At 41.5% G+C, this 72,089-nt stretch overlaps 1 protein-coding gene and 1 long non-coding RNA gene across 2 annotated transcripts; one reads left to right on the top strand and one right to left on the bottom strand.

Moving 5' to 3' along the window:
* Window positions 1-17,501: 17,501 nt before the first annotated feature.
* On the bottom strand, window positions 17,502-39,417 carry BHMT (betaine--homocysteine S-methyltransferase). Its single transcript, XM_040225902.1, has 8 exons — window positions 39,056-39,417; window positions 34,195-34,327; window positions 27,364-27,482; window positions 26,089-26,280; window positions 25,570-25,717; window positions 21,584-21,766; window positions 19,874-20,102; window positions 17,502-18,200 (listed from the first exon to the last, which is right to left on the bottom strand). Exons 1-8 carry the CDS (start codon window positions 39,086-39,088, stop codon window positions 18,014-18,016), a joined length of 1,224 nt encoding a protein of 407 aa, XP_040081836.1. The 5' UTR covers window positions 39,089-39,417; the 3' UTR covers window positions 17,502-18,013.
* Window positions 38,450-40,212, top strand: LOC120852577. Its single transcript, XR_005718589.1, has 2 exons — window positions 38,450-38,590; window positions 39,079-40,212. It is a non-coding gene; the product is annotated as an uncharacterized LOC120852577 (long non-coding RNA).
* The last annotated feature ends 31,877 nt before the right edge of the window (window positions 40,213-72,089 follow it).

A 72,089-nucleotide genomic window follows, 5' to 3' on the forward strand; every position in this document is an offset into this window, starting at 1 on the left:
GTCATTTTCTGACTGGAGGCTGAGGTTGCAGGGAAAGAGCCCCGAGGAGAGGCTGAAGCCCTTGCTGATGGTGGTGGGGCGACCTGGGGCCGGAGGTTGAAGGAACAAGGATGGGAAGCCGGGTGGGGTGGGGGGTTGGAGGGCATGAACCTCAGAAGGAAGGGAGTGGGGGACAGTAACGGCTGGAAGTTGCAGCGGGGCGTTTAGAGGAGCTGTGAGTACTCGCTTCCCCGGCACGGAGTCTGGGAGAAGGGAGGTGTGAGGAAAACGCAGTTTTGCACCAGCAAGTCTTTCTTTCCTCTGTGTCTCCTTGACTCCTCACACAAAACCCTTCACTTCTGGTCATCAGCGCTTTTCTCCACATCAAGCAATTCTCTGTGACACCAGCTGGGATAAGGGTGGGGGATCCTACAGTTTCACTCGTTCCTGATCCTGCCTTCTGGAGACAGGGTCAGATCCTACAGGGTAAGGCTTTTGTCCCACATGACTGCCCCCACCCCCCTTCAGATGCCAGTCATAAGTCCAGGTTGTCACCTGTGCTTCTGATGGATCGGCTATAAGTTGGAGGTTTTCATGACTCCCTTGCCTCGAGCTTGATTAAATTGGTAGTGTGGTTCACAAAACTCAGGGAAACATGGTTACTGGTTTATTGAAGGATAAGATAAAGGAGACAGATGAAGAGATACACAAGGTGAGGTCAGGAAGTGTCCTGAGTGTAGGAGCTTGTGTCCCCGTGGAGCTGGGGCATGTCACCTTCCCGATGTGGATGTATTTACCAATCTAGAAACTCTCCAGACCCCCTTCTATGGGGATTTTTATAGAGGCTTCCTCATGAAGGCCTGGTTAGTTATTAACTCCATTTCCAGCCCCTTCCTTTCTCCGGAGCGTGGGGGCTGGGGATGAAAACTCTAAGCTTCTAATCACAACTTGGTCTTTCTGATGACCATCTCTCATCTGGGAGCCACCCAGAATCCCTGCAATCGATGAACAGTCCCTGCTATAGGGTCCTTTCAATATAAAAGAGGCTCCAGGTGCTCCTCTCACCTAAGAAATGACAGGTTTTCAGAGGTGTTCCAGGAACTGGGGGCAGAGAAAAAAATACATATTTTCTGTTATCTCCCCGTAGGGAACTGAGCAGCATGCCCTAGACAGAGCTGTGACACAAGTGAGGTCTTAGAAAAGAGCCTGATTCTTCAATATTTCTGAGACTTGGTCTCCAGACTGTTGGAGATTTCTTGTAAAGTTTTCCAGAATCAAGCAAATAGGTTGTTTAGGATCCAGGACTTGGCCCGTGCTGTCCAGGGTTCACAAATTGACTTATTTCTGGCTCATTTTGTTCAGCCCACACCAGAGTGTGGGGAGGAAAAATGAAACCTGAATGTCTTTGTGTGGAGTCTGCTCTCTTCAGTTTACCCCAGGTCCCACCTTTGGGCTTAAAATGGAGCTGCTTCCTACCCTCTCTGCCCCAAGTCTTTTGTTTCTTTCAGTTCAGTTGCCTAGTCGTGTCAGACTCTTTGTGACCCCGTGGAATGCAGCACGCCAGACTTCCTCACCCATCACCAACTCCCGGAGGTTACTCAAACTCATGTCCATAGAGTCGGTGATGCCATCCAACCATCTCATCCTCTGTCATCCCCCTTCTCCTGCCTTCAATCTTTCCCAGCATCAGGGTATTTTCTAAGGAGTCAGTTCTTCTAATCAGGTGGTTTAAGTATTGGAGTTTCAGTTTCAGCATCAGTCCTTCCAATGAATATTCAGGAAATATATTGATTTCCTTTAGGATGGACTGGTTGGATCTCCTTGCTGTCCAAGGGACTCTCAGGAGTCTTCTCCAACACCACAGTTCAAAAGCACCAATTCATCTTTAGTTTATTATGAAAAATTCCAGAATATAAAAGTAAAGAGAATGTTATAATGAATCCCCCAGTATTGTCTGAATCCCCACATACTGTCCCCAAGACTTGAAGATTTTTGATGTTGGGACCCTGGTTGGGGAGAAAGACAATCACCTTCTTTGCAAAAGCTTTCCCTCTGGAGCTGCTTCACTCTCACCCCACCCTGACTTACTAGTCATTCTTTATCTCTCTGTTGAAGCAATGTCTTTTTATCCACTTTTCTACCCAAGTGTTCATGCTTCTCTGGTGGCTCAGATGGTAAAGAATCCACCTTCAATGCAGGAGACCTGGGTTTGATCCTTGGATTGGGAAGATCCCCTGGAGCATGGCATGGCAACACACTCCAGTATTCTGGCCTGGAGAATCCCATGAACAGAGGAGCCTAGAGGGCTGTGGTTCACAGGGTCGCACAGAGTCAGACACGACTGAGCAAGTAAACACAGCACAGCACACAGTTGTTCATACATACTTGTTGAATACCTCACACGTGCCAGGCCCCTTTGTAGGCACTGGAGTCAGTGAAGTGAAAATCACTCAGTTGTGTCCGACTCTGTGAAGCCACGGACTGTATAGTCCATGGAATTTTCCAGGCCAGAATACTGGAGTGGATAGCCATTCTCTTCTTCAGGGATCGAACCGGGGTCTCCCGCATTGCAGGCAGATTCTTTACCAGCTGAGCCACCAGGAAAGTCCTAGAAACTCTGGAGTGGGTAGCCTGTTCCTTCTCCAGCGGATCTTCTGGACCCAGGAATTGAACTGGGGTATCCTGAATTGCAGAGCAGAAGGCAAAACAAACAAGGTGCTTGCTCCCAGAGGACTTTCAGCCCAGGATGGAGGAGACAGACAATATAGAACCAGTCAATCAGTCAACAGGTCTGTGAAGTGCTATGAAGGACAAAAGTAAGGTAATTTGACAGAGCATCTATCAAAGCGTAAGGGAAGGCAGGACTGGGGTAGTTGGAGCACTTCAGGTGTTCAGGAGGGCATCCTGAAAGGGTGGCATTTGATCCGAGACATGAAGGTACAACCATGTGAAAATCTAGAGGGTATCATGCTCCAGGCAGAAGAGACAGCCAGTGCAAAGGTACTGAGGTAGAAGTGAGCTTAGGGGCTGTTGGAGATGTTTCTCAGGGCTTCCTTGGGGCAATTTAGTCCTCCTCAATGCTGGCTTAAGTGACTTTTCTCTGTGCCTCCATAGCATCCACTGTGACGTTTGTTATAGCCCTTAGCTCCTTTGGTGAATTATTGTCTGTCTCCATCACTGGCCTGAGGGTGACCAAAGCAGAGTGGTACTATTTTCATTTTTGTATGTCCAACTGCGCAGCTGTGTCTGGCTCACAGATAGTGCTCAACAAATATTTGAAGCAGCATATGTGCTTGGAGGCAAAATGAATATGGGAATCTAGGCCCCTCGGTTCTAGACTCAAATTTGGAAGTAACAAGCACATCTTAAACATTTTCAGCCCCTAAAATTTTCTCTATATGTCTGAGAGACAACACTGAAATATTTTTGCAGTTATTCAAGTTTCCTTCTTTCTAGCAGAGGTCTCCCAAATGTACATTTGTTTTTTCATTCATCAGGTAATTATTGAGCTCTTACTACATCCAAGGGATTGTTCTAGGCATATGGGTATGGAAGTAAACAAAGCCAAGTCTTTGGGGGAGCTTGTCTTCTAGTCTGTGAGGAGAAGATGAAAAAACAAATATTTTTTGAGAAAAAACAATATATGACACGTGGTGACCCATCGATTGAGTAAGGGGGATAGAAAGAGTAGAGGCTGTACTGATGTTTTACATGGGGTGGTGAGGGCAAACGAGTCACTGTTGGGTCCTTTGGGAATCAGAAGCCAACAGGACACAGAACTGCAAGGTTCAGAGGTCAGGTGGGGTGGAAATGCTCATGGAAGTTAAAGGGGAGAGGGAGCAGGAATGACAGGTGGAACCTTCAGATTGCAATGCAGGTCTGACACTGGTGAGAGGGTAGGAGGAGGAGAGAGGACGGGGCTGAGGTTGAAACTGAGTTGTGATGAAGAGCCAAAAGTGCCTTGGTCCACTCCAGGGTGAGTACTGGAGAGAACACTGTCCTCTGTGGTCCTTTGTTCAAGGTTGTCCTTTGTCAGGTCAATGCATCAGGCGTTTATACCCTTGTACTGCTCAGATACCAGGCGCAGGTTGTCCCAGGAAAGGTCTGACCTTGAACAAAGAGGCCATCTGCAGCTTTGACCCTGAAGGAGCTGGGCACTGTGGTCATGTAACCTAGAGCAGGGCACCCTGTCCCTCCATGAAAGAACATCCGAGAGGCAAAACTCAGTGTCTGTGGCAGGAAGCAACTAAATCGGGGAGTGACATGATCTGCTTAGTTTTTACAAGAATCGTTCATGATAATCTGTGGAGATTAGGCCTGCGGGAGCCTGTGGAGGAGGCACAGCAGCTGCTAAAGAAGCTTGCTGCTGCCGCTGCTAAGTCGCTTCAGTAGTGTCCGACTCTTCATGACCTCATGGACTGCAGGCCACCAAGGCTCCTCCGTCCATGGGATTTTCCAGGCAAGAGTACTGGAGTGGGGTGCCATTGCCTTCTCCGTCTAAAGAAGCTTATTGTGTTATAATCAAGGTGAGCGATGAAGGTGACTTGGCCCAGAGAGGTAATGGGAGGTAATGATGGGAAGGAAGTGAAAAGTGATATGTATTTTGAAGATAGATCTGACAGGCTTTGTTGATGGACTGAAAGTGGACATGCAAGAAAGAGAGGTGTCAAGGATTTTGACTTGAGCAAAATCTTAGAATATTGAGCTGCCATGTTCTAATATGGCAGATTCTGGGGGACGGTCACATTTATGGGGAAAAAGGAAGATGAGATGAGGGCCTGGTTTTCAGGTACAGGCTGCACCTAGGACATGAGGGCTCTGGGGAATGTTTTTATGGGATACTTGCCTATATAAGCCATCTTATTTTAAAAATGTATGTGATTTAAAATATGTTTAAAAATTTATGGGCCAATGTGATTTAGAACAGTGCATCGAAAAGCAGTCCTTCTGTGAAGATAACCATCTCCTCCTCCTAAGGAATAGGAGCCCTCTCTCCTTGTTCTTCTTTGGCAAAGGAACTAGTTTCATATCTTCCATTGAGATAAAAAGAAAGCAGCACTATTCTTGCTCTGAATGCCATGGTTCTTTGGAAACGGTTTGTGTTGAATAGTAAGATCTTGTGTCTGCGGCTCCCTAATATCACTTATTTAATGCTGGTTACATCCATTTTCCTGGCACTACACCATCCATGATGCGGCCAGTAAATACCAGCTTCTTCGCCTGTTGGGAGGTGAGTGCTGTGCTTCGTGGACAGTGACCCCGAGTGCACGCCTCATGTGGGAACATTGAATGATACTTTATTTTGTGGTGAATTTACTATCGGGAATGTAACTTAGAGGAAAGCCTCTTCCAGCTATATGGTTAAGCCCTACACAGCGCCTTCCAAGAATATGACCTCTCGCAGCGTTGTCTGTGCCCTCCCCCTTCCACACCTCCGCAGGACACAGTACTGCAAGAGAGGTGCCATTCATCTGGGGGCCCCCATCCCTCCTCTGGCACCGCTTCATACCAACCTGGGAGGCCAGGCCAGGGCCGTATCCATCAGAGGCCAAGGGGTGTGGATGGGTGCAGCCTGCTGACCTTGTGGAGCAGAGTCTGGGAGCTCCTCGGAGGCTGAGGCATGGCCATCTCTGGAGGAGCCTGTGACCCCTGGGCGGCAGGGGTGGCGAGCAGGGAGTGGCCGTGTATGAGGATGGATGCTCAGGGCAGAGAGTACCTGTCTTTACTCTGGCTGCTGCTGCTGCTGCTGGGACCAGATGCCATGATCTTAGTGTCTTTAGTTTGCTGTGTTTGCCGCTCAAAGCCAGGGCTGACGGTGGACCTCTGGTGGCGGCCCAGAGTCCAGAACTCGTCATGTGTCTGACATGAGTCACATACAGTCTGCTCTGTACTGGGCAGCCCAGCCTCACCTGTTCAGAGACACTGCACCCTCCAGCGGGAACGCTCCTGTCACTGGGTGCCCCTCCTGGAACTGAGGCCAACGAGAGTCCCATGCCTCCATGGAGCACTTGGTCGGTGCCAGACGGGGATGAAGTAGGGGCACACGGGGAAAGAGGTGTAGATTGTCACTGAGCACCTCAAAGGAGAGAAGCCAGGACTGGGTCCAATGCAACGTATCCAGGCTGGAGGCACCCCTCCCAGATGGCACCTCTGGCCCTGAGCATTCCTAACCACTACAAAGGGGCTTAGAAAAATTTGAGGAAGGTGTCTCTGGTGACCAGAACCCATGCAGACCAGGTCAAACAGATTTGGGGAACTCTCCCTGGACAACCACAGGAAGGGGCTCAGGGCAGTGATCTGCTTGGGTCTAAACATCAGGTTGATGTCAAGGGCATGTTCTTGGGCATGGTCCAGGCTGGAGATACAAATATGGGACAGTCAAGCTTCTGGGAATGACTTTATGAAAGGAAAAAGTTCTGAGGCTTGTAGCTTCCAGACTTCATCATCTTATTATAACACATGAGAAGACAGTTCTCTCTTTCCTAGGGAGATGAAGAACTCTAAACAAGAACTAGCCACTTGATGGTTTCTAGAATTTCCATAGCTTATGCTTATGCCATCCTACAAAGACCTCTGAGTCCTGAAAACAGAAACAGTTCATAATGTGAAAAACCACAGGCCCAAATCTCCCTAGGAAGCAGGTACCTATGGGGAAAAATGACATTTTCTTTCCCAGTGCCAGGCTGATTCTAGTCTAATAACATTTTCCCTGCCCTCTGAGCAGTGCTGTTTGTTTTCATCTGCTCTCTGTTTAGTCAGGGGAATAATTAACTAACAACTAGGTCTGCTGGAAACATGCCACTAGTGGCACTCAGTAAATATTTGTTGACAATGATGAGGCTGTCACTATTAAATCTCTAATACCTTGCTTTAAAAACTCTACCATTTTATGTTTCCAATTTGGTGGTATAGATGGGACTTCCCAGATGGCGCTAGTGGTAAAGAATCTGCCTACCAGTGCAGGAGATGCAAGAGACCCAGGTTCGATCGCTGGGTCGGGGAGATCCCCTGGAGGAGGAAATGGCAGCCCACCCCAGTATTCTTGCCTGGAGAATTCCATGGACAAGAGGAGCCTGACGGGCTCTAGTCCACGAGGTTGTAGAGAGTTGGACACAGCTAAGCGTGCGCGCGCACACACACACACACACACACCTTTCAGATGAGAAAACTGAAGTTCAGAGAAGCAGGGCAATTTATTCAATACTGCAAAATGAGGTAGGGCAAAGCTAGGGCTTGCACCCAAAATTCTTGATTCGAAATTTATTTACTGCTTTTTGTACTACATTGCAGAAGTGTTTGGGGGGAGAAATGGCTGTGTTCCACTCAGCCAATTCGTATGTTGAGACATTAACCTTTCCAAAGAACAGTAAAATCTCATTAAGTCAAAATAATTGGAAAGATGGCCAAGCTGAATTGGGGGAAAAGTTTGAACTATTTTCAAAGATACTCAGCCTTTTCCTTTCAAGGCCATGTAGTAAACTGGAACGAAAAACTGCAGAATGGGGCCAAATAGAGGTCTCACTGAACCTCCTTGAAGGAACAAATAGGAATCATTTTTAAAATGGTACATTAGCAGCTTGCATATAAGTGATGACTGCTAAAAATATTTTAGGCATTTGGGGAAATAAATTTTTGTTAAAAGTACGCTGTTTCCCTTGAAAATGCACTTCATGTAAAAATTTACATGGGGAACATTCACAAATCTGTCACTCAAAGCATGTGATAAAATGTGCATTTAATTTAGTGGCATATAAATTAACCTCTTCTGTTTGGCTGTGCTCGAATGGTTTGGCATTATTTCTGCAGCTCATAGCAGCACAAATAATGACATCTGTCTCTCTCACTTTCCATCCCCTAAATTTTTCATCTCCAAGGCCAACAGAGCCTCCAGCTGCTTGAAAACTGGAAGCATTTTCTATCTATTCCTTTCCCTCACCACACTCCCACCAATTTTGGCCAAATGACCCCGTTCTTCCTGTCACCATCTGTGAGAAGTCTGTATTTGGCTGCCTTTCAGTCGTTTTCTGTTCAAATGCAAAACATTCATTTGTTCCCGAAGATGTTTAGAAACACTGGGCCTGGTTATCGCTAACTCTATAGTTAACACATTCTCAGACAGACTACTTTTGAAGCACTTCCTGGGACTCTATTTTTCTCTCTTCAAATTGACGCCTTCCCCCTTAATCATGTAAGAATCAGAATTCTCCACCTGGCAGGTTATTCATGGAAGGTTCCAGACTGGCTGAGTGAATGTTATTGACTAACAGGAAGGCTATTTGGGAAAACAGTCTGGGTAATGCTCTCAGCCAGCCAGTATGCTCAAAGCCGGGAACAGTGATCCCTTGGGGGGAAAAAAAGAGGAGCTGGTTGGAGAGAGATAAAGCTTTCCGCAGTGGGTGGGTTGTCCAGGATGTGAGTCAAAGATCCATGTATCTTAGGGAAAAACCGATCAAAACAAATAAAGAGCGCTACAGCTGCCTCTGCCATTCAATGTTATAGGTTGTTCAATGAAACAGCTCAAGTTCAAAGCAAAAATATGGCTCCTCTGGCATTCCCAGCTGGTGCCTTGCTGCCCTCCTCTGGAGAAATTGGGAACTGACACTTTGGATCACTTCCTGTCCAGTTCTGTCTCCATTGTTGCTGTTCAGTTAGTTCCTAAGTCAAGTCTGACTCTTTGTGACCCCATGGATTGCAGCACGCCAGGCTTCCCTGTCCTTCACTATCTCCCAGAGCCTGCTCAAACTCATGTCCATTGAGTCGGTGATGCCATCCAATCATCTTATCCTCTGTTGCCCCCTTCTCCTCCTGCCTTCAATCTTTCCCAGCATCAGGGTCTTTTCCAACGAGTCAGTTCTTTGCATCAGGTGACCAGAGTATTGGAACTTCAGCATCAGTCCTTCCAATGAATAGTCAGGGTTGATTTCCTTTAGGATGGACTGGTTTGATCTCCTGCAGTCCAAGGGACTCTCAGAGTCTTCTCCATTTTAGGTCTGCATTGGCTTGGCTCCCTTACTCAAAGGCACTTTGCTACAGTGTGAATAAGTATCAGGCCATAAACTACAAACAGTTCACTCAGTGAGTTTACACTGACTCTGAGTAATGCAGGGACCTTTATTTCTTGGCAGGAGGCCGAACTCCTTAGTTTTGTGAACTGTCTGTCCTGGTTCCACTCTCCTTACACCAAGAATCCAAGCTAAAGCCATCTTTTCTGGCAGCCTTAGACTAACAAGTCCTTCCTGATTTGGCATCCTACCTTTAGAATCTTATCCTTAAAAGGGAGAGTTTAGACTCGATCTCTAAGGTCTCTCTGGATTTGATTCCATAAAAATATCTTGACCAGTGAGAAATGTTGAATGAACAAAATTTCTGGAATTAAAATGAATGTACTTGGTGGAGGGATGAATTCAAAAATCTTTTTTTCAAAATATGAGCTATGCCACTAAGAGGCAGTGTTGACACACAGTTTCATTCCAGTATAGCTTCAGTATATTTCCTTTGAGGGAAATATTTTTAAAATCAAAGGGTATTAAGAATAATTAGGGGTTACAATGTTTGGTGTGGCAGTAAAAGTCCTGGGTAGAATGAGGCATGCATCTTACACAGTAGTATTCGGTTGCCAAAAAGTTCCTTTGTGTTTTGCTGTACAATGTTATGGAAAACCCTGAATGAACTTTTTGGCCAACCCAATATAATAGTAGATTGAATAAAAGTATCCATCATCTATGAGTGAAGGTATTAAATACTGAACTGATTTGAGAGTGACAGAAACTTGGTTAAAAAAAGGGGGAGGACATTCACTCTTTTCTTTTTTCACCTCAGCCACATGCACCTTTGCTTCTATTTCTGTGCATTGGAGGAAAAGAGGTGGATTTCTAATTCTCTTAGTAAGAAAATTCTGGAAATTTCTTTACCTTTTAAATACGGTGACCTTGTCCTTTAAAACTTAAGCTTACGTGTGTCTTTTTATTTTATTTTATTTTTATTTTTTTAAATTAATTTATTTATTTTTAATTTTTACTTTACAATTCTGTATTGGTTTTGGCATAGATTGACATGAATCCACCACAGGTGTACATGCGTTCCCAAACATGAACCCCCCTCCCACCCCCCTCCCCACAACATCTCTCTGGGTCATCCCCGCGCGTCAGCCCCAAGCGTGTCATATCCTGCCTCAGACATAGACTGGCATTTCGATTCTTACATGATATTATACATGTTTCAATGCCATTCTCCCAAATCATCACACCCTCTCCCTCTCCCTCTGAGTCCAAAAGTCTGCTATACACATCTGTGTCTTTTTTGCTGTCCTGCATACAGGGTCATCATTGCCATCTTCCTAAATTCCATATATATGTGTTAGTATACTGTATTGGTGTTTTTCTTTCTGGCTCACTTCACTCTGTATAATCGGCTCCAGTTTCATCCATCTCATCAGAAATGATTCAAATGTATTCTTTTTAATGGCTGAGTAATACTCCATTGTGTATATGTACCACAGCTTTCTTATCCATTCATCTACTGATGGACATCTAGGTTGTTTCCATGTCCTGGCTATTATAAACAGTGCTGCAATGAACATTGGGGTACATGTGTCTCTTTCAATTCTGGTTTCCTCTGTGTGTATGCCCAACAGTGGGATTGCTGGGTCATAAGGCATTTCTATTTGCAATTTTTTAAGGAATCTCCACACTGTTCTCCATAGTGGCTGTACTAGTTTGCATTCCCACCAACAGTGTAGGAGGGTTCCCTTCTCTCCACATCCTCTCCAGCATTTATTGCTTGCAGATTTTTGGATCGCAGCCATTCTGACTGGTGTGAAGTGGTACCTCATTGTGGTTTTGATTTGCATTTCTCTAATAATGAGTGATGTTGAGCATCTTTTCATGTGTTTGTTAGCCATCCGTATGTCTTCTTTGGAGAAATGTCTATTTAGTTCTTTGGCCCATTTTTTAATTGGGTCGTTTATTTTTCTGGAATTGAGCTGCAGGAGTTGCTTGTATATTTTTGAGATTAGTTGTTTGTCAGTTGCTTCATTTGCTATTATTTTCTCCCATTCGGAAGGCTGTCTTTTCACTTTGCTTATGTTTTCTTTTGTTGTGCAGAAGCTTTTAATTTTAATTAGATCCCATTTGTTTATTTTTGCTTTTATTTCCAGAATTCTGGGAGGTGGATCATAGAAGATCCTGCTGTGGTTTATGTCGGAGAGTGTTTTGCCTATGTTCTCCTCTAAGAGTTTTATAGTTTCTGGTCTTACATTTAGATCTTTAATCCATTTTGAGTTTATCTTTGTGTGCGGTGTTAGAAAGTGATCTAGTTTCATTCTTTTACAAGTGGTTGACCAGTTTTCCCAGCACCACTTATTAAAGAGATTGTCTTTACTCCATTGTATATTCTTGCCTCCTTTGTCAAAGATAAGGTGTCCATATGTATGTGGATTTATCTCTGGGCTTTCTATTTTGTTCCATTGATCTATATGCCTGTCTTTGTGCCAATACCATACTGTCTTGATGACTGTGGCTTTGTAGTAGAGCCTGAAGTCAGGCAAATTGATTCCTCCAGTTCCATTCTTCTTTCTCAAGATTGCTTTGGCTATTTGTGGTTTTTTGTATTTCCATACAAATCTTGAAATTATTTGTTCTAGTTCTGTGAAAAATATCGCCGGTATCTTGATAGGGATTGCATTGAATTTGTAAATTGCTTTGGGTAATATACTCATTTTCACTATATTGATTCTTCCGATCCATGAGCATGGTATATTTCTCCATCTATTAGTGTCCTCTTTGATTTCTTTCATCAGTGTTTTATAGTTTTCTGTATATAGGTCTTTAGTTTCTTTAGGTAGATATATTCCTAAGTATTTTATTCTTTTTGTTGCAATGGTGAATGGAATTGTTTCCTTAATTTCTTCTTCTACTTTCTCATTATTAGTGTATAGGAATGCAAGGGATTTCTGTGTGTTGATTTTATATCCTGCAACTTTACTATATTCATTAATTAGCTCTAGTAATTTTCTGGTAGAGTCTTTAGTGTTTTCTATGTAGAGGATCATGTCATCTGCAAACAGTGAGAGTTTTACTTCTTCTTTTCCAATTTGGATTCCTTTTATTTCTTTTTCTGCTCTGATTGCTGTGGCTAAAACTTCCAGAACTATGTTGAATAGTAGTGGTGAAAGTGGGCACCCTTGTCTTGTTCCTGACTTAAGGGGAAATGCTTTCAATTTTTCACCATTGAGGATAATGTTTGCTGTGGGTTTGTCATATATAGCTTTTATTATATTGAGGTATGTTCCTTCTATTCCTGCTTTCTGGAGAGTTTTTATCATAAATGGATGTTGAATTTTGTCAAAGGCCTTCTCTGCATCTATTGAGATAATCATATGGTTTTTATTTTTCAATTTGTTAATGTGGTGAATTACATTGATTGATTTGCGGATGTTGAAGAATCCTTGCATCCCTGGGATAAAGCCCACTTGGTCATGGTGTACGATCTTTTTAATGTGTTGTTGGATTCTGATTGCTAGAATTTTGTTGAGGATTTTTGCATCTATGTTCATCAGTGATATTGGCCTGTAGTTTTCCTTTTTTGTAGTATCTTTGTCAGGTTTTGGTATTAGGGTGATGGTGGCCTCATAGAATGAGTTTGGAAGTTTCCCTTCCTCTGCAATTTTCTGGAAGAGTTTGAGTAGGATAGGTGTTAACTCTTCTCGAAATTTTTGGTAGAATTCAGCTGTGAAGCCGTCTGGACCTGGGCTTTTGTTTGCTGGAAGATTTCTGATTACAGTTTCAATTTCCGTGCTTGTGATGGGTCTGTTAAGATTATCTATTTCTTCCTGGTTCAGTTTTGGAAAATTGTACTTTTCTAAGAATTTGTCCATTTCTTCCAGGTTGTCCATTTTATTGGCATATAATTGCTGATAGTAGTCTCTTATGATCCTTTGTATTTCTGTGTTGTCTGTTGTGATCTCTCCATTTGCATTTCTAATTTTATTGATTTGATTTTTCTCTCTTTGCTTCTTGATGAGTCTGGCTAATGGTCTGTCAATTTTATTTATCCTTTCAAAGAACCAGCTTTTGGTTTTGTTGATTTTTGCTATGGTCTCTTTTGTTTCTTTTGCATTTATTTCTGCCCTAATTTTTAAGATTTCTTTCCTTCTGCTAACTCGGGTTCTCTAATTCTTCCTTTTCTAGTTGCTTTAGGTGTAGAGTTAGGTTATTTATTTGACTTTTTTCTTGTTTCTTGAGGTATGCCTGTATTGCTATGAACTTTCCTCTTAGCACTGCTTTTATAGTGTCCCACAGGTTTTGGGTTGTTGTGTTTTCATTTTCATTCGTTTCTATGCATATTTTGATTTCTTTTTTGATTTCTTCTGTGATTTGTTGTTTATTCAGAAGCGTGTTGTTCAGCCTCCATATGTTGGAATTTTTAATAGGTTTCCTCCTGTAATTGAGATCTAATCTTAGTGCATTATGGTCAGAAAAGATGCTTGGAATGATTTCGATTTTTTTGAATTTATCAAGGTTATATTTATGGCCCAGGATGTGATCTATCCTCGAGAAGGTTCCATGAGCACTTGAGAAAAAGGTGAAATTCATTGTTTTGGGGTGAAATGTCCTATAGATATCAATTAGGTCTAACTGGTCTAATGTATCATTTAAAGTTTGCGTTTCTTTGTTAATTTTCTGTTTAGTTGATCTGTCCATAGATGTGAGTGGGGTATTAAAGTCTCCCACTATTATTGTGTTGTTGTTAATTTCCCCTTTCATACTTGTTAGCATTTGTCCTACATATTGCGGTGCTCCTATATTGGGTGCATATATATTTATAATTGTTATATCTTCTTCTTGGATTGATCCTTTGATCATTATGTAGTGGCCTTCTTTGTCTCTTTTCACAGCCTTTGTTTTAAAGTCTATTTTGTCGGATATGAGTATTGCCACTCCTGCTTTCTTTTGGTCTCTATTTGCATGGAATATCTTTTTCCAACCCTTCACTTTCAGTCTGTATGTGTCCCTTGTTTTGAGGTGGGTCTCTTGTAAGCAGCATATAGAGGGTTCTTGGTTTTGTATCCAATCGGCCAGTCTTTGCCTTTTGGTTGGGGCATTCAATCCATTTACGTTTAAGGTAATTATTGATAAGTATGATCCGGTTGCCATTTGTTTTATTATTTTGGGTTCGGGTTTATACTCCCTTTTTGTGTTTCCTGTCTAGAGAATATCCTTTAGAATTTGTTGGAGAGCTGGTTTGGTGGTGCTGAATTCTCTCAGCTTTTGCTTGTCTGTAAAGCTTTTGATTTCTCCTTCGTATTTGAATGAGATCCTTGCTGGGTATAGTAATCTGGGCTGTAGGTTATTTTCTTTCATCACTTTAAGTATGTCTTGCCATATTTTTAAAATAGAAACTGGGATATAGAAATTTCATATAAGACTTAGCAAATTATCAGTTCAGTTCAGTCACTCAGTCGTGTCCGACTCTTTGCGACCCCATGAATCGCAGCACGCCAGACCTCCCTGTCCATCACCAACTCCCGGAGTCTGCTCAAACTCATGTCCATCGAGTCGGTGATGCCATCCAGCCATCTCATCCTCTGTCATCCCCTTCTCCTCCTGCCCCTAATCCCTCCCAGCATCAGAGACTTTTCCAATGAGTCAACTCTTCACATGAAGTGGCCAAAGTATTGGAGTTTCAGCCTCAGCATCAGTCCTTCCAATGAACACCCAGGACTGATCTGCTTTAGGATGGACTTGTTGGACCTCCTTGCAGTCCAAGGGACTCTCAAGAGTCTTATCCAACACCACAGTTCAAAAGCATCAATTCCTCGGTGCTCAGCTTTCTTCACAGTCCAACTCTTACATCCATACATGACCACTGGAAAAACCATAGCCTTGACTAGATGGACCTTTATTGGCAAAGTAATGTATCTGCTTTTTAATATGCTATCTAGGTTGATCATAACTTTCCTTCCAAGGAGTAAGTGTCTTTTAATTTCATGGTTGCAATCACCATGATTCAAATCCTGAAAGATGATGCTGTGAAAGTGCTGCACTCAATATGCCAGCAAATTTGGAAAACTCAGCAGTGGCCACAGGACTGGAAAAGGTCAGTTTTCATTCCAGTCCCAAAGAAAGGCAATGCCAAATCACTCCTTTGCAGTGATTTTGGAGCCCCCCAAAATAAAGTCTGACACTGTTTCCAGTTTCCCCGTCTATTTGCCATGAAGTGATGGGACTGGATGCCATGATCTTCGTTTTCTGAATGTTGAGCTTTAAGCCAACTTTTTCACTCTCCTCTTTCACTTTCATCAAGAGGCTCTTTAGTTCTTCACTTTCTGCCATAAGGGTGGTGTCATCTGCATATCTGAGGTTATTGGTATTTCTCCCGGCAATCTTGATTCCAGCTTGTGCTTCATCCAGCCCAGCGTTTCTCATGATGTACTCTGCATATAAGTTAAATAAGCAGGGTGACAATATACAGCCTTGAAGTACTACTTTTCCTATTTGGAACCAGTCTGTTGTTCCATGTCCAGTTCTAACTGGTGCTTCCTGACCTGCATACAGATTTCTCAAGAGGCAGGTCAGGTGGTCTGGTATTCCCGTCTCTTGAAGAATTTTCCACAGTTTATTGTGATCCACACAATCAAGGCTTTGGCATAGTCAATAAAGCAGAAATAGATGTTTTTCTGGAACTCTCTTGCTTTTTCGATGATCCAGCGGATGTTGGCAATTTGATCTCTGGTTCCTCTGCCTTTTCTAAAACCAGCTTGAACATCTGGAAGTTCATGGTTCACGTATTGCTGAAGCCTGGCTTAAAGAATTTTGAGCATTACTTTACTAGCATGTGAGATGAGTGCAATTGTGCGGTAGTTTGAGCATTCTTTGGCATTGCCTGTCTTTGGAATTGGAATGAAAACTGACCTTTTCCAGTCCTGTGGCCACTGCTGAGTTTTCCAAATTTGCTGGCATATTGAGTGCAGCACTTTCACAGCATCATCTTTCAGGATTTGAAATAGCTCAGCTGGACTTCCATCACCTCCACTAGCTTTGTTCATAATGATGCTTCGTAAGGCCCACTTGACTTCACATTCCAGGATGTCTGGCTCTAGGTGAGTGGTCACACCATCGTGATTATCTGGGTCATGAAGCTCTTTTTTGTACAGTTCTTCTGTGTATTCTTGCCACTCTTCTTAATATCTTCTGCTTCTGTTAGGTCCCTACCACTTCTGTCCTTTATTGAGCCCATCTTTGCAAGAAATGTTCCCTTGGTATCTCTAATTTTCTTGAAGAGATATCTAGTCTTTCCTGTTCTGTTGTTTCCCTCTATTTCTTTGCATTGATTGCTGAGGAAGGCTTTCTTATCTCTCCTTGCTATTCTTTGGAACTCTGCATTTAGAGGTTTATATCTTTCCTTTCCTCCTTTGCTTTTCGCTTCCCTTCTTTTCACAGCTATTTGTAAAGCCTCCTCAGACAGCCATTCTGCTTTTTTGCATTTCTTTTCCATGGGGATGGTCTTGATTCCTGTCTCCTGTACAATGTCACAAACCTCCGTCCATAGTTCATCAGGCACTCTATCAGATCTAGGCTCTTAAATCTATTTCTCACTTCCACTGTATATAGCAAATCATAGAACAGAATCAGATACATCCAAGGCAGTCTTATTGGTTTTTATTAATAGCTGAAGAAATTAAGGGTTTCAAAGCAGCCACATCAATCCAAGAATGTTTAGAAAGAAGCATGAACTCTTTTCTAATACAACGAGTAGTCATTTATTCCAGTGATCTTACATCTTCAGGCTTGAGTCTTCAGAGTAGGTATTACCAGGAGAAAATATAGTTCTCAATCTAGGAGACCCTGACAGGGTCTGGAAAATCTCTTTTTCTTTATTAGACCTTTTCGTGCTCAGTCGCTTACTCATGTCCAACTCTTTGTGACCCCATGAACTGTAGCCCACCAGGCATTTCTGTCCATGGGATTTTCCAGGCAAGAATACTGGAGTGAGTGGCCATTTCAAGACCACTGCTCCCTAACCTTACTGACTGGAGACATTTAGGTGAATCCAGCTTAGAGCAGGGGAGAAGGCAATGGCACCCCACTCCAGTACTCTTGCCTGGAGAATCCCGTGGACGGAGGAGCCTGGTGGGCCGCCATCTATAGGGTCGCTAAGAGTCGGACACGACTGAAGTGACTTAGCAGCAGCAGCAGCAGCCTAGAGCAGAATGGAGAGAGCCTGGTGCCAATCCCTCTTGGCCTCCCCATTGGTCTGAATGCTTCTTAGTGGTGGAAATGAGTCAGAAAAGAGGGAACAACTCTGGAACTCTTGACAGCAGGACTCTGAGCTTTGAATGTTTACTGATGTGGTCCCATAGGAATGATTTTCTAAGGAGAAATGTAAAGGAATAACAAAGTCCCTATAACTGAAATGTCCCTTAGCAGTGTTTTTTCAATATGTGGTTTTCAATTAATGGTCATAAAATCAATTTAAAAAGCCTTAACCAGCATATTTTATTAATTAAATAGGACAGAAAGGAATGGAATTTAAAAATACCAGAATGGATTACATTTTATTTCAATGGTTGTATATGTGCCTTACCGGGTCATTATATAAATTGTGTTTCTTATTAAGGGCCATTTCCAAAAAGCTTGAAAGTTACTTTCCTATAGCACTTTGTACTTGTCTGGATGCTACACCATTTATGACAGCTCATATCTCATCTTTTTTACCAGCCTGTGAAGTTTTTAAAGTAGGACTATTGTCCAAATTATTTTTTCTTGGCCACAGTGATTTCCTTAATACTGTGTACCTGGTGGGTTGCTCAGTAACCCAGTTTAAGATTTATTTGTTATTCATTTTGCTTCCAAGTTCTAAATGCATACTTTTAAAAAATGGTCAAGTGTTATTTATAATTGTTTTGTTCAGTTCCTGTCAATCTTGACATATAAGCTGCCATTTGTATAAGCATTGCCATTTAACCATCTTTTCCTTCGTTTTGGAACTGTGGCCCAAGCCTAGAGGAAGTCACTATAAATGGTTTCCATCGAGGCTACTGTGCAGACTTGGACTTCTGTTTTTCGAAGAGCTCTCTCAGCTGCTGCTCCGTTGTGGCTTCCTTCTGCTGCATAAGCTCGGCTGTTCCTTTGGTCACTCCCCAGGCATCCGGCTTTGACATGGAAGGGTTGTACGGCCTGCCCGAGGCTATCTGAAGATTCTCCCAGTATTCCTTCCTGGCCCTGGGTGAACAAAACACACAGAAACCGTGAGGGTCTGTCTCTAGGCTGTGAGCTAGAACCCTGCCATCTTTGGACTCTTGAGAGTGTGTCTTCTGAAACACATTATCTTTTCTTTTTCCCCAGAATCTGTAGGTCTAAAATTACTTTGAACTCCTTCTTTTCATATACACGTAGGTTCAAAAGCTAAGGATTTAGAACAAGGACACTTGCTAAGTTACCTCGCCTCCCCATCCTCACATTCTGGCTCTACCTCCTGAGCCACCTAGGCCCACATTTGCTGCTCTTCCCAAAGCCAGTGCTGCTTCTGCACCCCTCAACCCAGAGATCCCGCCTCTGCCTCCTTTCTATTTCCATCAGCTCCTAGTTCCAGGCCTTGCCAGGTCTGGTCTCTTGCAGAAAAGACTTCCTCATAGGTTTCCCTCATAGGTCTCCAGGCTACTGAAACTTGCTAATCGAACTTGGTCTCAGACCCTTCAGACTCCTCACTGCCATGGGATAAGGTAATCCAGACCTCATGAGTGTGAACAGAGGCCACCTCCCGTCCAGATGTGTGTCTCCTACCAAATTCTGAATCTGAGGTTCTCAAACTGCTAATGTCTCAGCATACCATTCTCTCAGCACTCCCACCCAGTGCTTCCCTCTAGGCTATTCTCCTACCTGGCAAAGTAATTCGTCCTTCAGAACTCAGCTCAGACACTAGCTCCATGGGAAATTCTTCACCAGCCCTCCCGCTTTTTCCCCTGGTGGCCGTTAGTGTGGACCCCCAGCACCTGTATACATCTTCATCCTTAACTTACCATGTCAGCTGAACTTAGCTATTTATCTCTCTGCCTACTAGACTATTACCTCCCTTGGAGACAGGCCTGTGCCTTGTCCAGCTTGTTCCTTCGGCATCTACAACAGTGTCCGACACAGTTTTGTTGAACCAACATTGATCAAATAGAGTGAAACTGCTGCCTCTGCTTGGGGGGCAGTTTCTACCCACTTCCTTCTTCTGTGGAAATCTACCTAGCTCTTTAAAATCTAGCCCCAAAGTCCCTTCTTCTACATCATCTATTAGGTAGAGATAGTTATTCTCTTCGTTGCTCCTTTTTTATCCATGCCTCTACTTAAGTAGATAACTACAGTATAATACATCAGCTTTCTTCTCCATTTCCCCCAGTAGACTGTGAGAGGCTCTAAGCCAGGGACTGCAGCCTTTCATTCCTATATTCCTAGTACCCTGCACACTGCCTGATGTGAAAATCTATTTGTTTATTGTTCCTCATCCCCCATGGAATGTAAGCTCTGAGAGCAAAGACCTTTTTAAATCTCATTCACCACTGTCTTCCCAGCTCCAACGATCGTGCTTGGCACAGAATAAGCAATTAATATTTGTACTTGAATCTTAACAACTGATTCACTGTTAGCGTCCACCACATAGATGGTGCTTTCCAAGAGTGTGAAATCACAGTTTGTTGCAACTTACATTATTTATATTCTATATTCTTAAAGCTTTCTCCAGAAATCACTCCATAAAGCTAAAGTTATAAATATTTCTGTGAGAGAATTTGAAGAGGCTAAGTGATTCTTTGTCATTACACTGCAAATTGGCGGTACTTTTTGTAATGACCTCACTTGGATGTATTCATTTGTGTGAGTTTGGTTTGGCAAATAGAGTTTAAGGTTCTTACCTGGCTCTAATCCAGGGTTTGGTGTGCATATCCAAACCACTTCCCCAGCTGCCATGTTTTTCTGAAGCCAGTGGCAAAAATCCCCTCTCTGGAGCCAGCTCCTCTGCAATTGCTCTGATGTGGTAGGGTTCAAATCCACAGCACCCGCCTATGTACCTGACCCCCAGGTTGTAGGCCTCTCTGGCATACTTTTGAATATCCCATCTGGTTGCAACTCTGGGTTCCAGTCCTGTAATAAATGATGCTCTGCTTCAGTACAAATATTCAAAATAAATAGCTATAATAAATGTTATTTTCAGTAAATGAATTAGATAAGATCTTATATTTCTGAAAAGAAATATTCAGTTCCTGACTTCTAAAAATGATTAGCTACCTTGTATTGACATGCCCAGTTTAAACAGCTGTGACAGCAGGACTTCAAGATGGTTCCCAATGATCTCTGCCCTCTGATGGTCTCACCCTTGTGTGACCCTTCCTGAATTGTATCAGGTTGGTCTGTGAGACCAATAAAGTATGGTGGAAGGGGGATGGCTTGTGGCTTCTGAGGATAGATCATTAGAGACATTAGGGTTTCTGCCTCGTTCTCTCCTGGATCACTCATCCCAGGGGAAGCCAGCGGCCACACTGAGATGCTCAAGTATCACAGTGGAAAAAGCCCATAAGCCAAGAAACTGAGGGGCTCCAGTCAACAGATAGCAAAAAACTGACCCTGACTCCCAACAGCTGACTAAGAGGGCTTGAAAGTAGTTCAAGCTCTTTCAGATTGAAAGAGCTCCCATCAGGCCTTCAGATCACTATAACCCTAGAAAGAGTCTGGAGTGCAGCCTATTAAGAGACTCTGAGTTAAGCGCTCCCAAATTCATGACCCACAGCTACTATGAGATATAAAAAAGATTTGCTGTTTAAAGCCACTAAATTTTGCAATAATCTCTTCTACACCAGTAAAACCACAAATGCCTCGCCATTCTTCTTCGGTGGTTCTTCTAGACTGATGATTTTACAGGGTCCCTCTAGAATATGAGATAAGGACCCTAGAATGAAATAGTAGGCTGGCCAGGCCAGGCTCACCTCTGGCTTGATTCTCCAGGTAGACTCATGCCCACTTCCCACACAAGCTTTATCCCTCTTCTCAGACTGCAAGGGTTCACCCCACATCATCTGCTTTGGTCTGTTCATTCAAATCTGTTACACAGTAGCCCAGTGATGGCACCTTCCCCTCTGCCCCCCACCCCCTCAACTCAGATATAGCTAGAGTATTCAAGCAGCATTCAAAATAAGATAAAAGCATATTGGTGATAACTTGGCCTAACCTTATTTATCTGATGAGAAAATTCAGATCTGAATGAACTAAGGAACTTTGCTAAGGTTCTGCCACTAAGCAACAGAGCTAGAACCAGAAGCAGAGTCTTCACTGATCCCGCTCAGGAGGGCATTCTTCTTACCAAACTCCACGTGTGATGAATTGGTTGTCTACCTAGATGTTGACTCACCTTTGATTTTACCTTTAAATCAGAGATCTTTTTTGCTTGCTGGTCTTGTGTTTCCTAATGTCTAATTAAAAAGTTTTGGGGCTTCAGGGAGAGAACCAGGGCCAAGAGATGAGGAGATATGCTGCCATCATTTTACCATGATAAAGCTCTATGGCCAGAGGTTTATTGGAATTTGTCTAACATGAAGATCCTGAGATGATTCATAAAATGGCTTTCTTACCAAAGGGGAATTCTGGCAGGTCGATAAATCCCTGCTTGCCACAGTCGGGAGTGTGGTAGGCCAAGGGCTGACTCATCAGGTGGGCTTTCAGTCCCGCAGCCTCCAAGCCTTCTTTCATGAGCTTCACTGTTTGTAAGCTAATTGTGGGGTCAAAATGGCAGTTCACCCCCACAATGGAAGCTCCTGCAAGTAGAACAGTTTAGCTTTAGAGATTCACCAGATACCAGGAGGCCACCTCTGAGTCAGGGAGCTTTAATTTGGAATGGTGAGTAGAAGGACAGCATTTGGTCCCTGCAAACTTATCTCACCCTTGGGCAAGAATGACTAACAGGGAGCAAGTGCTTTCTCTGAAAAGTGCTCTGAAGAGTCTGATACAATTGAAGTGTCATTTATGAACACTTGGCTGTCCGTCTTTTTTTGGAAAAGAAACAAACAAACATTATTAGAGGGTTTTTTTTTTAAGATTTTTTTATGTTAACCATTTTTATTTATTTTTTAACATAAATTCATTTATTTTAATTGGAGGCTAATTACTTTATAATATTGTATTGGTTTTGCCATGCATCAACATGAATCCGCCACAGGTGTACACATGTTCCCCATCCTGAACCCCCCTCCCACCTCCCTTCCCATACCATCAAATTTTAATAGTCATATTTTTCAATCTTTGACATTACATTGCAAAGCACAATAATTTTTCACTACTCCCAGCTGCCCAGTGGCACCTGTGGTGACCATACCACTCATCTGAGGAATAAATCAATGTTCCCTTTCACCAGGCCGATTTAAAGCATTATTGAGTTTCTTGGGCATAACAGCAGAATGTAATTTAGGAAAAGGTTTTTCTGAAACTTTCATGTAAATGAAATCATACAGTATGTGTCCTTTTGTAACTGGCTTATTTCACTGAATACAATGTTTTCAAGGTTCATCCTTGTTGAAGCATGTGTCAGAATTTCATTCATGTTTATGGCTAAGTAATATTCCATTGCACGTGTGCACGCACACACACACACACACACACACACTGCATTTTGTTTATTCATTCATTAGTTGGACACTTGGGTTGTTTCCACATCCAAAAAGGACTTTTTTTTTTTTTTTAATGAACTCACAGCCTAGGATTTTACATCTTGGATATAGAGTTATCAAGAACAAGGAAAGGAAAGAATCTTTCTGGCTATAATGAGAGTGACACCACCATCTAGATTCCCAGAGCAGCAGAGCTGATGCTACGATCTCCAGTGTTCAGTCGCAGGCATCTTGGTAGTCCTTGCAGGCCTGGGCCTGCAGTTTGCTCTTCATTCTTGTTCCAGTCAGGCCTCATGACCCATCATTCCTCTGAATCAGTTTTTGTTAAGGGCACCGATGACCTCAATCTCGCCAAATCCAGTAGTCCCTTCACTGTCCTCATCTGATTCAACGTCTCAGCCACTTTCATCCAAGTGGCACGCTCTCCTTCAACTCCTTCAATACTCCCCTTTTCTTGGCTTCTGAGAACTTCCCTTGTTCTCTGAGTATTGCTCCTACCTCCCTGGCTGCTTTTTTTTAGAGTGCTATGTGCTAACCCCTCCTCAAGGCTGAACCTTTCAATCCTGCATTGTCATAGGATTCCACTGGGCCATCTTCTCTTCTGCATCTACACTTCCTTTTCTACCCCAGGCTCTCAATACCATCTACACTACATACACAACTCTCCCAAGCTGCTTTCTCTCTAACCCTGACCTTTCCATTGGATTCCAGGCTGGTATATTCAACACCTTACTGAACAGGGTCACTTGAATCTTGACTAGTTTCTTTTTTGAATATTCTGCAGTCAGAGTTTCTCTTTTCTTGACTTCATTACACTAATGAATTAATCATATGTCGGCTATTTGTTGGATGTCATTTAGGCACAAAGGTCCTTGTAAAGGGTTATGGAGAAATATAGGACACAAAAGATTTTATAATTTAGCACAGGGTTTCCAAAGTTTTGCTTGATGAAAATAAGGTTCTATGAACAATTACATTAGGAGTAGTCTATTTTTTTTTTTTTTACTGTAGCCCCTTCTTGGAGACTGCAAATATATATGAACATGTCAAAGGACTGAGAAGTTCTGCAGTCAAGAGACTGCTTCACTTGGTTTAAAACTGATTTTCTACCTCTGTGTAACTGCAGAACCCTATTAAGACTGTCACAGGTTAGAAAATGTCTTTTTGAGATTAAAAAAAAAATGTCATCTGAGGATACTACAAATGCGTGGTATAAATAGAAAGTGTTAAAGCTGCTGAGAGGAGGAAGTGATCACTTGGGGTAGGAGTGACTGTGTAAGGACACATCGAGGTTGGACTGACAACACTGGGAGATGGCCCTGACTGTGAGATGGATACCAGGAGCCTGTCTGTGCTGCGTGCTATGCTGGGCACAGGGCACTCAGTGCTGAGTCAAGCAGACGTAGTCTCTGCCCTCTCGGATTTTACAGTCTAGTGAGAGACCCAGACATTTAAGACATAAATGAGATATCTGGGTAAGTTCTATAAAGGATATAAACAGGGTACAGTAATGGCAAGCACTGTGGCCACTTACTCTGAATAGTCAGGTGAGGAAAGGATGAGACACAGGCCAAGAATCCCTGCCAGCTAACAACTGGGAGGATGAGGGCCTCCTCTGATCTTTTTGAAACATGTTAACTTGGCTTCTCCCCCCATTAAAAATTTTTTTTTAATTTTTGGCTGTACTGGGTCTTCATTGCTACATGCTGGCTTTCTCCAGTTGTGGCAAGGAGGGGCTACTCTTTGTTGCCAGCTTCTCATTTCAGGGGTGTCTCAGACAGTAAAGAATCTGCCTACAATGCAGGTTCCAACCCTGGGTTGGAAAGGTGCCCTGGAGACGGAATGGCAACGCACTCTAGTATTCTTGCCTGGAGAATCCCACGGACAGAGGGGCCTGGAGGGCTGCAGTCCATGGGGTCTCATCGAGTTGGACATGACTGAGCAGCTAAGGCTTTCTCATTGCTTGTTCTAAGTGCACGGGCTTCGGTAGTTGCGCCACGTGGGCTCAGCTGCTGCCGCTTGCAAGCTCTAGAGTGCAGGCTCTGTAGTTATGGCTCATGGGCTTAGCCGCTCTGCAGCATGTAGGATCTTCCCAGGACAGGGACCAAACTGGTGCCCCTTGCATTGCAAGGTGGATTCTTAATCACCAGACCACCAGGCATGCACTCTCCTCATTTTTTGTATTTATAATCAGAAATTCGGATTCTACAGTGTCATCCTAAACCTAGATAATTGTAATTATTAGTGACAAATATGAAGTAACTTTCATGACATAACAAAGAGCTGGATAAAGATGAGAAATTAAATTAAATTTTGATTGGCTAGATAAGACTAGCCAATAAAAATCTCTACTTCACAGAGTGAGTCAGACTCTTCCATACACACTGAGCTATTCCTCAGGTTTAAAATGAGGCAGCTTTGAAAACAGTCTGTGAATTTTCCCTAACTGAAATGAAACCCAATATTAGGGATGAAAATTATATAAAAAGATAAATTGAATACTCAATATTTCATATCAAAGGATTTTAAATTTTATAATACCAATTACAAAAGGTTAGGCATACCAGTAATTTATGGAAAATGGAAAAACTTTGGCAAAGAGGGCAACAGCCTTGAAAGATATTAATATCTAAAGACCTCAACTTGAGATAAATTTTAAATAAAACATAATTTGTCCTAATACTCTCTATGATTTACCAAAATTCTTCTCATTTCTAGGTATTAAACTTTCAGTGTATGTTTAGTTGCCTCTTTCAAAAAGCTGATGGGTGTACCTTTTTTGTTTTTTTTACACTTTTTCTTTTTGAGATGCAATAATGTATCAGCATTCTTAAGAAAGTAAATGACTGATTTTCCTGTAACAAAAATAGTATATAGTGATTCATAGATGGACCTGTGTTTGTATGTCATTTAAAAGACACACTAGTTGCAAACCAATCAAAATCTATCATCACCTGCTTTAACCAGGCGCACTGCACACTCTCCAGGGGCCACGCTGTGCAAGTCTCCCTCTGGGCCGATGCACATAGTTGCCGCCACTGGTTTCCCTGATGCTTTCAAGGCTTCAACTGCCCATACAGCCTCTTCAACATGTTCAAAATACTGAAATAAGTTAAAATCAAAGTACTTTTAATTTTGTTTCTCCCCAAATAATTTGAAAACTTATCCTATTGCATATTAACCTAATTATCCCCAGATGAGTGTTTCTTAAACTCTGAGTTGTGATTCATTAGCATTTAAAAAACAGAATAGAATGGTGATTTCTGTGAATTGCAGTCCAAAGGTTTGAAGAATGCTATATTACATCAACTGAATCACATTTAGTTGAAGCCCTAAATTGGAAGAAGTTTTTGAGACTGAATATTACTGGTACTTGTCATGACTGGTACCTAACCCCAACTGGTCCTCATGAGAGTAAAGGCAGATAAAATGTACGAAGTATACTCGTCTCATCTTTGATAGTATCAATTTACCTCTGCGATCAAGAAGTCCACGTTCTTCTTCATGAAGACCTCCAACTGTTGCTGAAAGACTTTTTTGACTTCAGTTTCACTCTTGCAGCTAAGGTACGAAGGTGTCTGGCTCACGCCCCCTGCTACCAAAGCATCTCCTTCATCAGCCACTTGCCGGGCAATGTCACAAGCGGCTTCATTGACTTTCTGCCCCTGAAAAGGGTGAATATACACTATGGTTACATTTTCATGTGAAATTGAAGCAAAATTGTTATTCAACTGTCTACAAATCAGTTGTATGTTACAACAGTGATTTTATTTCAGAAAATGACAGTGATGGAGTAGTTAAGTGCTTTACTGAGTTGAACAATTTGTAGTAACAACACGGTCAATAACAGTGATGAGAAAAATAAATCTTACGATGGTATTTAGGGGATATTACATTATACCAAAGATCTGTGAGAGGGTAAAAAAGGATCTGGTATCTTCTGGGACTTCTCTGGTGGTCTAGTGGTTGACTCTGTACTTCCACTGCAGGGGCCCTGAGTTCAATCCCTGATCAAAGAACTAAAATCCCACATGCCACAACATGCGGCCAAAATAAGTAAATCAATAAAAGGATCTGATATCTTCCAAAGCTTAAACTGCAGTTGGAAGAATACCTAGCAAATAGCGGTGGTGGTGATGATTTGCTTTTTTGATTAATAAGAATAAACTCAATTAAAATGACTACAGAATTCATGACTTTTTGTCGTTATATATTTTCTCAATTAACAGATAAATGTATCACAAGTAAGGTCTTTATGAAGTATTTAGACCTTAAAAACTGACTCTTGTCCTCAAAATATCACACAGACGCATGGATTTTAGAATTCCTTTTTCATTTTAGAGATGAAGTTGTTGATTTGATGGGATAGGTAAATGGTTTGCCCAACATCACCCAGTTAATTGTAGCTCAGCTAGGAATATTCTAGATTCGATGCCATATATGACCTTTCTCCTATACTGTCACATTAAAAAACTGTAAAGATCTAAGAGTTGGTAAGGACACTCACTCAAAAACTTAGTCAAAAGACTTGGAAAATCATTAATAGTTGAATAGTTCTTTGATCTGCTTCATTAAATGCCTTTCTGTTAATCTGGGGGACTCTAGCTAAGACCTAAGAATATTATTCACACATACCTCGTTTCTGTTTTGTTTAAAACAAAACAAAACTCTAACAAGGCTCAACATTTTTTTCTATGGGAGCTTTGTTGATGACGCATGTGCCTGAGACACAGTATGGTGCTACTCACGGATATTTTCTCTGCAACATAGTTCCCCCTGTTCTCCAGCTTGTCTTCACTGGCATAGAAGGTGAAGGTCTGCATGACATTCGAGCCAGCTCTGAGGAACTCTCGATGAAGTTGGCGAACTGGGAGATTGAAAGACATTCTTTGCTATCAGTTTATCAGCCTGTGATGCTTTCAGAAGGCTCTTAGATAAACAATGAAAATATGTGCTTAAATTCCTGGTTGCCTGGCATTTGCTCATCCTGGGGGCTAATGAGAGATGGATATGGAGTCTCTTTCTAGGAGCAAGAGATTCTCTCTGCCAGCAGTGTGGGGTGAAGGGAAGAGGGAGGTCCCACAGAGAAGGAATCATCTCAGCAATTGTGCTAGGCAAAGAACATGGGGAAGGGCATTCCCTAGAGAGGGAACAGCCCAAGCAAAGTCAAGGAGGCAGGAACAGTCTTGGCCTTTGGGGGAATGACAAGCAGCCTGAATGGCCGGGGCTGAGGGTATGCTGGAGAAGTGGTGGGAGACAGACTTGGAGAGGTGGGCTGCCAGACAGTGCAAATGGCCTTGCACATCATCCCAGGGAGTCTAGGCTCCAGACCATAGGTACTGGGGAAACATCAGCAGTTTTAAAGCAATTGATTAATACGATTAGCTCAGTGTTTTTGAGAAATAATTCTGATAGCAGAGTTGGAGCAAGGTTACCAAGCTAGGTCCACAGATGAATACCATGTGGCAAAGCTTTCACAGCTGCAGGAAATATAGTGGGATGTTTTTTGTTTTCCATTTAATCAAATGTATGCAATTTAAAGAGTTATCCATTATCCTTTGCTCTAAAATAGTGGTCCTAAACTCTGGCTGCCCATTATATAGGCCCGCAAACTTTTAAAAAATTATGAATGTTAGGGTCAAATCCATGTATATTCTAATTTAATTGGTTCAGGGTAGGGCACAGGCAATTTTTTGGAAAGGTTTCCCAACTGATTCTTACTTTCAGTTTTGTTGAGCATCACCATTCCAAGAGAGCAGAAGAATGTTCCTTTTATAAAACAATAGTGAGACTTGGTGTTTTGTTTTTGTCAAGAGAAATGACTGGGCAGAGTAAGAAATCAGCAGTTGTATTTTGGACACTAAAATTTATTTCTAAATTTCAGAGGCCTATAAAATCCACAGGTTTGGGAGCAACCACATTAGCGTCTAAAAAATTACTAGGACACTGGTGTTCTTAGTCCTTCAGGGGCTAAGACTGGAGATTAGTCTGGCAGCTTTGCAGCCTAGATGCCTAGTAGAGTGCCAAGAACATAGGAAGCATTTTTGTTTGTGTTTGTTTATAAATGGACTTAAAGGTGAGGCGAAAAAAAAAAAAAAAAACCACCTGTAATGTATTTCAGAAAATTGATTCCTAAGTTTGAAGTCAAATCTTTGCTTTTAAAATCGTGGAAACTTTAGTTCTCAGTGGGAACTTGAAAACATTCATAAATTAGGGAGTTTCAAAGTTGTTTTAATTCGCAACAGAACCAACTGAAAACCCTTACATAGAGTAATCGGAAAAACACAGTGGTGTGACTGGAGTAGGGGAGAAGGGACTACAGACTTGGTTCCTGTTCTCCATGACAGAATGGCTTATGGTGGTCCTTTGATGGATTTCCAGAGACTGTACAACACAAAACGAAAACCCTGGAGTAGTGTGCAAATTGTTTGCATGTACAAACATTTTATGATTCTCAGAGGGTCTATAAGTTTTATCAGATTTTTCCAGAGGGCAGTGATTCAGAAAGGTGAAGACAACTTTCACTTTTAATTGATTTGATTATTCCTTCATGCTTCTTAAAAAAGGAGAGCTTCTCCAAGTGTGACCTTACTAGGTTCACCTGGGAACAATTAAATATTCAGATTCTTCAAACCCTTCCAGACCCAAATTCATTTCCAAATACAATGCTAATTCCACTGAGTGCAAGAACCACAACTTTTGGCATAAACTTTAGTAGGAGAATTAGTCTGGTGATTTCTGGATATCCATTCAATATCTATTTTCTGTTTCCTCTCATCGTAAAACCCTTGAGTCTTTATCCTGTAACCAGTAATATAGGATGTGACTGGTTCCTACGACAATGATACAACCTATACTAATTATATTCATTTTATAGCTTTAAACTCTCCATTATACTAGTCTCATTTTAGCATCATAAGTGAGAGTCACTCAGTCCTGTCCGACTCTTTGTGACCCCATGGACTATATAGTCCATGGATTTCTCCAGGCCAGAATACTGGAGTGGGTAGCCTTTCCCTTCTCCAGGGGGTCTTCCCAACCCAGGGATCGAACCCAGATCTCCGACATTGCAGGCAGATTCTTTACCAGCTGAGCCACAAGGGAAGCCCAAATATTACAAAGTAAGTATTATACTTGACATACAATGTAATATACAATAGTATATAAGTATATATGTGTGTATACATGTATATGCATATATATATATGATCATATATGTACATGATCCAGATATATATGTATAGAACATTGCTTTTACCTAGTAAATTTTCTTGAGAAAGGTGATTCTTTGGAATTCCACAGCTAACTCTAAAAAGTCAAAAAAAATTTTGCAATATTTCTTCACTGGGATAATAAATTTGTAGCAAAAGCACTTGGGAGCAAAGTGACTTGAACTAATGTGAGGATATTTATAACTGTATCCCATTTAGAGTGAGTAGTCATATATATTTATGCAAAAAGAGTATTAATGTGTTTGATGTGGGTTGGGGGAGTACTTTAGACCCTAAACAGAGTGTTACACAATATATAGCATATGTAATGTATCAACTGTCTAAAATCCCCTCAAATTCTGGCATTTGGCCCCACAAGGGCTTGGATAAGAGATGGTAGATCTGTAGCGTAACTTTCCTTTCCTCACTGCCTACAGCCACCAAAAGTCAAGCCCAGGCACCAATCCTTCAAAAATGTTTCGGGTGTCGTTCAGTTTGCAGGGAAACTTATCAGAATCTGTATGAATTCCAGCTATCACCCAGTCAAAATTAGAGAAGCACCTGCAGAAAGCAAGCTCGTTTGCATAAAACAGCATGACACAGAGCATTCTCTCATTTAGAGCATGAGTGTGTGTGTGCGTGCACAGTTGCCTCAGTTGTGTCTGATTCTTGGCAACCCCATGGACTGTAGCCCGCCAGGCACCTCTGTCCATGGGATTCTCCAGGCAAGAAGACTGGAGTGGGTTGCCGTGCCCTCCTCCAGGGGGTCTTCCCGACCCAGGGATCAAACCCGGGTCTCTTATGTCTTCTGCATTGCCAGGTGGGTTCTTTACCACTAGCGCCACCTGGTTTTAAACACCTTTCACCCCTCCCCTCTTTGAACAGGTTAAATGCTGAGCAGCTGCTGCTGCTCAGTCACTTCAGTCGTGTCCGACTCTGTGCGACCCCAATCTGAGGTCCTGTGAAATGTTTCTATGAGGATGCATTATAAGCAGGAGATTTGTTTTTTCTGATGCATCCTGGAGTTGCCCTGGGGCTGACAGAGTTTGAACTAGGCAGTGGCAGACTTGAATATATGGGATGTCATTCTGTAGCAGAAAGGATTAAATCTAATAACTCAGAACTATGGAGTTTTCATTAATTCTTGGAAAAGCAGGCAGCTCCCGGAAGAAAAAGTAGAGCAAACGCTCAATACATTTAAATAAGCTTAAAATATTCAAGACACAAATGGCCAAGAGATCAACCGTGCTGTTTCTGCATTAATAAAATCAAAGGAAATCAGAGCAATTTCTCTTGAGCTCCTCTAATGTGTAACTTTAAAAAAGAAAATGTGACTCACAAAATTGAAACTTGCAGTTTAAACAAGAGTCTTATTTTGTTTTCAAGGCAGAGTTTGGGCAAAGGTAGTTTATTGTTAATGTCAGTTTGGCCCAAGAAATATTTCATTCTGAGTTTACCTCAGCACTCAAACCTTAAGAAACAAAACATGGATATATTAGAAATCCTCCATCTGAGGTCTTAATTACTCCACTGTAATTTCTTTCACCACTTTCATCACTTTCTTACTCCCTTTAATTCAATGCTTCTGAAAGTGGGGTTCACCTTGCCATTATTTGGGGTCAGTTCAGTCACTAAGTCGTGTCCGACTCTTTGTGACCTCATGAATTGCAGCACTCCAGGCCTCCCTGTCCATCACCAACTCCTGGAGTTCACTCGCATCCGTCGAGTCAGTGATGCCATCCAGCCATCTCATCCTCTGTCGTCCCCTTCTCCTCCTGCCCCCAACCCCTCCCAGCATCAGAGTCTTTTCCAATGAGTCAGCTCTTCACATGAGGTGGCCAAAGTACTGGAGTTTCAGCCTCAGCATCATTCCCTCCAAAGAAATTCCAGAGCTGATCTTCTTCAGAATGGACTGGTTGGATTTGGGGTCAGGTATTATAAATATGTAGGTTCCTGGACCCCCTCAAAACCTGATGAAACCAAATTTCTATAAATGGGGGTTAGGAATCTATAATTTTTTTTTAACAAACTCCACTGGTGAATCTAAAATTTAAGATCTGCTACTGGTTTAGCTTCCCAAGCCGCCTCATTTCATTTTTTTTTTTTAATGGTAGAGCACACAGTATTATTTCTACCTTTATTTGGACATATAAAAGTTGTGTACATTTGCTAGGTTTCATAGTGTGACTATAGCTCTTTTACTTTTGATACTTTTTAGGGACTGTGTGAACTGAACACATTTCTGTACTTCTCTAGCAGAAATAGATGAATACAACCAAGAAATAGACTGTTCAATCGCTAAGTCGTGTCTGACTCTTTATGACCCCACAGACTGTAGCAAGCCTGTCCTTCACACTCACCCAGAGTTTGCTCAAACTCATGTCCATTGAGTCAGTGATACCACCCAACCGTCTCCAAGAAATACATTAATACAGCCAAAAATATTAACAAGATAAGAAACAACTCGGTCAAGTGAATAATAACAATAGTTAATACTTGTCGTGTATAACATGCACAGACACTATTTTAAATACTGCACATATAATTTGTTTAATCCTCATAACAAATTCATGAGGTAGATGTCAGTATTATCTCAGTTTATACACAAGGAAGCTATGTAATTTCCCCGAGGCCATACAACCTAGTGCTTGTGTCAGGATTTGATCCAGTTAGTGTGGGTCTAGAGTCTGTACTGGGTCTGAAAGCTGTACTGTCTCCAACTATGTTCTTCATTAGTTTCCATCCTTCATTTCTGAATTCACGGAAACATGCTCTCCTTTACCATAAAAAAACAACTGTTTATTATCTTATACAATATTCACAGGAACTCTGGCTTCCTCTGAAAGATTCAGATTCTTTCCAAGTGTTGATTGCTGATGACTTACAACTGAGACCCTCCTTAGGAAGTGCCTTAGCCCAAAGCGGGAGGGGAGATCAAGCTTGTATGTAGGGCTTGGTCTATTCACAGAGGGAGAGCACAAACTAGCCCCCTTGCCTCCATCTGGGGCAACTCTGAGGGGCCTGTCCAACTCTGAAGCCCCCTGAGGGGTTGGCTGGGACCTCTGTTGCAACTCATCACAGTTGAACTCTTTCTGCTGCTCAATCCTGCTTCCCTTGCTCCCTTAGAGGTACTGTTTCTTGAAAATACTTCCTAGTAGAACTCTTGAGCACAAATCTCTGCTTCATAATGTGTTTCCTGACTGGTCTGACCTGCAAGAGCTGAAGCCACAACCAGCCACAGGAAATTACTCTTCAAACATTGTTCTGGAGTCAGATCCCTTTCTGGCCAGCTAAAACACCCACCCATTTAGAGTTTTCAACCAGAAAAGTATTTTATTGCCAAAAGTTAAGAACTGATTAGGAAGAAATGGGACTTGAGACCTGGAATAAAGACATAGTTGGATTAACCCATCAACCTCGAAAGCCCCACATCCCCCTGAACTCTCTGGGCCTGTAGAAGTGGCCCATTTCCTCCCCTTTTAAAGATTTATCCTTCTCTGTTGCTTAAGGATGATACAGAGGCCCTGAAGACAACATTTATTCCTTTCAGGCTGAATCCTACCTCCCTTCCTAGCCAAAAAGATTTGTGATCAAGAAGATAAAGTGAGAATAAGGTTTGTGGATACAGGTGCAGCATAGGTAGATGGTTGCATTTAAATAGGGTGGAGCTAGAATACAATTAATTCAACTAGTTGGCAAATATATAATGGAAGAGGGCTTATCTGAAAGATGGTGACTGATGCTGTGTCATGGAACTTAAAGGGGGTTAAGGAAGGAAGGTGGACTTATGGGGAAGAATGGCTAAAACTCACTAAAATAGAGATGAAGGACAGAGTTGTGATGAGATTGAAGAATAGGAGTACTAGAAAGAATGAGCAGAAAAGATAGGAGGGGGCATGGTAAGAGAATGTAGTGCTTGTCCTTGAGATTTCAGAGGTGGACAGCTATTGATGATGGCAAGGCCTAGGAGTGGGTTGCTGAAGTGAGGAAGGAAGAAAGTTTTGTTGGAGAGGAAATCAGGGTACTAATAGGAAGAGTGCTGGATGAATTACATGTATGGATGTTGGAGTCATCTAGAGTGTTGGAGGAGGTAGGTAGGGGCAGAGGAGAAGGAAGAGAGCCAGGCTCTAGACTCATCTAGAGCAAGGAGCAGGGAGCAAGAGGTAGACACAGGTGACAGAAATAAGGAGGGGCCATTGGTATTTACCCAATAGGTGAATCCATATTTACATACCGGCACAGTGCCCAGCAGGCAATTATAAATTCTTGGAAATCATAGCATGGAGGCATCTGCTTGATGGCATGTTCCTAGACGTGGGTCAACACAGTGGTCTTTTACGAGAGCTTAAAATAGAGCTGTGCACCAACCTGCTTCTGGGTGTTCCACAGCAGCTTCTGGGGTCCAGGGCCCTGCCTTCACGTAGCCCCTCTTCTCCAGTGCAAAGACAAACCCTCCATCTCCAATGATGACCTCTCCAGAGTTTAGCCGTTCTAGGATGCCCTAAAGTTATGGGGGGTCAGGGAGGAAGAAAATGGATAAAGGAATTATTTGAATTTTAAATACAATTTTCTACTCATTTCTACAATAGAACTTTTGCTCTCATATTGTTGGGAAGTATGATTTCTTTAAAATTCTCAGAAAATATTGTTGAAAAGTATGATTTCTTTAAAATTCTCAGAAAATACGTATGTATTTTATTCAGAAATTTGTGACTATAAGGCAAACCATCAGAATGCTCATATAATGCAAGCTTGTGTTTCCATGTGTATGTGCCAGGGATGGGGGTTTTTCAGAACACACTAAATAGTATTTGAAGGATATTGTGGGAGGATGTTATGTTTGAATAAATATCTTCAGAAAGATTAAATGAAAAGGTTTTGTTGTAAAGCCTCAAATGAATACTTAAGCACACATTCTTAAAATGGTGACTGTTAGTCTTTCTCCTTTTTCTATCAATAAACAAAAGAGAGGATTATATTTTATAAAGAAGTTGAAGTGGCATATGACAGTACGAAGGCGTTTTGAGACTGAAAAGTTAAAATATATCTGGTGAAAACAGAAGGCAGAAGATACCACCACAAAGATGGCCAAATCAATTAAAGACGAATGTCTTTGGGGCTAAAATTCAGTTTCCATAACAGCAGCTGCATTATGCTGTCCAGAAAGTTGTAAGTATGCACGGCCTGCTCTCTGCGAGTGAGAGAACTGGGAAGATACCAGTAAATATTTGTAAACTGATTTCCAGTCTGACTTGCATACCTATTATATTTACTGTACATGCAATCATTACCCTGGTGTTAGAACAGCAACTTTAAACGTAATATTTTTAAAGTGATTTGTGAATTAGTAATATCCTTGTAGAATCATTTTATTTCAAAATATCATAAATTTAAAAGTAAAAGGTTACTCTGATTTTGTGTGTGTGTGTGTGCTAAGTAGCTTCAGTTGTGTCTGACTCTTTGTGACCCCGTGGACTGTAGCCCGCCAGGCCCTTCTGCCCGTGGGACTCTCCAGGCAAGAACACTGGCGTGGGTGGCCACGCCCTCCTCCAGGGCATCTCCCCGACCAGGGATAGAACCTGTGTCTCCTGCAGCTCCCGTGTTGCAGGTGGATTCCTTAACACTGAGCCACCAGGGAAACCTCTCTCTGATTTTACAAACGAAGAATTAAAGTCCAGAGTCTCTGAGTAATTTACACAGTCTCCCAGGTCAGCCCCTAGAGGGCTCACTGATTCTTTTACCCTCAAATAGTAAAGCTGAAGCTCCAGTACTTTGGCCACCTCATGCGAAGAGTTGACTCATTGGCAAAGACTCTGATGCTGGGAGGGATTGGGGGCAGGAGGAGAAGGGGACGACCGAGGATGAGATGGCTGGATGGCATCACCGACTCAATGGACGCGAGTCTGAGTGAACTCCGGGAGTTGGTGATGGACAGGGAGGCCTGGCGTGCTGCAATTCATGGGGTTGCAAAGAGTTGGACACGACTGAGCGACTGAACTGAGTATCTAGATTTGATTTTAAATGGGAAAGAGGAGAGTGGGACAGCCCTGAAAAGATAATGTAAAGTAATAACCTGGAATGTACATATCTACTGTGTTCCATTTATTGCCATTAATGGTTAACAAATGCTGATATAACGAGCGTTACAAAATCTGTGAGAGGCATTCCTAAGAATTTGAATGGCATCTTGAGTCCTTATCGCCTTCTGCCCCTCCCCATGTGAACTCAACAGCTGGTGCTCAGAGAAAAGAAACATCTGATATTTTTACTTTAAAGCAGTAAAACAGGAGGATTGTGCTATCTATTCTTCTTCTTTTTTTAATTGTGAAGTAATTTTACAATTGCTTCACAATGTTCTGTTAGTTTCTGCTGCACAGCAAAGTGAATCAGTTATATGTATATATACATCTGCTCTTTTAAATTTCTTTCCCATTTAGGTCACCACAGATCGTTGGGTAGAGTGTCCTGTGCTAAACAGGAGGTTCTCATTAATTATCTATTTTATACACAGTAGTGTACATATGTCAGTCCCAATCTCCCAGTTCATCCCACCCCACATCTCCCTCCTTGGTAACCATAAGTTTGTTCTCTATATCTGTGACTCTCTTTCTGCTTTGCCAATATGTTTATCTGTACCATTTTCCTGGATTCCACATATATGTGTTTTCTATTCTTGAGTATCTTTTCCAGATAGAAAAAATTCAAGTGTTAAGTCTATGAGATAATAACTACAAAGTATAGTTGTATCACATGCAATTTTGAAATCCAAATACCTGTCTTGATTACAATGTGTCTAAATATCACATCTTAGAACTACAACTTTGATCATTATGATCCAATTAATAAGAAAAATGGATATATTGCTAATTAGTACAGTTGTATAAAAATATGAACAACAGTCAAATATATGAGATATGACTGGCTACTAATTTTCATTTGGGTGAAATAATTCATATTTTGTTCAGTTACCTAGAAACTCTCACTGAACTCTTGTGTGTGTTCTCAGACTTTAGTGCCACAATATCTTGATGTTCAGCATAACTAACAATCTGATATTTGGTGGCAAAGTGGCTAGTGGTGATTCAATTACCATGCTGTAGATTAATTTATTGAACAATTTCATCAGGAAAAACACTTGGATTCTACCGCATTTTAATTTTAAAATTTTATTTATTTATTTTTAATTGGAGGATAATTACAGTGTTGTGGGGGTTTGGATGAACCCAGAGCCTGTTATGCTTTCCTGGTGGCTCAGATGGTAAAGAATCTCCCTGCAATGCAGGAGACCCATGTTCCGTCCCTGGGTTGGGAAGATCCCCTGGAGAAGGGAATGGCTACCCACTCCAGTATTCTTGCCTGGAGAATCCCACGGACAGAGCAGCCTGGAGGGCTACATCCATGGGGTTCACAAAGAGTCAGACTTGGCTGAGTGACCAAGCACGTGTGAAGCACAGAGCCTGGTATACAGAGTGAAGTGAGTTGGAAAGAAAAAACAAGCATTGTTTGTTAATACATCTATATGGAATCTAGAAAAATGGTACTGATGAGCCTATCTGCAGGATGGGAATGGACATGCACACGTGTAGAATGGACTTGTCTACTGCATTTTTAAATCACTTGAACTTCATTCAGACTTTTCTGTTCCTTTTTTTGTTTTAAAATGGAATGTGCTGTGAGAAATTGCTCAAGACATTTTTTGTGAAAAGGTGTTGCAAAGCAATGTGTTTAATATCAGACTGTTGCAATGAATTTGTTTAGACAATAAACTAGCAGAATATACATCAAAATGTAGCAGACACTGCTGTTAGTATTGCTCATAGTTGTTTATAATGAACAAGTGTTAGCTTTGTAACATATTTTAATTTTAATCAGAAGTGTAGACATAGTATTGTTCATATTTTAACACTGACATAGGCATGGAAACCAGGTTACCAAAGAAATTTTTTCTTTTCCTTTTATATCCATCTTGCTAAAGTAATCCTTTAAAACATTTCATTTTGTGAGTTTGAGTTTGGGGAGTGGATTAGAATTTATGGCAATGCAAATGGGGCCACAGCAAAAATATTTTAAAAATCTCTATGGGAATCATCCTTTCCAGCCATACAGTATTTTAGTAGATGTAGGGATTGGCAAAAAATCTCCCCCTAATTGAACAGGTGACAGTCTATAAGCAATTGCCATCTCAACATCTTAAATCCTTGGACTTCTTGGCATTTAAAGTTTTTAGTTGAATTAATTTTTGTTTTCCCTTATGTGGAAGTGTTCTTGAGGTGGGGTCATCCCTTTAGAAACTAGGTACAACCCATTTCTAGAGGGATGGCTGGCAATGAATTTGTCCTCAGGGGTATAGTTGGTCCACCCTGTCTCCTTCCCTGCCATTCCCTGGCCTCTGCCAGGCATGGGGCCGGGTGCTCTGACACCCAAGAGGCGAAGATACTCCTTCCTCCTTCCGTCCTCAACCCGCTTCCAACTGTAACCTTATTATCAGTCCATCCTCCCATCCATCCACCCCTTCCCTCCCCCCTCCCCGAAGGCCCACAGTCTGGAGGGAAAGAAACAGTGGTCCCAAGGGAAAGGTGGACATCTTACTGAGTTTTTATTTTAAAAACTCAGCAGTCATTTCTCAATATCTTCGGGCCATTGTGCTTAATCTTTCTTAAACAGTCTTTTCGAGGCCTGCACGGCACACTGTTGTGTGATTTCTAAATCCAAACTGCCCGTGAAAACTTACCATCATCCAACCAATGCCAGAGCCTTAGGACTGGTGAGAACCTTGCGGGGTGGGGTCCCCAAGACGAAACGGTCGCAGCCTAGGCTCGCGCCTTCTCTCGCTAGGGGCTAGGGGAGCCGAGGGGTGTGCGCAGACTCAGAGGAATCCAAGACGCGCAGCAGGCGACCCCAAGTCCCACCGCCGGAGGGGAGAGAAGTCTCACCTGTGGGTCTAGGAGCCGCATCTTGGGGGAGTCTCTGGTCTTGGGGTGCGGGACTCAAGAGTTTCAGGGGTGCCCTGGAGTTGGGAGTCACATAGCTCTAGAGGGTGCTGTGGTCAGGGGACAGGGGTCGGGGCTCAGAGGCGCCTTAGTGTTCCCAAGCAGCAGTTCGGGGGGGCCCTCTGCTCTCTCCAGGCTGGGGGTGGGGGTGGGGTTGGGGGCCCTCTGCTCTCTCTGGGCTGGGGTGTGGGGCTGGCCGATCTAAACCCAGAGCACCCTTGGGTCCCCCGCACACTCACCTTCTTGGCATTTTTGCCCCCAGCTGGTGCCATCTTCCTGGTGTCCCAGACTGCACCTAACACGGATGAGGATGGACGAGACGACAGAACGCTTCCCCCTGCGAAGCCTGGAGCCGTGGCCGGGTTCTTTATACCCGTTGCTCCGGGTGTGGGTTTCCCCAGCCTCTGAGCGGTCCAACAAAGGCCTTGGGCGGGGAACACGCCCACCAGCCCTTTATCCTTGCCCGTTGCTGCTTGGGAACTTGTATTAGGAGTTGGTGATCGAAATTGTTCTCCCAAATGGGGGAAATTATCCAGAAGTAAAATAAGAAAAATATAAATAAACAATGAGGTTGCCACTTGCTCAGGTTTCAGACCTATCTGAGCTCAGCCCTTTTTTTCCCCTCACAGGTCCTCAAACTCAATTGATTTCTCCCTTGCCTGGGATCATGCCCCATTAGTCATGCACCTTCAGTCGCTAGGCCAGACCCCCAAGAATTCCATCCAATGCCCAAATATTTGTCAAAGGCCAAAGATACAAGATTATTGAATGAGGATTTTTGAATGACTATAAAATGTGACCTCCAGTGTGCTACACACCCAGTGGTTATGTATCTGAACAAAATATGACATTTTCCGATACTAACTCTGCATTTGTGTGTGTGTGTTCAGAATGAACTTTGCCCTTATATCCAAACATGCCTTACAGTTTCTAATGATATCTTTGCAATATTTGACGAGGACAAACACTTGATGTTTATATATGATAGTGGAAATGTACTTTATAGACTTAAAAATTCAGTGTGAAAATTGTGTTTAAAAATGAAAAGCATTAGAGAAACTGGAGGAGAACAGAAATGTTAACAGTAGTTATCTGTTGATAGTAGAGTTAGGTCTTGCTTTTATTTCATTCATTATGCTTTACTGTATTTGCCAAAATTTTACAATGGGAACATACTTTAAAATAATGAAAATATTACTTTAAAAAGTGTATAACATGACAATACTTAGCATAAAGAACAACTAAAAAGTCTGAAATAGAGTTCAGAAACTTTTACCTAAATACATAAAAGGTTTGTATGTGGAACAACACCTCTATTTGAACAAATGGAAAAAGGGAAATTACTGTAGTAAATGATGATTTAATACAAATAAAATGATGTACACAAGATAAAACTGAAAAAGAGAAGTCCTTTTGCTTCAGGTAGTTGTCAAGTTTAGAATGGAAAAAAAATGAATGCATATATTGTAATGCAAATGGTCTGTTACTTCACTTGTCCAACAAGAATGAGGCATGAGATATTGTAGGCATTCTTCACAGTGCCTAGATTTTCAATCATGACAGGGTTGGACCATTTGAGTAGGTAATAGTTCAGTATTTTAATGCATTAGCTACTCATAGTGGTAACCAGGGGATTTTAGATTGAGCCTTGCTAGGGTGGCTCCAGTACTCTTGCCTGGAAAATTCCATGGACAGAGGAGCCTGGAAGGCTGCAATCCATGGGGTCGCTAAGAGTCGGGCACGACTGAGCGACTTCACTTTCACTTTTCATTTTCATGCATTGGAGAAGGAAATGGCTACCCACTCCAGTATTCTTGGCCTGGAGAATCCCAGGGACGGGCAGCCTGATGGGCTGCCGTCTATGGGGTCGCACAGAGTCGGACACGACCGAAGCGACTTAGCAGCAGCAGCAGCAGGGTGGCTCAGCCTGTAAAGAATCTGCCTGCAATGCAGGAGACCTGGGTTCGATCCCTGGGTTCGGAAAATCCCCTGGAGAAGAGAATGACTATCCACTTCAGTACTCTTCCTGGAGAATTCCATGGACAGAGGAGCCTGGCGGAACATAGTCCATGGGGTCACAAACAGTCAGACACTACTGAGCAACTAACACTTTCACATAGGACTTCAGAGGAGGCCCTAGTGGTAAAGACTCCACCTGCCAATGCAGGAGACATAAGAAATGCAAGTTCCATCCCTAGGTCGGAAAGATCCCCTGGAGAAGGAAATGACAACCCACTGCAGTATTCTTGCCTGGGAAATCCCATGGACAGAGGAGCCTAGTGGTCTATAGTCCATGGGGTCACAAAGGGTCAGACAGAACTGAAGCAACTTGGCACAGGGCGTAACAAAGAAGTTGTGGTGGCGGGTACCAGGCGCTAGGGGGCGGTATGAGTGCTTGACAGTTAAAGACTGAAACAGCCATTCTCAATTTTAGTTTGTCCACCTTGAACAAAATTTAGGAGAGATTTCAAACTAGCAGCGATTAATTTAAAAATGAATTGCAAATTTTCAGTAGATAATATAGACACCTGGCAAAAATTTAAAAGTCTTTCCCCAGTTGCTGTTCCCAAGTCAAGGGGTCCCTGGAAATAACCACTGTTATCTGTTAACTATTCTTCCAGAATCCTATGTGTATCTAAGTGTACACATGTATCCACAAATATTTGTATTTAAATGAAGGGAATTTATTTAGACAACTGTCCACTTTCACCTTTTCTAAAATGACTAATAGCAGCTGTTGAAATAATTTTGTTTTTCCTCAGTTTCTCAGTTTGTTCTACCTCACCACTGCCCCCCGACCCCTCACCCCATCCCCGCCCCTCCACCACTCCAAATAGGTCGATTAAAAAAAATTCATGTGCCTACGAATTCCCATAATAGCTAATAACATCCACAAGGCTCTTGGTGCTTACAGTGTGCCAGGTACTACATTAAGCCTTTTATACATATAATGTTATTTACTCCTCACAATTCTGTGAGGGTAGACACCCCCTCTTTGTCCTCAAGAAGCATGAAGTCAAGGAGATATAGAAAGGTTATTGGTGTGATCGATGAAGGCCTTGTGCCCCATTTCCAAAGTACCAAGTGCTGAAGTGGCTGGAGGCCCCCTGGGGAGAGAGTTCTGTGGTAGCTGTTCTTGGGAAGCTGCCCATGTTCTCTGTTCTCTGCTGGAGCAATGAGATGAAGAAAATCAAATAGCATTGAAGTCTTCGGCCTCCTATGAAGACATTTGGGTTTAGTCGAAATGGTAAATATTCATGATGTTTGAAACAGCATGATACGTGGCTGTATGATCTTACATAAAAGTGGATGCTTAGTTGTGAAAAGGCACAAATGAGACCTAGAAGGATACATCAGATGGTAACCTGTTTGTGATTATGAATGGCTTCATTTTTTGTTTCTTGTGGTTTTGGTTTCCTATTATGCACATGTTAACTTTTAAGAAATAAATGTTGTTTTAAAAACTTAAAAAAAAATCCTGAAGAGAAAGAGGAGGGTTAGAGTTGAAGGTCCACTCCCCTGGTTTTATAACCTCAAAAGCAGAGGTCATGGTTCTGTCTCCAGCTAGTGCTTTGCTCTGCTTATAACCCCATGCATTCATTTAACAGACACTTAAGGCCTGTTTGGAGAAGGCAATGGCAACCCACTCCAGTACTCTTGCCTGGAAAATCCCATGGATGGAGGAGCCTGGAAGGCTACAGTCCATGGGGTCCTGAGTCAGACATGACTGAGCAACTTCACTTTCACTTTTCACTTTGATGCACTGGAGAAGGAAATGGCAACCCACTCCAGTGTTCTTGCCTGGAGAATCCCAGGGACGGGGGCGCCTGGTGGGCTGCCGTCTATGGGGTCGCACAGAGTCCGACACAACTGAAGTGACTTAGCAAAAGGCCTGTTCATGTTCATGCGTGGTCAGTCGAGTCTGATTCTTTGGGACCCCATGGACTGTAGCCCACCAGGCTCCTCTGTCCATGGAATTTTCCAGGCAAGAATATTGGAGCAGGTTGCCATTTCCTACTCCAGGGGATCTTCCTGATCCAAGGATTGAACTCCTGTCTCTTGCCTCACCTGCATTGGCAGTCAGATACTTTACCACTGGGAAGGTCAATTTATACAATGTTTCAAAGACCATGGTTGCAGGTAAAGGACATTTCCTCCTTTTCCCCAAGGGGAAGTAGATTCCATTTTGTGTAAGAGTTAAAATGTCCCCTCTATCAATAGGCAGATGAAAAAAGTATCAGGACTTTTCATTCCATTCAATTTCGAGCATCTTTAAAATGAAAGTGGCTTTTCATAGAACTTCTTAGACTGAAAATGTTTTAGCCTTTAAGCCACTGGACATGTTTTAACATCATGTAGAGCAGTGTTTGCAGACTGGTGACATAGAAATGGGGCCAGCTTCTAAGTTTCCTTTGGCAAGGTCAGCGTTGTTTGTTTGTTTTTTAATAGAATGTGGGTCCCTTTATGTGGCGCCTTCCTGTTTGCCAGTCTGTCCCACACCTGATTATCAAATATATGTGAGATGTCCTTTGGCCCAAGTTCTCCCAAATAGCCCCCAAACCGAAAGTTTCACTTTCCTTACATTTTTTCATTGCCACTAATCTGTTATTTTTTGTTGCCACTGCTGGGGATCATCATAAAGTGTTGATGAAAGTGGGCTTTTTACCTAAAACTCTCTTCCCTGGCTACACAGCCATTCCTCATTTTATCTTTTCTGGTAGTACAGCTGGTGCCAGGATAACTCAGGAATTAGGGGAGCCAATCCTCTGCTCAGTTGAAAATCTGCCTCCTGATCAGCAGTTTCTCTGTATTCATGATTCAGCATCCTCAGATTCAACCACCAGCAAGTTGAATATTTGTTGTTTAATTGCTAAGTTGTGTCTAACTCTTTGCAACCCCATGGACTGTAGCCCTCCAGGCTCCTCTGTCCATGGGATGTCCCAGGCAAGAATACTGGAGTTGCCATTTCCATCTCCAGGGGAATTTCCCAACCCAGAGATGGAATCCGAGTCTCCTGCATTGGCAGGTGAATTCTTTAACACTGAGCCACCTGGGAAGCCCCAAATTCCATGTTACTGTAGTATTTACTATTGGAAAAAAATCCATGTATAAGTGGCCCTGTGCATTTCAAACCCATGTTGTTCAAGGGTCGTCTGAGCTTCATTCCCTCTGCCCATTGCAGTGGCCGCATTCAACATGATCCCAGCACGACAGGCAGTTAACCCACATCGCGCAGTTCCTCCCCTTCTAAGGGCCCTGTTTACTTATGTAAAATTCAAGTCAAAGCCTGGTGACTTTTCAGATTCTTTTCTTGCAATTGGTTTAGCATATGCTTAGAGCAAAACCCAGCCTTTTCCCATGTTCCTTTTTTTTTTTGCTTTCCTCTTGTAATCAGCAAGCACTTCCTTGAGGATACCTCTGGCTCCTGTTCCTGCCTTTTACTTCTGCCCATTCCTAGTTTCTGGAGAAATAGTGGTTTTCATTTTTTGCTGGACTGTTCAGAGCTTCTTTCCACCACAGGTAAAAATGCTTCTCTCACAGCTCACAGTTCTGCCAACTTGTACAGTTTCCTGGATTCCACAGAGAAAGCCTGTAGCCAATGTTCCTATAAATTCTGGACACCCCCAGTCTCTCAGACTGTCCTCCCAGTATGATAATTGCTTCCCAAGTTCTATTTCTAGCTCTGAAATTTTCTCTCCTCTCCTGCCTCTCCTTCAATGCCTTCTAACAACGTAATTAGCCAGTCTTCTTCAGTCAAATGCCCTTTTTCCTGTTTTTCTTTAAAAAAAAAAGTAAACCCAGAAACTATAACTTATGAGCACTTACTATGTGGAGTTAGCTGTGCTAAGTGCTTCATAGGCACTGTGTAATCTTTACAGTAACCCCAAGAGGTCGGTACTTTGTCATTCCCATTTTATTGATGACAATACTGAGGCACACAGGTTAAATGGGAACCTTCCCAAGATCATGCCAATAGCAAGCACAGAACTGAGAGGAGGACTGCAGCCCAGGCCAAATGACAGCAGAGATCATGGTCTTTAAAGAGACTTTATTCTTCCTTTGTAGTAAATTGTTTTTCTGAAAATAACTCCCCAAACTCTTTATAACCTCATCCAACTCATGGCCCTTCCCACTCACCTGACCCAGCACAGAGGTCCCTTCCCCTGATCAAAAGAAGTTTTGATTCACTGGACATACAATTAGTTACCAACAATTAGTTACTGACAGAAAACAGACTGCCCTGTTCAGGCCGTCATCCGCATGACAACTCTTAGATTGTGTGTAAGCCCTGGCTTGTCCAGCCATTACTGAAACTTGGATGTTTTAAGTGGGTACGGGCAAAGGAATTCCATAATTCCTGAGATGGGCAATCTAACCTTGATTTCCTTCATCTCTGAAAGATCAGTAAGACTTCATTTGCTTCTTTGACTGGGAGAAGCTGGAGCAGAGGCCAAAGATCCCCTTTTCCTGTGGGGCCGGCATGTGACGTCTATACGGCCCATCAGCTCCCACACCCAGTTCCTGGTTTAGGAGTCATACTCTGGGGACAACCCCGTGTCTTGGTCTAGACCCTTCAGGGGAAATACTCTCCAGGTTTTTGGGTGCGCGGCATGAGAAGGGAGCGACGGTGGCATAAAGAAAATGTCATGGGTGGTGGGGTGAGAGTGGTATCCAGCCCAGGAAGTATTAGACATGAGGACCTCGCTGAGGAGTTTATATTTGATGGGAAACTCTTTGGGGCTGGACCAAAAGATTCCCCTCCCTTCTTGTTTCTTACAAAAAAGCATGCTGTTTTCTCATTTCTGTTTCCTATTGGTTTGCACATCACTGTTTTATTCATCAGTTGATTCTGAAGAGGATTTGGTGAGGGCTTTTAGCTTGGTGATGATAGTAGAGATCTTTGTCCATGTAAAGCATTTTTTTGGGTACAAGGTGGTTATATGACTTTAGTTTAAATGCAAGAAGGTAAAGTGGTTGTCTGAGGAGCCCTTAAAAATAGCTGAGAAAAGAAGAGAAGTGAAAGGCAAAGGAGAAAGGGAAAGATTTACCCATTTGAATGCAGAGTTCCAAAGAATAACAAGGAAACATAAAAACACCTTCTTAAGTCAACAATGCAAAGAAATAGCGGAAAACAAAGAATGGGAAAGACTAGAGATCTTTTCTAGAAAACTGGAGTTACCAAAGGAACATTTCATGCAAAGACGGCCACGATAAAGGACAGAAATAGCCAAGACCTCACAGAAGAAGAGTTTAAGAAGAGGTGACAAGAAATTAGAAAAGAATTGTACAAAAAAGGTCTTAACGACCACACATGATGGTGTGGTCACTCACTTGGAGCCAGACATCCTGGAATGTGAAGTCAAGTGGGCTTTAGGAAGCGCTACTACAAGCAAAACTAGTGGAGCTGATGGAATTCCAGTTGAGCTATTTCAAATCCTAGAAGATGATGCTGTGAAAGTGCTGCACTCAATATGCCAGCAAATTTGGAAAACTCAGCAGTGGCCACAGGCCTGGAAAAAGTCAGTTTTCATTCCAATCCCAAAGTAGGGCAATGCCAAAAAATGTCCAAACTACTGTTCAGTTGCACTAATTTCACACGTTACAAGGTAAGTGCTTGCTAACTTACCTCAAAATCCTTCAAGCTAAGTTTCAACAGTACATGAACCTCCAGATGTACACAATAGGTTTAGAAAAGGCAGAGGAACCAGAGATCAAATTGTCAACATCCTTTGGATTATATAAAAAGCAAGGGAATTCCAAAAAGACATATACTTCTGCTTCTGCATTGATTACATTAAAGTCTTTGATTACACTATGTGAATCACAAAAAACTGGAAAATTCTTAAGAGATGGGAATACCAGACCACCTTACCTGCTTTCTGAGAAACCTGTATGCAGGTCAAGAAGCAAAAGTTAGAACCAGACATAGAACAACAAACTGGGTGAAAATTGGGCAAGGAGTATATCAAGGCTGTATATTGTCACCCTGCTTATTTAGCTTATATGAACAGTACATCATGTGAAACGCTGGGCTGAATGAAGCACAAGCTGGAATCAAGATTGCCAGGAGAAATATCAACAACCTCAGATATGCATCTGATATCACTCTAATGACAGAAAGCAAAGAAGAACTAAAGAGTTTCTTGATGAGGATGAAAGAGAAGAGTGAAAAAGTTAGCTTAAAACTCAGTGTTTGACAAACGAAGATCATGGTATCTGGTTCCATCACTTCATGGCAAATAGATGGGAAAAAGTGGAAAAGGTGACAGACTTTATCTTCTTGTGCTCCAAAATTGTGGAGGACACTGACTGGAACCACAAAATTAAAAGATGCTTGCTGCTTGGAAGAAAAGCTATGACAAACCTAGGCAGTAGGTGTAGTTTTTCCAGTAGTCATGTATGGATGTGAGAGTTGGATCGTAAAAGAAGGCTGAGCACTGAAGAACTGATGCTTTAAAACTGTGGTGCTGGAGAAGACTCCTGAGAGTCCCTTGGACGGCAAGGAGATTCAACCAGTCAATCCTAAAGGAAATCAGTCCTGAATATTCATTGGAAGGACTGAAGCTGAAGCTCCAATACTTTGGCCAGCTGATGCAAAGGGTCGACTCATTGGAAAAGACCCTAATGCTGGGAGAAATTGAGGGCAAGAGGAGAAGGGGTTGACAGAGGATGAGACAGTTCAATGGCATCACCAACTCAATGGATATGAGTTTGAGCAAACTCTGGGAGATGGTGGAGGACAGGGAAACCTGGCGTGCTACAGTCCATGGGGATGCAAAGAGTTGGACATGACAGTGACTGAACAACAAAAATATCATTATCAGTGCACAGCCCTCAGTTAACTTAGGGAAGTAGTAACATATTTCTAAGTAGTAAAAGTCTTATCATCCTCCAGTTTCTGAACCTCAGGATTATAGGAACCTATATGTTTTTCAAATTAATATGTGCATATAATAGGAACCCAAAAGAGTAAAGCAAGGGATACATTACAAAAAAGTTCTCTCTAATTTATTCTTCCCCGGTTTCCACTTTTCTTGGTTTTTATAACCTGCCCAGCTTAAAGAATTTTTAAAAGAAGCTGGCACTTTCAGAAATGAGCTCCCAGCCATACAATTACAAATCAACTAGAGTAACTAACAAGAAAAATAGAAAATGTTGGGAAGGATGGGGGAGCCCCAGAACTCTCATCTCTGTTGGTTCAGTTCAATTCAGTCATTCAGAAGTGTCCAACTCTTTGCAACCACACAGACTGCAGCATGCCAGGCTCCCCTGTCCATCACCAACTCCCAGAGCTTGCTCAGGCTCATGCCCATCAAGTCAGTGATGTCATCCAACCATCTCATCTCTGCTGTTTCCTTTTCTTCCTGTCTTCAATCTTTCCCAGCATCAGGGTCTTTTCAAATGACTCAGCTCTTCACATCAGGTGGCCAAAGTATTGGAGTTTCAGCTTCAGGATCAGTCCTTCCAATGAATATTCAGGACTGATTTCCTTCAGGATGGACTGGTTGGATCTCCTTGCACTCCAAGGGACTCTCAAGAGTCTTCTCAAACACCACAGTTCAAAAGCATCAATTCTTCGGCACTCAGCTTTCTTTATAGTCCAACTCTCACATCCATACACGACCACTGGAAGAGCCATAGCCTTGACTAGATGGACCTTTGTTGGCAAAGTAATGTATCTGCTTTTTAATATGCTGTCTAGGTTGGTCATAGCTTTTCTTCCAAGGAGCAAGCATCTTTTAATTTCATGGCTGTAGTCACCGTCTGCAGTGATTTTAGAGCCCCAAAATATAAAGTCTGACACTGTTTCCACTGTTTCCCCATCTATTTCCCATGAGGTGATGGGACCAGATGCCATGATCTTAGTTTTCTGAATGTTGAGTTTTAAGCCAACTTTTTCACTCTCCTCTTTCACTTTCATCAAGAGGCTCTTTAGTTCTTCGCTTTCTGCCATAAGTGTGGTGTCATATGGGTATCTGAAGTTATTGATATTTCTCCCAGCAACCTTGATTCCAGCTTGTGCTTCATTCAGCCAAGAATTTCACATGATGTACTCTGCATATAAGTTAAATAAGCAAGGTGACAATATACAACCTTGATGTACTCCTTTCCCGATTTGGAATAAGTCTGTTGTTCCATGTCTGGTTCTAATTGTTGCTTCTTGATCTGCATACAGATTTATCAGGAGGCAGGTAAGGTGGTCTTGTATTCCCATCTCTTGAAGAATTTTCCAGTTTGTTGTGATCCACACAGTCAAAGGCTTTGTTGGAGAGAATAAAGCAGAAGTAGATATTTTTCTGGAACTCTCTTGCTTTTTTGGTAATCCAACAGATGTTGACAATTTGATCTCTGGTTCCTCTGCCTTTTCTAAATGCAGCTTGAACATCTGAAAGTTCTAGGTTCATGTACTGTTGAAGCCTTGCTTGGAGAATATTTAACACTACTTTGCTAGCATGTGAGATGAGTGTAATTGTGCAGTAGTTTGAATATTCTTTGGCATTGCCTGTCTTTGGGACTGGAATGGAAACTGATCTTTTCCAGTCCTGTGGACACTGCTGAGTTTTCCAAATTTGCTGGCATCTTGAGTGCAGCACTTTCACAGCATCATCTTTAGGATTTGAAATAGCTCCACTGGAATTCCATCACCTCCACTAGCTTTGTTTGTAGTGATGCTTCTTAAGGCCCACTTGACTTTGCATTCCAGGGTATCTGGATATAGGTGAGTAATCATACCATCGTGGTTATCTGAGTCATTAAGATCTTTCTTGTATAGTTCTTCTGTGTATTCTTGCAACCTCTTCTTAATATCTTCTGCCTCTGTTAGATCCATACCATTTCTGTTCATTATTGTTCCCATCTTTGAATGAAATATTCCCTTGATAATCTCTAATTTTCTTGAAGAGAACTCTAGTCTTTCCCATTGTATTGTTTTCCTCTATTTCTTTGCATCGATCACTGAGAAAGGCTTTCTTATCTCTCCTTGCTATTCTTTGGAAATCTGCATTCAAATGGGTGTATCTTTCCTTTTTGCCTTTGCCTTTAGCTTCTGTTCTTTTCTCTGCTATTTGTAAGACCTCCTAAGACAACGATTTTGCCTTTTTGCATTTCTTTTTCTTAGGGATGGTCTTGATCATTGCATCTTGTACAGCGTCAAGAATCTCCATCAATAGTTCTTCAGGCACTCTATCAGCTCTAATCCCTTGAATCTATTTGTCACTTCCACTATATAATCATAAGGGATTTAATTTAGGTCATACCTGATTGGTCTAGTGGTTTTCTCTACTTTCTTCACTCTAAGTCTGAATTTTGCAATAAGGAGTTCATGATGTGAGCCATAGTCAGCTCCTGGTCTTGTTTTTGCTGAGTGTATAGAGTTCTCCATCTTCAACTGCAAAGAATATATAATCAATCTGATTTTGGTATTGACTATCTGGTTATGTTCATGTGTAGAATTGTCTCTTGTGTTGTTGGAAAATGGTGTTTGCTATGACCAGTGCATTCTCTTGGCAAAACTCTGTTAGCCTTTGCCCTGCTTCATTTTGTACTTCAAGGCCAAGCTTGCCTGTTACTCCAGGTATCTCTTGACTTCCTACTTTTGCATTCAAGTCCCCTATGATGAAAAGGACATCTTTTCTTGGTGTTAGTTCTAGAATGTCTTGTAGATCTTCCTAGAAGAGTAAAACTTCAGCTTCTTCGGCCTTAGTGGTTGAGGCATAGACTTGGATTACTGTGATAGTAAATGGTTTGCCTTGGAAACTAACAGAGATCATTCTGTCGTTTTTGAGACTGCACCCAAGTATTGCATATCAGACTCTTTTGTTGACTGTGAGGGCCACTCCATTTCTTCTGAGGGATTCTTGCCCAGAATAGTAGATATAATGGTCATCTGAAATAAATTTGCCCATTCCAGTCCATTTTAGTTCACTGATTCCTAAAATGTCAATATTCACTTTTGCCATCTCCTGTTTGAGATGGCAAACACTTCCAATTTACCTTGATTCATGGACCTAACATTCCAGGTTCCTATGCAAAATTTTTCTTTACAGCATTGGACTTTACTTCCATCACCAGTCATATCCACAACTGGGTGTTGTTTTTGCTTTGGCTACGTCTCTCCATTCTCTCTAATTATTTCTCCACTCTTCTCCAGTGCCATATTGGAGTACTGGGCACCTACAGACCTGGGGAATTCATCTTTCAGTGTCATATCTTTTTGCCTTTTCATACTGTTCCTTGCTGGTAAGAGTACAGATTGGTACAACTCTTTAGGAAAAATGTTTGGCAGTATCTTTTGGAGCTGCACATATCTGTATCAAGCAATTTTGTTCCTGGGTGAAACATGTATAATTGTTCCTGAAAAGAAATGTACAAAATGTTCACAGCAGCCCATTCATAAAAGGCCCAAACTGGGAACTGCCCATCGATAACAGAGTGGATAAATGAATTATGACACACTTACACTGTGGCATTCTATATATAATGTGAATGATTCACTTGTAACTACGGGCAACAATATGGATGAATCTCACACTGTTGTGTAAAAGAATCCAGACACAAAAGGGCATTACTGTAAGATTACATTTATATTACATACAGAAGCAGGAAAACTAAACTGTGCTGTTAGAAGTCACGATATTGGTTACCCTAGGGGAAGCGGGGAGCGACAGGAAAGGCAGGGAGTGCTTTTGGGTTGCTGGTAATGTTTTACTTCTTGGATATTAGTGCTGTGGGCACCATGAACTTTGCCCATACAAAATGACAACCTTGATAAATGTTGTGTGTTCTGCCTATTACAGCTGATTGGCCATTACCCATCTCTCTCCCACGCCTTGGGCTTCTCTATTCCCTGAGACACAACAATACTGAAATTAGGCCAATTAATAACCCTGCAATGGCCTGTAAGTGTTCAAGTGAAAGGAAGAGTCACACATCTCTCAACTTAGATGAAGTATCTTGGTTTAAACAGAGATAGGTTGAAAGCTAGACCTCTTGCATTAAACAGCCAAGTTGTGAATGCAAAGGTAAAGTTCTTAAAGGAACTTAAAATGGCCCCTCCATTGAAGTCACTATAAGAAAGCAAAACAGCCTTATTTATTATAAGATGTGGAGAAAGTTTTGGTGGTCTGGATAGAAGACCAAACCAGCTACAACATTTCCTTAAGGGAAGATCTAATCCAGAGCAAGGCCTTAATCATTTTCAATTCTATGAAGGCTGAAGTTACTGATCAGGCGTTTTGTAGAGTATCTGTCCCCATCCCTTTCTAGGACCATCCCTTCCCCTCACCTTCATTGCAAGCCAGGTCAGCTTGTTCTGGAGTTATTATTATGACATGGAAAGCAAAAATCACTGGAAAAGTTCAATCTCCAAATAGCTTCACCCATCCAGTCTTGTCTTCTTCTGAAACAAAATGAATACCACCTCTCTTTCTTTTCTGCTTTGAGTGTCCATCAATCTGCCTTTAGTACCTCTGGGGTGGCAGAAGACTTGGTCTTTTGATCCCAGGCAACTTGCATTTAGAAATGCCTATAGTTAAGTCTTAAAGAGCTGTGTGACTATACGGTTGGGTGAGAAGCTTAAATGGTTTTCTCTTCCTCAGTTCTTCCGTGTATGGTTCTTTTGTCCTTGTGCTCTTGGTTCTTCTGTAAGTTTCAGGTCAAAGTTTTGCCTGGAAAATCCTTCCCTGACCACCTCTTCCCATTTGACTTTAGAGTAGGTACTTTGTGCTGGCTTGGGAACCCAGTCACCTTCCAAGGTAAGAAAATGTGTTTCAAGTCTCAAAATATTTATAGATTGTTAATATACTCTAGAACACAGCTAAGAACTGCTTATAGCTAAAACACAGTTAAGTTATAAAATGTTAAAGAAATTGATATAAAATTAAGAATCATAAAAAATATTAAGGACCATAGTGTTTTTAACTGGCTTTCCTGAGATCTGGATTTGATTTCAGGTAGTTTATCTGGGATGTGACTCTGGGAAATCAGTGAAGAGTGGGAACAGTAAGACAAGGATGGGGTAAAACCCAGGTGTGGTCCGCTAAGGAGATCACTAGCTGGAGGCAATGGGATTGCATTGCTTCTGCTGTGGGACCTCCTGTGAATCACCCAGAATGTCTATGAGACTGTTTACTTGGAGGGACAGGATGTGGAGCATTAATCCACTGGGTTTGTTTCCCTTTGACTGAGGGCTGCCCTGAGGCTGTTTGGTTGTTGCCCTGTGTGAAGAGAGATTTGCAGCCCATATGGGAGAGGGCCCTGGGCCAGCAGGCAGGATGACTCTGGCACCCCTCAAGCGAGGGCACTGTCAGGGCCAGGAGAGTCTGAGTCACAGGTAACTGGCCTCAGTAGCTACAAGTGAATTCAGTCAGGGGTATGGCAGGAATGGTATCCAGGGCCCCAGAGCTGTCTGCTAGAGTTACATGATGGACTGAGGATATGAGTCAGGAGACACTGCTGTGGCTTGAAATTCTGGTCTGGAGCTCTCTACAACATCAGATTAGGGAAATTGTTCTGGGAGCTTATTGCTATTAGTTCATTTGTACAGGCCCCACATTTGATTGCATCACAGCTCTGTGGGCTATTCCAGGCCGGTATTATTCTCCTGACTCTTTTTTTTTAAAAAATCCTGGTAAGATGTAGATAACACAAAATTTACCATTTTAGCTATTTTCCTGTGTACACTTGGGTGGCATTAAGTACCTTCCCTTTGTCATGTACTCACTATGACCATCCCTTTCTAGAACTGCTAGACCCTTTAAAAATATCTTCCCAAACTGAAACTCAGTACCCATTAAACAATTAATCCCCATTTTTGACCTTCCCTCATCTCCTGGACCATTCTATTTTCTGCCTCTATGACCTTAACTACTCTGGGAACCCTATATAAGTGGGATCATATAGCATTTTTTTCTTTTATGACTGGCTTATTTCACTTATCATAATGTCTTCAAGGTTCATTCGTGCTGTAGTATATGAGAATTTTCTTCCTCTTTAAGGCTAAATAATACACCATTTTGTGTATATACTACATTTTGTTCATCAATCCATCTGTCAGTTTACACTTGGGTTACTTCTACTTTTCGGCTATTGTGAATAATGCTGCTGTGAACATAGGTATACAAAAATATGTTTGGGTTCTGCTTTCAATTTTTGGGTATACACCCAGAAGTAGAATAACATGATAATTCTTTTAGGTAAAAGTAAAAAGTCAATCTAAAGGTGAAATAGAGAATTTTGTTCAAGCCAGTCTGACAGATATAACCCAGGAGACAGTCTTCAGAAAACTCCGAGGACTATTCCTTTTGTTAGAAATCAAAGGTGCAGTCTTACACATTTTCAAGACAAAGGATTATACATCAAAATGACACACTGATATTTTACATAAAGTTTACCAAAGATACATAGTCCAGATAAACTTGTACTAAGCAAGCAACAGGTCACCATGATCCGTTACAGAACTAGGAAAGGAAAAATTAATCTTCTAAGGAGTTACACTGCTGTCATCAGAAGAACTGAAAAAAAACTCATTGATCTTAATGATCTAACAGGGATTCCTGGCTTTGGTTATGGTTAATGTAAAATGAAGACACACATCACAAAGCAGTCAATATAGACAGGGAATATGTTATGCTAAATTTTCTTGTCTTGTCTTAAAACTTAAATTTTATCCCATCAGTTCTATTTTTAATTTTGTAAGGAGCCACTGTACTCTTTTCCTTAGTGGCTGTATAATCATTATACATTCTTGCCAAGAATGTGCAAGTGTTCCAGTTACACCACATCCTCACCAACACTTGCTATTTCTAATGGGTATGAGTTGATATCTCATTGTGGCTTTTGTTTGCTTTTCCTTAAAGTTTAGGGGCATTGAGCATCTTTTTATATGCTTGTTGGCCATTTCTATATCTTCTTTGGAGAAATGTCTATTCAAGTCATTTATCCATTTTTTAATCAGACTTTTAAAAAGTGTTGAGTTGTAGGAATTCTTTATATATTCTGGATATTAGCCCTATTCAGGTATATGATTTGCAAATTTTCTCATTCCTTGTTGTTGTTGTTTAGTTGTTAAGTCGTGTCTGACTCTTTTGCAACCCCATGGACTGTAGCCCACTAGGCTTCTTTATCCATGGGATTTCTCAGGCAAGAATACTGGAGTGGGTTGTCATTTCCTTCTCCAGGGGATCTTCCTGACACAGGGATCAAACCCACATCACCTGCATTTACAGGCGGATTCTTTACCACTGAGCCACCAGGGAAGCCCTCTCATTCCTTAGTTTGTCTTTTTTCCTGACTCTCTTGTTTGCTTTTAACATACTGGGGCTGAGAGTGATTTAATGATTTGTGAAGGTCACACATATCTTTATTGGAGCCTTTATTGGACTTGAACATGGGTCCCTACTCTTTACCTAATCTCCTTTTTTCACTATCTCACCCCACTCTCTATCATTTGGTCATATCAACGTTAACAGTAGTTTGTCCTATGGCAATTGATACTGTATAGGCAAAGAACCAAGCAACAGAATTTAACTGGTCCTTTGGATGACCCAGCCTCTTAGTGCTCCTCTCCCATTATCCACTGGTGATGCTTATAGAGATATAGAATATAGCTGGGTGCCTTTAGTTACATTAATTAGCTAATTAATTAAATCTGTTTTCAGCATCATATCCTCCTTAAAATGTTCTATTCTGTTCCTTAAAAATGTTTCTAAGAATCAGAACATGTTCTTCAAAGGCTATTTTTTCACTTTAACAACTGCTCACTATTTCATGGTGATGACAGCCAATAGGTTTTTCTCCCATATTTTAAAGCAAAGACTAATTAGAGCAGAGTAAGCTTCTGTGCTCTCCAAATTAATCCCAAAGCACTAATGCTAATAGATTCAGACCATTACCTTGTATGGTGCTTGACACAAAGTAGGCCTCTAATAAATATTTGTCAAATAAATGTCATGATGCTACAATGAAGGAGAGGATTTGCAGGGAAAGCTGGTTCAATTGTTTGATTTAGCAGGGGAAAATAAGCAGTATTTTCCACATTATAGCCTTTGTGGAAATTGATTTTATTGGTCTCATTCTTCATGTCTGAGGCTTTGGGATGCAGCATCCTTGGGAGGAGACGGGGATAAATCTCTCCAAAAGAATGGACACAGCGAGTGCAAGCAGCCTTTCTGGTTGGATGTTGAAGGGAGCCAAGATTTGGGCTCTTTTGATCAAAGCAACTTGCTTCCCCACTCTACTGTGGGAGGCTCTGAAAAGGAGTTTTTCAAACAACAGGAAACTATTTGGCCTTTCAACATCATTTCTTTTCAACAACGACTCTTGAGTAAATCACTGAGCTTTCCTGGGCTTCAGCTTCCTCTCATCAACAACAATAGAGTCAAACCAGAAGAGTTATTCTCCCTGGGCTCTAAGATGCTATATTTCTATTTTCATTGGAAAGGAAATCTGGAAAAATAAACTGAGCAGATTAAGAGTTATATGGACATACTCTATTTTAAATCAGATCCGCACAGTCATTAAAGTTAATGGAAAACCTGAATAGGTTTCCCCCTCTTTTTAGTTTTGACTTCAATCATTATCTCTAACTTGAAATTTCACTTCACAACCTCAATTAGAAAGAAAGCTGAGTGCCGAACAACTGATGCTTTTGAACTGTGGTGTTAGAGAAGACTCCTGAGAGTCCCTTGGACTGCAAGGAGATCCAACCAGTCCATCCTAAAGGAAATCAGTCCCGAATATCCAGTGGAAGGACTGATGTTGAAGCTGAAACTCCAACACCTTAACCACCTGATGCAAAGAACTGACTCATCTGAAAAGACCCTGATGCTGGGAAAGATTGAAGGTAGGAGGAGAAGGGGGCAAAAGAGGGTGAGGTGGTTGGATGGCATCACCGACTCAATGGACATGAGTTTGAGCAAACTCCGGGAACTGGTGATGGACAGGGAGGCCTGGTGTGCTGCAGTTCGTGGGGTTTCAGAGTCAGACACAACTGAGTGACAGAACGGAACTGAACTGAACCTCAATTATGCATTCAACATGATATATACCTCATATGTATGGTTAGATTCTCATGTGAGAGTACCATAAAGAATTTTTATTGCTGTTTTTCAGTCACTAAGTCATGTCTGACTGTTCGTGACCTCATGGACTGCAGCGCACCAGGCTTCCCTGTCCTTTGCTATCTCCCAGAGTTTGTTCAAATTCATGGCCATTGAGTTAGTGATGCTATCTAACCATCTCATCCTCTGCTGCCCCCTTCTCCTTTCGCCCTCAATCTTTCCCAGCATCAAAGTCTTTTCCAATGAGTTGTATCTATTTCTAGTCAACTGAATATTTGATTTCTCTTGGTTAATGTGGTCATGTTATCTGGCTGCCTACCAATCTTTGACTATCTTTCCTATGTTTGAGGGTAATTTCCCATTCTAGAAGTCTTGCCTCCTCAAGTTAACCACCCCCCACCAATTCACTTTCCCAGCTTTCCTGACAGCTAGGATTAGCAGGCCCATGACTGAGGCCCTGCTAATCAGATACATCAGCTTGAGAGTATGAGTGAGAAGCAGTGGGTGTATTGAAGCAGGCATCATGTAGACCCCTTATATGAAATGAGTGTGGCCAAAGCAGCAGTGATGGAGGGAGGTGGTCCTCATATTTGGTGTCAGCAGTGGGCTCACCCATGGACTGGTTTGAATGTTCCTTGTTAAGATCAGTCTGACTCTAGTCCTCCTGAAGGTTCTTTGAACTTCTGAATAGCCTTTAATAAACATTTTCCTGCTTCAACTTGATAGAATGGGTTCTGTTGCTGGCACACCAGAACACTGGCTGATAGAATTTATTTCTAAGATTATCTGTCACGTGTCCAGGGTTTAAATGTTTACTTTCCAAGGCAAAAAATAATCTTTAAATTATCTGTTCTTAAACTCAGTTTTGTAAGTTCATAAAATAATATAACTGTTCTTTTTCCCTGTTGCTTTATGTGTAATGTTGGGTTGTCTATTTGATGTTTCTCTTTTTTCTTGAGGTAGGATTATATTGGTGTAAACTTCCCTCTTAGAACTGCTTTTGCTACATCCCATAGGTTTTGAGTCATTGTGTTTTCATTGTCATTTGTTTCTAGGAATTTTTTGATTTGCCCTTTCATATTTTTAGTAACCTGTTGGTTATTTAGAAACACATTGTTTAATCTCCATGTGTTCATGTTTTTTTTTTTTTTACAGTTTTTTCCTTGTAATTGACATCTAGTCTCATAGCATTTTCATCTGAAAATATACTTGATATTATTGCAATTTTCTTAATTTACCAAGGCTTGATTTGTGACTCAAGATGTGATCTATCCTGGAGAATGTTCCATGTTCACTCGAGAAGAAAGTGTTATTTTTCTGTGTTTGGATGGACTGTCATGAAGATATCAGTTAGATTCATCTGATCTAATGTATCATTTAAGGCTTGTGTTTCCTTATGAATTTTATGTTTTGATTATGTGTCCATTGGTGTAAATGGGGTGTTAAAGTCCCCTCCTATTATTGTGTTACTGTTGATTTCCCCTTTTATGTCTGTTAGTGTTTGCCTTATGTATTGAGGTACCCCAGTGTTGGTTGAATAAATATTTACAATTGTGTCTTCTTAGACTGATCCCTTGATCATTATGTACTGTCCTCCCTTATCTCTTGTAACCTTCTTTGTTTTTTCTAAAGAAGACACACATATGGCTAGTAAACACATGAAAATGCTCAACATCACTTATTATTAGAGAAATACAATGAGGTATCATCTCACACCTGTCAGAGTGGCCATCATCAAAAAAATATCTACAAACAATAAATGCTGGAGAGAATGTGGAGAAAATGGAACCCTCTTATACTGTTGGTGGGAATGTAAATTGATACAGCCACTATGGAGAACAGTATGGAGATTTCTTAAAAAATTAAGAATAAAGCTACCATAAGACCCAGCAATCCAAACTGGGCCTATAGTCTTACAAAATCACAATTCTGGAAGACCCATGTATCCCACTGTTCATTGCAGCACTATTTACAACAGCCAGGACATGGAAGCAACCTAGATGTCCATTAATAGATGAATGGATTAAGAAGTTGTGGTCTATATATATATATACACACACAATGGAATATCACTCAGCCATAGAAAGGAACAAATCTGAGTCAGTTCTAGTGAGGTGGATGAACATGAACTGTTATACAGAGTTAAATATGTGTCAAAAGAGAAAAATAAATATGATATATTACATTTATATGGAGTCGAGAAAAATGATACCATTTGCATGGCAGCACTAGAGACGCAAACATGGAGAACAGACCTGTGGATACAGCGGGGGAGGAAAGGGTGGGACAAATTGAGAGAGTAGCGTTGAAACATATACACCATGTGTAAAAATAGATAGCCAGTGAGAATTTGCTGTATGATGCAGGGAGCTCAATCGGGTGCTCTGTGATGACCTAGAGGGGTGGGATGGGGTGGGAGGTGGGAGGGAGCTTCAAGAGGGAGGGGATACCTATGTATACCTATGGCTGATTCATGATGATGTATGGCAGAAACCAATACAACATTGTAAAGCAATGATCTCCCAATTAAAAATAAATTTTAAAAATATGATGCCTTAGTAACAGTTTTTTATTCATTCAGCAAATCTTGTGCTCAGAGCTAAAAAGGATATGGGTGATTAGTAAGTCACAAGCCCTATCTTTGAAAGCTCACATCTGTTTCAAAGCTGAGCCTCTGTTGCTGGATGACTTAATAATTATGAGAATGCATAACATTAATGAGCACTTAAACTGCTCCAGGCACACATGTTAACTCACTGAATTGTCCCAGTAACTCTATAAGTAAGTCCAGCTCTTATTCCTACAGATGAGGAGAACAAGAAATGTCTCTAAGCTAAGCCGCTTGTTCAAGGCCAGATAGTACGCAGCAGAACTGAGATTCAGACTAAGGTGGTCTGTCCCCAGACCGCACATCCTTAACAACACTCCATGGCAATAAGCTTGTGCCACTGTAAGACTTTCAATTTAGATAATACTGTTAATGTTTATCATGTTTAAAACTGCTTCCCTCGTTATAAAAGTGAGAATCATCCATCACGATTAGAGCAGGAAAGAGTAAAGACTCCTCCCCCGATCTCTTTTTCTTAAAGATAAAACTGAGCCCCCAGATGAGCGATAATCTTTCCTTCAGTTTCCATGGGTACAGCTAAGAGGAATCACAACTTTCAAAAAGATGATTTAAATCTTATACCTCTCTTTCCTTGCTCTGACATCTTTGTGGTTTATTCTCAATGCAGCAACCAAAGTAATCCCGTCCTCTCTTGGTTCAAAACTCTTCTGTGTCCTCTCATACGATTCAGAGTAAAAGCCAAAATCTTTGTTAAGACTGCCAAGTCCTGACATAATGAGACTTTCCTAACTTCAGATCTCAGCTCCTGTGACTTTCTCATTGTGTCTCCTGGTTCCTCGGCTATTCCTCGAAAATGTGGGGCAAGCTGGCTGCCTTGGGCTTTGACCTCTTTGGACTTCTCCAAGATACCCATGTGTTGCCATCCTTATCTCCTCCAAGTTTTTTCTTGAAAATAACCTTTTGAGTAAGGGGTCTCTCTATTTAAAATTTCAACCTCACCTCACTCATACAGGCTCTAGGATGACCAACTTTGGCCTAGGAGAGAGGGGTTTCCCGGGACACAGGGCTTTCAGTGCTAAAACTGGGTTTGTCCCAGGCCAGCCAGGCCAGTTAATCACACTGTGAATTTCTAGAACAGTGTCTGACTCATAGCAGCCTTAATAAATATTTATTGAAGAAAATGAATGAATGAATGAATAAGTAGGTAAGAGAAACAAGTACTTTTAGAGGGGAGTGAACAGGATTATTTATTGCCCTTGAAGTCAGAAAATATAGGTATATCTGTTCATCACAGCCATGTTTAAGGCTTCTTCAGCATGGAAAGAAGCCCACATTTCATGAATGGGGAACCTATATTTCTTAATCTACTAAACAGAAAGATTTATCATTTTGCTCTTACCAAAAGTAGTTTGTAACCATGTGTTCCACGCTCATCTTCTCCAGAAACAGTTAAAATGGCTACGTTGGCTTTACTTTTTTTTAGACTTCAAAATGGTTTCCACATTTTAAAAAATATTTATGTATTGACTTTTGGGTGCTCTGGGTCTTCATTACTGTGCGTGAGTTTTCTCTAGTTGCAGGGAGTAGGAGCTACTCTCTGGTAGCGGTGTGCAGGCTTCTCATTGCAGTGGCTTCTCTGGTCGTGCAGCACAGGCTCTAGAGGTTCGCGGGCCTCAGTAGTTGTGGCCCAGGGGCTCAGTAGTCGAGACTCGTGGTCTCCAGAGCGCAGCCTCCATAGTTGTGGCGCACAGGCTTACTTGCCCCCTTTCATGTGGGATCCTCCCAGATTAGGGATTGAACCAGTGTCCCCTTCGTTGGCAGGTGGATTCCTAACCACTGGACTGCCAGGGAAGCCCTGGTTTCCACATTTTAAATGGCAACGGTGTATTTTTACAGGTGCAGTTTTTTCCCATTGGTAATGGTCCTAAGTGCAAACTCCCCCCCTCTACCCTAACACTTCTAGCTACTCCAGCCATAACCTGCCTGGTTGCTTCCTGAGCCATTCTTCTTGTATAATGTGCTGTTCTAATCCTCAATGCCTCTTATCTTCTTGCACCAGTTTCTCCAACACCAGCTTCTTCAAAGGAACACAGTCTGATGCTGGTCTGTCATATACCATGTACTTGTTCCTCAAAATATTTTTGGCAAAGTGAAGTGAAGTGAAAGTTGCTCAGTCGTGTCCAACTCTTTGTGACCCCATGGGCTGTATAGTTCTAATAATTCTGTATTAGACTGTATAGTTCTAACATAATTCTCCAGGCCAGAATATTGGAGTGGGTACCCTTTCCCTTCTCCAGAGGATCTTCCCAACCCAGGGACTGAACCCAGATCTCCTGCATTGCAGGCTGATTCTTTACCAGCTGAGCCACCAGGGAAGCCCAAGAATACTGGAGTGGGTAGCCTTTCTCCTCTCCAGTGGATCTTCCTGACCCAGGAATTGAACCAGGGTCTCTTGCATCGCAGGCGGATTCTTTACCAACTGAGCTATCAGGGAAGAGAATTCAGCAAAGCAATATAAAGACAGTGACTTACTCATCTTTGCATCCCTTGACCCTAGCATGGTTTGTACATTCACTCGCCCACTCATTCATTCATTCAACATATCTTTTTTCAGTTCTACAATATGTCAGGTACTGGGAATACATCGATTACCAAGACATCTTCTCTGCCCCCTCTAGTGGGGATAGGCAAGCAAACAGAAATGATCAGGAGAGTATTAAAACTACATTGTACTTATTCACGATAAATATAGGGTACTACAGAAGCACATAGAAGCAGGGGGCAGTAACTATCAGAAGTCAAGTACCAGGAAAACGTTTAACAAACGGATGAGTGAGTGGTTGGGTGAATGAATGAATGAATATAACTGGTATGGGAGCACAGAACCTTCAAGGTGAATAGTCACCATCACGTGGAAAGATGCTTCTCCAATTTCAGTATTTTGAAAAGGTCAGCTCATATGAATCCATATCATGAAAAATACAACTTTTATTTCCCCCTCTCTCTTCTCTCCTTTCTCTTCTGACCAAATATCAGAATGGAATGACATGTGATTGTTAGAGTGCCAGCAATGCCCGAGTCAGCAGGCCCCCATCTATTTTGCTCAAGACTCTAATAACTCTGATGTCAGGCAAAATTGCACCCTTCTGAAACTCTTTTCAGGATTTTTCATTATTGATTAGACAGAATATCTGCTCATCTTCAAGGCAGCAGGCTGTACAACCAAAAGGAGTTGTTTAACTTTGCTTACGATTTTGCTCAAGGGTATCAAATTCTGGCTGTGTTCACTGCAAAGCAGGAATTGTTTTTCCAGCTGAACTTCGCCTCTTAGCTTCAGCACATCTCTTCGATCCCCTGTGATTGTTTCCATGCCAGCTATTTGCAGGTTTGCATTGCTGATTCTACACACAGCACAGCAGGGTTTATCCAAGGGCCATCTATGGTTCCTGGTAACTCCCCAGTAAGGTAAACATCTGCTGTGGAACTGGAAAAAGCTGGTTCAAACCAGTTGTTCTTAGTTCCACTGATCATTTTTAACTTTTTACAATGAACTTTTCTTAATTTCCCTGTACCAAGTCAGAACCTGTAAGAATTTTGCTTTTGAAGAAAAGCCTCATTTTTTTCTAATTTTAAAAGTTGTTTTTAATTGGAGAATAATTGCTTTACAATATTGTGTTGGCTTCTGCCATAAAATGTCGTGAATCAGCCACAAGTACACATATGTCTCCTCCCTCCTCAACCTTCCCCCTACCCTGCACCCCATCCCTCCCCTCTAGGTTGTCACAGAGCATGGGGCTGAGCTCCCTGTGCCCATACAGCAGCTTCCCACTGGCTCTCTGTCTTACACATGGTAGTGTATATATGTCAATGCTATTCTCTCAGTTCAGCCCACCATCTCCTTCTCCTGCTGTGTCCAAAGTCTGTTCTCTATGTCTGTGTCACTCTTCCTCATTTCTATATGTTAAAATAGTTACAGTGAATTATAAATAGTAATTTAATATTTTAGAATGTATCAAAAAATTCATATGCATCTTTGAAAAGTAAGGGCAAAACTAATTCAGATTCCTTAATACCCAGTCCATATTAAATTTTACCCAATTTGTGTCTAATAGGCCTTTTATCGTATGCTTGTCAAATCTAGGATCCAACCCAGAACTATGTATTGCATTGGTTTGTTTTGTACACGTCTGTGTGTTAGTTGCTCAGTCGTATCCAATTCTTTGTGACCCCACGGACTGTAGCTGGCCAGGCTCCTCTGTCTGTGGGATTCTTCAGGCAAGAATACCGGAGTGGATTGCCATTCCATTCTCCAGGGGATAATCCCAACCCAGGGATAGAACCTGGGTCTCCTGCACTGCAAGCAGATTCTTTACCATCTGAGCCACCAGAGAAGCCCTTTATACACATCAGCTTTCCCAATACACTGACTTTTGGAATGGACCAGGCCAGCTGTCCTGTAGAATATATGATTCACCTGATTGCTTCCTTGCGGTATTATTTACCTTGTTCCTAATCATCTATATTTTCTCTAAATTGGAAATGAGATCTAAAGGCTTGATTAGAGTCCAGTCAGGCACCCTTGGCTGGTACATCATTGACGATATAGTGTTTCTCATTCTGTATCATGACAGAAATCTCATAACTGATTTTCCCTCTTGCAATCAGAAATCTTGATATAAACTTTAAGATTATAAAAAATAATTTTTTAAATTTCATTGGAAAAGTAGTAACTACCCACTATTGGAACACTAAAAAAGGTATCAGAGAAAAAGAAGTCTTCTACTACACTAAACTTTCAATTGCAAATTTCCCTTTCCTAAGAGGGAAGCAATCCTCCCAGAAATATTCTACACACACGTAATGGGAGCATACTTTCACTTAGAACTTATCTTGGGGATCCTTCCATTTCCATACATGTTGAGCTCATGTATTCTTTTTCTTTTTAATTTTTGAATTTTTTTTATTGAAGTATAGTTGATTTACAAAGCTGTGTTACTTTCAGAAACACAGTAAAGTGATTCAATTATAATAGATGGAGAAACAGTGGAAACAGTGTCAGACTTTATTTTGGGGGGCTCCAAAATCACTGCAGATGGTGATTGCAGCCATGAAATTAAAAGATGCTTACTCCTTGGAAGAAAAGTTATGACCAACCTAGATAGCATATTCAAAACCAGAGACATTACTTTGCCAACTAAGGTCCGTCTAGTCAAGGCTATGGTTTTTCCTGTGGTCATGTATGGATGTGAGAGTTGGACTGTGAAGAAGGCTGAGTGCTGAAGAATTGATGCTTTTGAACTGTGGTGTTGGAGAAGACTCTTGAGAGTCCCTTGGACTGCAAGGAGATCCAACCAGTCCATTCTGAAAGAGATCAGCCCTGGGATTTCTTTGGAAGGAATGATGCTAAAGCTGAAACTCCAGTACTTTGGCCACCTCATTCGAAGAGTTGACTCATTGGCAAAGACTCTGATGCTGGGAGGGACTGGGGGCCGGAGGAGAAGGGGACAATGGAGGATGAGATGGCTGGATGGCATCACCAACTCAATGGACATGAGTCTGAGTGAAGTCCGGGAGTTGGTGATGGACAGGGAGGCCTGGCGTGCTATGATTCATGGAGTCGCAAACAGTCAAACACAACTGAGCGACTGAACTGAACTGAACTGAATATATGCATATATATACATATATATTCTTTTTCAGATTCTTTTCCATTATAGATTATTACAAGATAAGTACAAGATATTGAATGTAGTTCCCTGTGCTATCCAGTAGGTTCTTCTTGTTTATTTTATATATAATATTGTGTGTATATTAATCCCAAACTCCTAATTTATTCTTCCCCACGTCCTCTTTGATAACCACGTTTGTCTTCTGTTTCTATGTTGTGAATAAGTTCATTTGTACCATTTTTTAAGATACTACATATAAGTAATATCATATGATATCACAGCATGTATTCTTTTGAATGACTCCATGGTCATTATCCTGAACATGGTCCATAAATCATGTAACTAGTATTTCATTGATGGATATTTTGGTGATTTCCAGACTTGTGTGACTAAGTAAGTGAAAGTCGCTCAATCCTGTCCAACTCTTTGTGACCCCATGAACTGTACAGTCCATAGAATTCTCCAGGCCAGAATTCTGGAATAGGTAGCCCTTCCCTTCTCCAGGGGATCTTCCCAACCCAGGGATCAAACCCAGGTCTCCTGCAGTGCAGGCAGATTTTTTACCAGCTGACCCACAAGGGAAGCCCTTCCAGGCTTATGTGTTTTTGCACAAATATGAAAATAATAGTAGGTTACATTCTTAGAAATCACATTGCTCATCCAAGGGTCTCAGTTCAGTTCAGTTTGTTGCTCAGTCATGTCCAACTCTTTGCCACCCCATGAATCACAGCATGCCAGGCCTCCCTGTCCATCACCAACTCCTGGAGTCCGCCCAAACCCATGTCCATTGAACCGGTGATGCCATCCAGCCATATCATTCTCTGTCGTCCTCTTCTCCTCCTGCCTTTCCCAGCATCAGGGTCTTTTCAAATGAGTCAGCTCTTCGCATCATGTGGCCAAAGTACTGGAGTTTCAGCTTCAACATCAATCCTTCCAATGAACACCCAGGACTGATCTCCTTTAGGATGGACTGTTTAGATCTCCTTGCAGTCCAAGGGACTCTCAAGAGTCTTCTCAAACACCACAGTTCAAAAGCATCAATTCTTCGGCACTCAGCTTTCTTTATAGTCCAAATCTCACATCCATACATGATTACAGGAAAAACCATAGCTATGACTAGACAGACCTTTGTTGGCAAAGTAATGTATCTGCTTTTTAATATGCTGTCTAGGTTGGTCATAGCTTTTCTTCCAAGGAGCAAGCATCTTTTAATTTCATGGCTGTAGTCACCATCTGCAGTGATTTTGGAGCCCACAAAAATAAAGTCTGTCACTGTTTTCATTGTTTCCCCATCTATTTGTCATGAAGTGATGGGACCAGATACCATGATCTTTGTTTTCTGAATGTTGAGCTTTAAGCCAACTTTTTCACTCTCCTCTTTCACTTTCATCAAGAGGCTCTTTAGTTCTTCTTCACTTTCTGCCATAAGGGTAGTGTCATCTGCATATCTGAGGTTATTGATATTTCTCCCAGGAATCTTGATTCCAGCCTGTGCTTCCTCCAGCCCAGTGTTTCTCATGATGTACTCTGCATATAAGTTAAATAAGCAGGGTGACAATATACAGCCTTGACATATTCCTTTTCCTATTTGGAACCAGTCTGTTGTTCCATGTCCAGTTCTAACTGGTGCTTCCTGACCTGCATACAGGTTTCTCAAGAGGCAGGTCAGGTGGTCTGGTATTCCCATCTCTTGAAGAATTTTCCACAGTTTATTGTGATCCACACAGTCAAGGCTTTGGCATAGTCAATAAAGCAGAAATAGATGTTTTTCTGGAACTCTCTTGCTTTTCCGATGATCCAGCGGATGTTGGCAATTCGATCTCTGGTTCCTCTGCCTTTTCTAAAACCAGCTTGAACTTCTGGAAGTTCACAGTTCACGTATTGCTGAAGCCTGGCTTGGAGAATTTTGAGCATTACTTTACTAGCGTGTAAGATGAATGCAGTTGTGCAGTAGTTTGAACATTCTTTGGCATTGCCTTTCTTTGGGATTGGAATGAAAACGGACCTTTTCCAGTCCTGTGGCCACTGCTGAGTTTTCCAAATTTGCTGGCATCTTGAGTGCTGTACTTTCATAGCATCATCTTTCAGGATTTAAAATAGCTCAGCTGGAATTCCATCACCTCCACTAGCTTTGTTCGTAGTGACGCTTTCTAAGGCCCACTTGACTTCACATTCCAGAATGTCTGGCTCTAGACGAGTGATCACACCATCATGATTATCTGGGTCGTGAAGATCTTTTTTGTACAGTTCTTCCATGTATTCTTGCCACCTCTTCCTAATATCTTCTGCTTCTGTTAGGTCCATACCATTTCTGTCCTTTATCGAGCCCATCTTTGCATGAAATGTTCCCTTGGTGTCTCTAATTTTCTTGAAGAGATATCTAGTCTTTCCCATTCTACTGTTTTCCTCTATTTCTTTGCATTGATTGCTGAGGAAGGCTTTATTATCTCTCCTTGCTATTCTTTGGAACTCTGCATTCAAATGGGTATATCTTTCCTTTTCTCCTTTGCTTTTTGCTTCTCTTCTTTTCACAGCTATTTGTAAGGCCTCCTCAGACAGCCATTTTGCTTTTTTGCATTTCTTTTTCTTGGGGATGGTCTTGATTCCTGTCTCCTATACAATGTCACGAACCTCCATCCATAGTTCATAAGGCACTCTGTCTATCAGATCTAGTCCCTTAAATCTATTTCTCACTTCCACTGTATATAGTCATAAGGGATTTGATTTAGGTCATACCTGAATGGTCTAGTGGCTGAAATTCTAAATTTAGATAGATATGGCCAAATTATTTTACAAATAGTTCCTACAAGTTTACAATAGAGATATGTATGATAATATCTTTTCCTTTACATCCTCATCAATGCCAAGTATTATCAAAAGTTTTGTTTTTGTTAATATAGAGGAAAAAATGGCTTATTCCTTTCATATGTATTTACCTAATTTTGAATGTGTTGCATATCTTTTCCTATATTTAATAGGTTAAGGAAATCTTTTTTTCTAATTTACAGGTTAAGGAAAATCTCCTTTGGTATATCAACTGTATGTAAATATTTCTGGCAGCATATTGGATTGCTTTATACACAATATAGATTAAAAATAAAAAATTATTGTTCTTTCCCACATCTTTTTCCTGCAATGGAATGGAAAGATGAAGAGCAAATACATTCCACACTTCCAATAAGGGTGCCTTTTAGGAATGTGGACCTCGTTTCTCCATTATATTTTGTCTAATATACCTTATATTGACAGAGCAAGAGGGAAAGAGGTTTTCCAGAAAATCTTAAAAGATTATAGACATTGGAGAATGTAGAGAGAAGATGATATGAGCTGCATGTGGGCTATGGGAGCTGAGAGTTAACCCTCAGAAGTTTCCCAAGAAAGGAGAGGACCTGCTGCCTAGGAAGGAAAAAGTTGGGCCCAGGAGGTACCACATTAAAGGATATTGTGTCAGCATTCAGAAATTGCCTGAATTCTCTGTCAGTGCCTGCAGACTCACTACCATCACCTCATATCATCTCTACCAGGTGCCCTGTGCTTCCAGGGGCACCTACCTCACAGCATCAGGCAAGGGTGATGATGCTAGCACTGACCCCCAAGGCTTTGCTTGGTCCCTAGCTGTGTACATTTCCCTGTCATAACACTTGTGTGCCCCAGAACCCAGGGTGGAATTCTGAAAGCCAATAACGTAGGCAGCCCCTCACAGCATCTGCATAGATGGGAGGACGCTTGAACTAAGACAGCTCAAGACCCCTAACTGGAATCGTGGTTAAACCCTTGTTACACATTATTCCCACTTGACTTTACCTTTGTTTAGAGTATTTCAGGTTTTGTGCACACATTTAAATTTTTTATATGGTGAAATTTATGTTTTTTTTCTTTTATGGCTTTACTTTTACAGATTTATGTTTCAAACTTTGAAACACACACACATAGACACACACAGACACACACACACACACAGAGGCTTCCCAGGTTGTTTAGTGGTAAAGAGTCTGCCTGCCAGTGCAGGAGATGCAGGTGATGTGGGTTCGATCCCCGGGTCAGGAAGATCCCCTGGAGGAGGAAATGACAATCCATTCCAGTATTCTTGCCTGGGAAATCCCATGGACAGAGGAGCCTAGCAGGCTATAGCCCATAGGGTCACAAAATAATTGTAGGTGACATTCTATTATCTTTCAAAATAAAACCTACGTTTTAAAAACAAATTCCATATATTTTTTTTTATTTTTGTGATTGATTTTGTTCTGTATTTTTATAATGTATTTTTGAGAGTCTAACCTCTATTCTAGGTTTTTAATCTTTGCTTTTTGATATTTGCTATCACCTTTATGAATCTAATCTTCAGTACCCATTTTCATTTAGGGATTTTATTACTGGCTTGATTGCTCTCTCTCCTTTTGACTCTCCCTTTCCTCCTCCAGGTCACCTCTATCTCCTTCCTCCCTCTCTCTTCTCTAGATAACTCTGTGAATCTCTCTGGGTGTTCCTGGCTGCAGAGAATTGCTTCACCTTTAATCTAGGGGGTTTATCTTCTGTGTGGTATGGATGGAGAAGTCCTGAGGCTACTGTAAGAGAAGGCCTGAAAGTCAGAGGCAGGAAGCTTAACTCCAAAACTTTAGAACATCAGAGAACTCCTGATTCCAGGAACATTAATAGACAAGAGCTCACCCAAAAGTCTCCATACCTTTGCTGAAACCAAGCTTCACCCAAGAGCCAACAAGTTCCAGCGCAAGATACACCACACTAATCTTCCAGTAAACAGGAACACAACCCTGAACATTACAAGATGGGCTGCCCAAAGCCATGCCAAACCCATAGACACCCCAAAACTCACCACTGAACACTTCATTGCACTCCAGAGAGAAGAAATTCAGCTCTACCCACCAGAACATAGACACAAGCTCCCCCAACCAGGAAACCTTGACAAGCCACCAGTCCAACCCCACGCACAGGGAACAGACTCCACAGTTAAGAGGAACCACGAACTTCTGGCCTACAGTAAGGGCGTCCCAAACACAGTAATCTAAACAAAATGAAAAGGCAGGGAAATATTCAGCAGGTGAAGGAACATGATAAAAACCCACCAAACCAAACAAAAGAGGAGGAGACAGGGAGTCTACCTGAAAAAGAATTCAGAATAATGATAGTAAAGATGGTCCAAAATCTTGAAAACAAAATGGAGTTACAGAAAAATAGCCTAGAAACAAGGATTGAGAAGATGTAAGAAATGTTTAACATGGACCTAGGAGAAATAAAGAAGAGTCAATCAATAATGAATAATGCAAGAACTGAGACCAGAAGCACTCTGGAGGGAACCAACAGTAGAATAACTGAGGCAGAAGAGAGGATAAGTGAGGTGGAAGATAGAAAGGTGGAAATAAATGAAGCACAGAGGAAAAAAAGAAAAAAGAAAAGAAATGAGGACAACCTCAGAGACCCCTGGGACAATGTTAAATGACCCAACATTCGAATCATGGGCGTCCTGAAAGAAGAAGACAAAAAGAAAACGCATGAGAAAATACTTGAGGAGATAACAGTTGAAAACTTCCCTAAAACTGGGAGGGCAATAGCTACCCAAGTCCAAGAAACACAGAGAGTCCCAATCAGGATAAACCCAAGGTGAAACATCCCAAGACACATATTAATCAAACTAACAAAGATCAAACACAAAGAGCAAATATTAAAAGTAGCAAGGGAAAAACAACAAATAACACAAGGCTAACAGTTGATCTTTCAATAGAAACTCTTCAGGCAAGAAGGGAATGGCAGGACATACTTAAAGTGATGAAAGAGAAAAACCTACAACCAAGATTATTCTACCCAGCAAGGATCTCATTCAAAATTCAGATATGAAGGAGAAATCAAAAGCTTTACAGACAAGCAACAGTTGAGAGAATTCAGCACCATCAAACCAGTTCTTCAACAAATGCTAAAAGATCTTCTCTAGACAGGAAACACAGAAAAGGTTTATAAAAATGAACCCAAAACAACAATGGGATCATACTTATCAATAATTACCTTAAATGTAAATGGGTTAAATGCTCCAACCAAAAGACAGAGATTGGCTGAAAGGATACAAAAATAAGATCCCTATATATGCTGTCTACAAGAGACCCACCTCAAACCCAGGACACATACAGACTGAAAGTGAAGGGCTGGAAAAGTATATTTCATGTAAATAGAGACCAAAAGAAAGCAGGAGTATAAAATAGTAGATAAAATAGACTTTGAAATAAAGACCATGATAAGAGACAAGGACACTACATAACGATCAAGGATCAATCCAAGAAGAAGATAGAGCAATTATATATTCATCCAACATAGGAGCACCTCAGTACGTAAGGCACATGCTAACAAGTATGAAAGGGGAAATTAACAGTAACACAATAATAGGGGAGACTTTAATACCCCACTCACACCTATGGATAGATCAACCAAACAGAAAATTAGCAAGAAAACATAAGCTTTAAATGATACAATGAACCAGTTAGACCTAATTGATATTTATAGGGCATTTCATCCCAAAACAATGGATTTCACATTTTTCTCAAGTGCACACAGAACGTTCTCCAGGATAGATCACATCTTGGGCCATAAATCTAGCCTTGGTAAATTTTAAAAAACTGAAATCATTTCAAGCATCTTTTCTGATCACAATTTTTAAAAATGATTAAAAATATAGTCCTACTATATATATATTCCACTGATTTTTAAAAATTCATATCTAGTGCCTTTAATCACTAGGTTATATATAGAGATTATCTGGCAAGGCCACACCTTTCTAATTAGCTCTCTTTTTCTAATTTTCTCATGAGCCCTACAATATCTGCCCCCATGTGAACTTGAGAGTTTGCAAGTCTATTTACCCTCAATCTTCATGATTTTTCCCTTGGGATTTTATTACATTTATTAATCAATTTAGAATAACTTTGCATCTTAAAATACTGTCTTTCTCTTTATGACCATGTATATAGAT

This window comes from Oryx dammah, unplaced genomic scaffold (assembly GCF_014754425.2).
Source record: "Oryx dammah isolate SB20612 unplaced genomic scaffold, SCBI_Odam_1.1 HiC_scaffold_26, whole genome shotgun sequence".
NCBI lineage: Eukaryota > Metazoa > Chordata > Mammalia > Artiodactyla > Bovidae > Oryx > Oryx dammah.

Excerpts from the sequence above, each read along its gene's own strand:
- BHMT (XM_040225902.1), bottom strand. The coding sequence starts at position 39,088 with ATGGCACCAGCTGGGGGCAAAAATGCCAAGAAG. Across the intron at positions 26,281-27,363 it reads ATGTTGCAGAGAAAATATCC|GGGCAGAAAGTCAATGAAGC; the intron begins GTGAGTAGCACC and ends CACCCTTTTCAG. Across the intron at positions 18,201-19,873 it reads AAACCCTGGATTAGAGCCAG|GGCCAGGAAGGAATACTGGG; the intron begins GTAAGAACCTTA and ends TTGTTCACCCAG.